The 72,089-nt window shown below is 40.1% G+C and overlaps 2 protein-coding genes and 1 non-coding gene across 4 annotated transcripts; 1 reads left to right on the forward strand and 2 right to left on the reverse strand.

Annotated features, from left to right (window-relative positions):
* Window positions 1-388: 388 nt before the first annotated feature.
* MYNN (myoneurin) lies at window positions 389-23,817 on the reverse strand. Of its 2 annotated transcripts, XM_049867281.1 has the most exons (8): window positions 23,132-23,817; window positions 21,976-22,272; window positions 13,884-14,677; window positions 12,872-13,031; window positions 10,841-11,019; window positions 9,337-9,420; window positions 8,220-8,306; window positions 389-6,351 (listed from the first exon to the last, which is right to left on the reverse strand). In XM_049867281.1, the coding sequence occupies exons 1-8, from the start codon at window positions 23,260-23,262 to the stop codon at window positions 6,089-6,091; spliced, it is 1,995 nt and encodes a 664-aa protein (XP_049723238.1). In that variant the 5' UTR covers window positions 23,263-23,817; the 3' UTR covers window positions 389-6,088. The 2 variants fall into 2 exon arrangements, with proteins under 2 accessions (XP_049723238.1, XP_049723239.1); XM_049867282.1 differs by lacking the exon at window positions 9,337-9,420 and having other exon boundaries at window positions 4,049-6,351.
* A 1,380-nt stretch (window positions 23,818-25,197) lies between these two features.
* Window positions 25,198-25,270, reverse strand: TRNAV-AAC (transfer RNA valine (anticodon AAC)). Its single transcript has one exon. It is a non-coding gene; the product is annotated as a tRNA-Val (tRNA).
* Window positions 25,271-26,055: 785 nt separating this feature from the next.
* ACTRT3 (actin related protein T3) lies at window positions 26,056-30,160 on the forward strand. Its single transcript, XM_049867286.1, has 3 exons — window positions 26,056-26,139; window positions 26,244-27,014; window positions 28,855-30,160. The coding sequence occupies exons 2-3, from the start codon at window positions 26,815-26,817 to the stop codon at window positions 29,771-29,773; spliced, it is 1,119 nt and encodes a 372-aa protein (XP_049723243.1). The 5' UTR covers window positions 26,056-26,139; window positions 26,244-26,814; the 3' UTR covers window positions 29,774-30,160.
* The last annotated feature ends 41,929 nt before the right edge of the window (window positions 30,161-72,089 follow it).

Below are 72,089 nucleotides of genomic sequence, written 5' to 3' on the forward strand. Positions count from 1 at the left end.
TAATTCATTCTATGAAGCAAACATAACCCTAATACCCAAAGACACCACAAAAAAAAGAAAACTACAGGCCAGTATCTCTTGTGAATATAGATGCAAAAATCCTCAACAAAATACTAGTGAACAGAATTCGAGAGCATATTAAAAGAGTCATAGACTATGACCAAATGGAATTTATTTCAGGAATACAGAGATGCTTCAACATTACAAAATCAATGTAATAAACTGCATCAATAGAACATAAGAAAAGAACCACATGATCATCTCTATGGATGCAGAAAAAGCATTTGATAAAAGCTAACATCCTTTCTTGATGAAAACCCTAAAGAGGACTGAAATAGAAGAAAATTCCTTAATGTGATTCAGGGCATATACATAAAGCCAACAGCCAACAGTATACTTAATGAGGAAAGACTGAGAGTTTTCCACTTGAAATCAGGAACAAGGGTTCCTATTCTCATCACTTCTTTTCAATATTGTATTAGAAGTCCTAGCCAGAGTAATAAGACAAGAAAAATAAATAAAAGGTATCAGGATTGGAAAAGAAGAAGTATCTCTATTTGTGGATGATATGATCCTATATATAAAAAATTCCAAAGAGTCCACAAGAAAGCTTCTAGAGCTAACAGAGAAATTTAACAAAGTTGCAGGGTTACAAGGTCAACAAACAAAAATCAGTTGGATGTCTACACATCAGAAATGAGAAATCTGAAAGGGAAATTAGGCAACCAATTCCATTTACAATAACATCTAAGAGAACAAAATAAAACCAAATCAAAACTGTTGCCGAGTTGATTCCAACTCACAGCAACCCTATAGGACAAAGTAGAACTGCCCCATAGGGTTTCCAAGGAGCAGCTGGTGGATCTGAACTGTCAACCTTTCAGTTAGGAGCCAAGCTCTTAACCACTGCACCACCAAGGCTCCAAGAGAACAAGACACCTAGGGATAAATCTAATCAGGGATGTGAGAGACTTATACAATGAAAACTATAAAACACTGTTGAAAAAAATTAAAGAAGGCTTAAATAAATGGAAAGATGTTCCACATTCAGGGATTGAAGGACTTAATACTTTAAGATGTCAATACTACCCAAAGCAATCCATAGGTTCAATGCAATCCTGATCAAAAATTCCAATATCCTTCTTAAAGAAAAAACAATCCTCAACTTTATACAGAATAAGAGGCCGTGAATAACTAAAACAATGTTGAAAGAGAAGAACAAAGTAGGACTCTCACTTTCTGATTTTAAAACATACTATACAGCTACAGTAATCAAAGTAACTTCGTACTGGTGTTACGACAGACACACGGACCAATGGAATAGAACTGAGAGTCCAGAAATAAACCCACACATCTATGGTCAACTGATTTTTGACAGGGGTCCTAAATCCATTTAACGGGGAAAGAAGAGTCTCTTCAATAAAGGGTGCTGGGAAAACTGGATTTCCACATGCAGAAAAATGAAACAGGATCCATGCCTCATGCCATACACAAAAACAAATTCAAAATGCATTAAGGACCTAAATGTGCAAACTAAAACCATAAAATTCTTAGAAGAACAAGCAGGGGCAACGTTGTCAAGCCTAGCTTTCAACAATGGTTTATCTAATATAATAAAAGCAAAGACAAATAAATAGGACCTCATAAAAATTAAAAACTTTTGTTCATCAGAAAGACTTTACCAAAAAAGGGAAAAGACAAGCTACTGACAGGGAGAATATCTTCGGAAACCATATATATCCGACAAGTATCTAATAACCAAAAAACATATAAAACTTCAAGAACTTAACAACAAAAAGACAAATAACCCAATCATAAAAAGGACAAGGACTTGAATAGACATTAACCAAAGAGCACATTCAAATGGCCACCAAACACACGAAAAGATGCTCAGCGTCATTAGCTACCAGAGATGCAGATCAAACTGAGGTACCAATTCACTCCCACTAAGATGGCTAAGATTAAAAAACAAAAATAAATGTTGGCAAGGATGTGGGGTAACTGAAATCTTATCCATTGGTGGGAATGCAAAATTGTGTATAACTGTTGTAGAAAACAATGTGGTGGTTCTTCAGAAAACTAAAAATAGAACTACCATATAACCCAGCAATTCCACTCCTAGGTATATACCCAAAAGACTTGAAAGCTGAGACTTAAAGAGAGACTTGCACACCGATGTTCACTGCAGCATTATTCACAAGAGTCAAAGAGTAGAAACACCCTAAATGCCCATCAACAGATGAATGGATAAACAAAAGGTAGTACGTACACACAACAGGAATACTACTCAGCCAGTAGGAGAAATGAAGTCTTGACACATGCTACAGTATGGATGGAGCCTGAAGGCATTACGCTGAAGAAAATAAGCCAATCACAGAAGGACAAATATTGTATGACCTAAAGGCAAATATATAGGGACCAAAGTTTATTAGTGGTTACCAGAGGTGGGAGGGAGGTGGAAAACAAGGATTAAAGCTGATGGAAAAATTGCATTAAGGGTAGGGCTGCACAATCTATTATTATAATTACTGTAAGTTATACACCTGTAAAAAGTTGAATTGGCAAAAGTTGTGTGATATACTTATGACCAAAAAAAACCCGAGTAGCTGCTGAACCTGTTTATGTACAACCAAACACCTCAAGGAATTTGGTTCCTTGGTTTGGAGTTCAGGGTCATGGTTTCATGGGACATCCCAGTTAATTGGCCTAATAACATGTTCAGTGCTTCTGCTCTACCTCCTAGTTCGTTGTGTAGTGATGTGGTCTTAAAAGCTTACTAGCAGCCATCCAAGGGCACAATAGGTTTCTACTCACCTGGAGCAACAGAGGAAGGAGACTAGGAGGATATGGAATGTGTGGCTAACTGCCTCTGTGAACAACTGTCTCCTTTGCCATGAGACCAGAGGAACTGGATGGTGCCCAGCTACCACTACTAAATATTTTGAGCAGATTCCACAAAAGAATCTTGGTCGAAAGAGGGAAAGTACACGGACTTTAGACTTTCTGGAGCCATGGAGGGTGATGAACCCTTGAAACTACTGGCCTAAGACAGTCTCTAAAGCTTAAACCAAAAATATCCCCTGAAGCCATCTTAAAACCAAACAATAGTTTACCTTAACTAGTAAAAAAGGCCTGCCTTGAGCATTATGCTCTTTTAAGAACTACCTATATGGGATCAAATTGGTATCAGCAACTTGAAAGGCTGGACAGGAACCTCAGGGAGGTGAGTTTACGTTAATGAGGAAAGAACAACTTAGGAACTGAGTGAGAATGGATGCACAACTCGAAGAATGTAATCAGTGTCACTAAACTGTACATGCAGAAACTATTGCTATGTTTTACTGTGTATATTCTCAACAAAAAAATAAAATAAAATAAACTTCAACAATCTAAAGACTTCAACCAACTTTGTAATACTTAAATGATTAAGAATATGCCTTTTCCAAAACACAGCATTGTAATAAATGTATTTATCAAAAGATGAACTAAAATGTTAATCACAAGCATTAGAATAATACCCTTGCCGTTGTCGTGGGCCGTTGAATCAATTCCGACTAATGGCAACCCTATAGGACGGAGTAGAAGAACTGTCCAGTAGTGTTTCCTAGGCTGAAATCTTTACAGAAGCAGATTGTCAGGTCTTTTCTCCCACAGAACAGCTGGTGGATTTTAACTGACAGTCTTTCAGTTAGCACCCAAGCGCTTAACCACTGTGCCACCAGGGCTCCTTGGAATAATACCAAGTGTACAACTAAATATATATGCATGTTATGGTAAAGAGGAGCATAGCATGATGAGAAGAATGCTAAGGGACACTTAGCCTTCAAACTTTCTTTACATGTCATTCCGAAATAGCAGATGGTAATGACGACTCATACCATGTCAATTTAAAAGAAAATTATTTTAGTTAAGAAGCAGGTAACGTGGTGAAGAAAAGCATAGTAAACCAACCTTTGCCACTCCAAACAAGTAATATCAAGTAAAAATATAAAGTAGTAATAATTACAAATTTGAAGGCTAATCTACACAAAGGCAAAATGTTAATTACCACTATATTTGAGCAAATTTGGTGAATATCATCCTCAACATCACTGCAGCAGTTTTTAAAAAGAAAATTTGTTCCTTAGATGCTCTGATTAGTGAAGATGAGAATTAAACATAACGTCTCCATTGCAGTACATTTCTTAAAGAGGCAAAGTCTTTCAATTTTCTTTAATTTCTTCGTATTTCAATAAACTCCTACTGAATTTAAGCCAGAATCAATTAGTTGAGCATTTTTAACTTTACAGATTTTACACTAAAACCCAGTATACTGGGTTAATAAACACATAGAATTAGATTTCTTAGATAAATAATTAATTAGTAAGTTTGATGTGCATCACACAAAGGCAGTATTTTAAAGTCATTCAATTAAGTCAGTCTCACTGGTGGCCAGTTATTGTGAAAATACTGAATGTACTGTGAAATGGTAAAGATCTCTACAGTTTACAAGAATTAAGTGGTTTTATTATATCCTCTAATTGGTTCCTATGACTTGGATCCCAAACAGAGAAAATTACAATTAAAGTACCAATAGAAAATACATTAACTTTATTACAGATGTAATAAACCAGAAAAGAAGCCACAACTAATGTATGGCAGGAATAATGTGGCCATGGTATTTGATCAGCGGTATAGGAAAACTGTGTGGAACTGATAATTTAACGCACAAAGAACAGGTAATGAAATAAACCAATACATGGGAAAAGGGGGATGGGGAAGAGCGGCAGTAAATATCACAATAATACAGCATTTTCTACATTCATTAGGAAGGAAAAGGACCACTGCGAAACTATAACAACGATCAAATATTGTTTAATTTATAAAATTTTAAAATCCAAAGCTTATAGAAAACTCAAATATAAAATAAATTGGCCTTCTGATAGTCCAAAATGTTTACTTATAATTGAAGCTAGCTTCTTACTCTTTATGTAATATAATGTATCAAATACAGAAACCAAGTGATTTATAGTATGCGTTAAGTTTATGTTTAGAAAATTTAGAATTTAATATTTATTTTTAAAAGTGCATAATAGGCATAAGAGATGCTTATCAAAATTTTCAAAACCCAGTATGGTCTCCTGACCTCCAGCAATTTAGAAACCTATTAAAACATAAAACAAATTGAATCAAATTTTGTAACTATCCTTTGACAACATAAAAACACCAAATACCTACTTAAAATTCATTTTAAAAACGTAGCCTCAATTAACTCAAACCAAAAATACTATTACTGGTTTTCTCCAGAATACTGAGTTTTAAATGAACAAAAACATATATATTATTTTCTAGCTTTTAAGAGAAATATTTGTTTTATTAGAATAGTTACCTCCAACGAAATATATTAATTGAGAAAAAGCACAATTCTTATTAGTACCTAAGTTTCCTTAGGCAGAAATTAAGAAATTTTATCCCCCATCCCTCCATAATTTATGTACCGGCCTATGGCGGTTATAAACAGCAACACTCTTGGGCTGGTATTACCATGGATTTTGCTTAAATTCTGAGGGGAAGTAAAGAACAAAACCCCCACAGGTCAAAACTGAATCATTTAAGGAGCACTGAGCTTCTGTTATGGGTGATAAAAAAATCTGGGAACAGCACAGCACAATGAATGTTATCAGTGTCACTGAACTGTACCTGTAAAAATGTTGACATGGCAAATGTTTTTAACACAATTAAAAAAAAAAAAACTGAATCATATAAACTAATGGATTTTACTTCAGTAAATGAACGGCAATTCTAAAATGCAAAATAAAATGGGCTCAAGGCAGCTTTAAGAGAAAATAAAACTTATCTACCCAAAAGAGTGCTACTGTAGCATAATTCTTTTCTAAAAAATCTATAAGTATAGTCTAGACATAAAAGCCCAAAATCAAAACAAACATTGCACAGTAATGATGCGGCATCAGGTGCTTTTACTTCAGTGAATGAAAAATAATGGTCACAAATCAAAAGAATGGTAATTTAATCTCAATATATTCACCTAATTAGAGATGTTTATATTTACTATCAGAGATGTCTTAGCAATTCCATATTCCTCACAAAGTCAGTATAACTGCTGTAAAAATATCAACTGTGGTTCTGAGTAACCATTGACAGCTGACCTCAACAGCGTATCTGACGTCGGAGACTGATTCTCTGTGACAGGCAGAAGCAAGTGGTGGTCCTCAGTCCCAAGGGGAAGAGCTAGGGGTAAAGTCACGTCAGAAGGCTTCACATCCACAGTTTCTGAAAAAGGACTTTTCTGTATGGAATCTTGTTCACTCAAGGTATGACCCTCTACACTGGAATCCAGAGTTTTGTCTGCACCTGAAATGGAAAAAAGGGGAAAAAATTTTACACTATCTTTAAAAAACAAAACAACCCTCCCCCAACTCCAGCAGTAGACTGATCAACTTACTATTCCCAGAATTTGCATTCCAACCTCCACTCCTTTTTCACTCTTGTCTCTCTTCCACTGATTTCTCCTCCTCATTATTACACAAATCCAATCTGACCCTCGAGGAGGCTAGGCTCAAGCACTCACTCTATTATAAAAATGGACTTAATCAGTCTGAAACAGGGTGAGCTGCTTATTACCTATTTAATCATATCCGGCCTTGTGACATTCCTTTTGTTGCTATTCAACATTCTACTCAGGTGTGACATGAATCCTCAACTAAACTTTAAATTCTGAGGATTAATATCAAATTATACTTCTCCAACCCCTTCAAAGTGCCTAACAGACCAACATACACAATAACTCTTCTATTCATTCACTGAATGTATTGAGTAGCTTATGCTATTCTGTGAGTTCAAATTTAGAAGTATGGTATTTTCATATATTTCAGAGAAGACAAATGCTGTTCTACACAAGGGAGTAATTTTCACACTGACAGAAATAAGAAATTTTATAATTTTTTGCCATCAAATTTTCCACAGCTTTAACATGCTTTGGTCGCTCCAAAGGGTTGATGTTATCTCATTCTCACTATCCTAGTCAGGAGGAGCCCTGGTAACGCAGTGGATAAGCACTCAGCTGCTAACCAAAAGGTTTGTGACTCGAACCCACCAGCCGCTCTGTGAGACAAAGATGCGGCAGTCTGCTTCAGTAAAGATTATAGCCTTGCAAGCCCTACGGGGGCAGTTCTACTCTGCCCTACAGGATCACTATGAGCTGGAATTTACTTGACAGCACACAACATCCTAGTTAGACGAAACTGCACATATAATTTTGTGTATTCTTGCCAACTACCCTACAGTTTGACCAGCCAAGAATATAGCCTGCACTTTCTCGTCCCAGTGACTCTCTTCACAAGGTTCTTTCTGCCTAGAACATACCCTCCTTCTCCCACTGCCAGCTCTTGAATCATCCTGCACAGTCCCTCTAATTTTAACCTTTTCTAATACCTACCCTCAGAAGGAATTAATATTTTTCTTTATCAGCACTTTTTGTGATAAAGAAAAAACTGTAACAAATACAGTTACTTGTACTTGTCTCCTACATCAGGTTGTAAGCTTTTAAGAGCTAGGTCTACTTTGTTCAACTTCATATTCGCTGCAGTTAATGTGCACTTCATAAGCATTTAATAAATGTTGAGTTAATGGCTTACTGCAGTTTCCAGATATTTCTAGCTTAATCCTTATGAACAAACCTTTACACATTAAAGGAGTCCAGTTTTTTGTTTTGTTTCTAATTGTGGCAAAATAAAGTGATAAGCACAATGAAACGCTTTCAAGGACTGATTTTAAGCAACAGACGGGCTTTCCATTTATGGATATTTTAATAATTTGGGGATACTTGTTTTCCCTATCTCCTCTTTTGCATTTCTGGGCTAGTGTTAAATTATGAGCCTTTCTTCACAATAACTACAGGAAATCCTGGGTTACAAGGACTCTATTATGGGGAACAATGATATATAGTTTGCTTATTATATATATGTTCATCCTGAAATGGATTATAAATCAAAATTTTAAAGGAGGAAATATTTTAAGTATGCATTATTAGGATCTCACTATGAAAACAAATCTAGAGTGAACTTTTTTGCAAACTGTAAAACTACTTTACTCATATATGTGTTTTTAAAAATAGATATCTGGTTTAAACTATTACAACTTACACTTCAACCGTAACAGTTTAAGGAATGGCACACTCTAAATATGAGAGCATCAAATTTTTTAAAAATACAAGCATTTACCAGAATGGACTTTTGTTTTGTGCTTCTTTAAATTTTTAATATCTGTGTAAGAATTCCCACATAATTCGCAGATAAATGGTCTTTCTCCTAAAAAACAAGTTAAAAAGTTTAAAATCTCAGTATTTTAGAAGCTGCTAGTTAAGACAAAAATATCAATGTTATGAACACAAAGCAAAAATTATTATACCGCTTAATACTGCTTTGAAATTATAATTTTTATCATTTGGTTCTAACACAGTGAAATGAAAAATCGTATATACACAGGCACTCCTTTAAAAGCATCCCCAATTCAGGGAAAAGCGAACATTTTCGTTAACAGAAATTTATTTGCAAACGAACAAACAAAAAACTTACGCTTTTATTTCTATCAAACATTTAGTGAATGCCAACTAAATGCCAGTCTCTGGCTAGAGGTACAACTAAAAAAAAAATTTACGGTTTCTGTCCTCAGATAGCTTACACATCAGGAAATCCTTAAAGAGTACTGATGGAATACAATGCTACAAAATCAAAATTCTTTTGAAATTAAGAATTATTCAATGCTTTATACCGTGAACTACGGAGCTTTAGAATATAGACGTCAGTAAACTTACTTATTAAAACTCTACTTGGTGCTCAAACTATTCTAGATACAAATTATAAGGAATACTTTTTAAAAAGTCAAAACAGTACATTTTTAAAGTGGCGTTTTCCAAAATATTTTTACATTCAATATTTTTTATACTACCTACAGACTACTTTTTACAATAAACACATCAATACTAAAATTTATTCTTAAACACTGTTTAACAAGAAATTCTGATGTTAACTTGGTACTATCGCTCCTTTTCATTTCTTGGTGTATCTGTGCACTTTAATCCAAATCATTAAAAACTAATGAGTATCTAGCATATCTCTCAGAGATCTACATAACTAATGACTAAACTTAATTCACACTCCAAGCAACTAAAAAAAAAAAATGAAATAACCAAATAAAAAGTTGATATTTATACATTAAAATATTGCTACTGTAGAGTATAACTAGATATCACATAGTGCATAATGGTTTAAAAGTCAAGGTTTACATAAAAAGAAATTAGAGAGAACAAAAAATAATACGTTCTCCCTAAACACAGACCTGTATGGGATCGAAAGTGTTTGTTGAGCTCTCCTGAGGAAATAAAACTTTTCCCACAAATACCACATATGTATGGTTTTTCACCTAGATGGAAAATAAAAGATAGCGAAGTGGTGTACTATACGAATATAATATTTATTAATTACAAATAACTAAACTGTTCTTCTAAAATATAACAGTCATATGTCGCTTAACGTCCATGGTACGTCCTGTTAAACAGGATGTTGATAGGATCCTGTGATTGGGATGTTGTGTGAACATCTGGGCCTGTGGGGTTCAAGGGCTGCTGTGTGAACATCTGGGCCTGTGGGGTTCAAGGGCTGCTGTGTGACGCATGGCCCAGAGAGCTCCTGCTGCGGATGCCCTGGGTGAGCGCTCAGTAAGGTGGTCAGGTCCTACTCAGCACGGGGCCCTGCAGCCTCGTGAAAGTCATGGCAGGGAGGGTCTGGGCACTGGACAGGGCAGCAGGGGAGCAACCTTGGTGACCCAGTGCCCTGCCCAGGCCAGATCCCATGATACCTGCCGACCTTGGGTACTCAGGAACAGAATTGGGCCCTACTCCTCCCAGCAGCAGGGGCACCTGTTCCTGAGGGTAGGGGCAGCAGGGCAGGGTGGGCTTGCTGCCAAGTCAGACTGTGGGCACCCCCCAGAGGGTGGCAGACTGAACCATGAACATATATGCTGTCAGACATTGCCCAAATGGACGTTATGCAGCACATGGCTGTATTTAAATTAAAACCTCTTTATATTGTATTTTCGAGGTATTTTCAGTAATCCCACTTAAATATTAGTAATTATATTACACTGTTCATGTAACCTGAAGCTTTTATATAATAAATCTTCACTTCTGCAGATGTCCCTTCTAGCAGAGATGGGTTAGGCAAGGAGACTGACTTTTATATGATTAAAAAAAAAAGTACATGCATTAACCCATATTTTAGTTTTTGCTATATACTATACTATAAAAGGGAAATAAAAGCACTGAGGAAAGATCCCATTAAAAAACGTATCCTACAAAAAATGAAAATCTTTGAACAATAAAGTCCGCTTCAAAACTCATAGTCTGCATTTGATGTCTTTGTCTGTAATATTTAATTTTCAAATCTTGGTATGTCTGTGTAGGTCCTAAGAGGTTATAAAATCAACGTTTTGCCCAAACCCACCCTCACCCCCTAGCTACTCCATAATTTTATTCAAAAGAAATGAAGCTTGAAGAGACTAAGGAACCTTGCTAAGGTCGTAAACACGTCTCAACTCAAGTTTATATGTTGTCAAAATTTTAATGTGTATAAGTTGCATGATAAGAAAATTCACCCACCTTATATTACTCTAGAAAATAAGTCATTTTATATCTAATATTTATACGAAAATCAAGTTAAAAAGCCTATAGAGGTATAAACAGATATCTAACTACAAAGTCAACAACCCACTTTCTGTAAAGACCTAATTTACTTCCTTTTATGTACAACACCTTGCCTTCTTTTAAGCGGTGTCAAAATCTTACCTGTATGTTTTCGAGAATGAGTGATAAGAGAACTAGAGACAGCAAATGCCTTCCCACAGGTATCGCACACATAAGGCTTTTCTCCAGTATGCCTACGAACATGATAGGTCAAGGTGCTGGCCTGGGCAAATCTCTGTCCACACCTATCACAGACATATGGCTTCTCTCCACTATGCTTCCTACAGTAAACAAAGTTATAGGCTGGTAAGCAGAAAACTTTGGGGATCTATCTCTGCAAATGGTCTTTTTAGTACAGTTTCTTATACAGTATTTTACTTCCTCTTAACACATTAAGAATATATATTTAAAATTGACAGTTGTTTCAGTGTAAACACTGCCAAAATAAATGCTCTGGTTATTATCAAAACATTAGTTTTGAGAGCAGTTCCAAAAGTTTCGCCATCATCTTTCCATGATTGTCAGCTTGGCCTCTAATACTCCCCAGCAATTATTTTCGCTAGTCCGTTCACCGTCCACTCTTTGAAGCTTTCCTCCAACCTCGAGCATTCACTCTCAGCTGATGTTCTTGCTTCCTACTTCACCCGGAAAAATTTAAGCAATCAGAAGAAAATTTCCACCATCTCAACTATCTACCTACTAGGATCTGTACCTATATAGTTTGCTTTCTCTTGTTAACTATGACAGTAACCGTTTATCTGAAACGAACTACTTCCACTTGTACACTAGACAGCCTATCCCCCCCCTCGCCTACTCAATGATACCACTCTTGCATTTCCCCTGTCCTACAGTGTCCCATTTTTCCTACCACACTGGATCACAGCGTACAAATAATACTGATATTTTTCCCTTCTTTAAAAAAAAAAAAAACCAACCAACCCTGTTTGCTTTTCGATTTCTCTGCTCCCCTTTACCAAAAATTCCTTGAGTCTCCAAATGTTCTACTTCCATTTCTTCTCTACTAACCTCTTCTCTACTAGCCTCTACTAATGCTGCTTTGGTCAAGAGCACTGCTGACCTCCCACTTCACTAATCAGTTCTCAGTCCTCACCTCCCTATAGGCAGAATTTGACATGGTTGGTCATTCCTTTCTGGAATCATTTCTTTCACCTGAATTCCAGGACAGCCCACTTTCCTGGTTTTCTTCCTATAATGGCTATTCCTTCCTAGTGGTCTCTGCTGTTTCTTTCCTACCTCCTGGAACTTAGAGTGACTCAGGACTCAGTTTTCTGATCTCTTTTCTAGCTACATTCACTCTCTTTGTGACCTTATTCAATGGTATGGCTTTAAGCACCATTTAAATGCCAATGCCTCCTACATTTGTATCTTCAGCTCAAGCCAGTCCCCTAACTCTAAACTTAGATATCTAATTATCTATTGCACATCTCCATTTGGATGTCTACTAGTCATGTCAAATTTAACATGTCCAAAACTGACCTTTCCCTGTTAAACTGCTCTACCTGAAAACCTTCTCCATTTCAGTTAACAGCAACTCCATTTTTTCAGGTGCTGAATCCTAAAATCTCAAAATACCGTTGACTTTTCTTTATTTCCTACCCCACATCTAATACATCAGCAAATTCTGACAGGTCTACCTTTAAAATATATTCAGAATCTAACTTCTTACTTCCTCCACTGTTACCACCCTGGTGTGAGCCAACATCACTCTCACCTGGGTTTTATCTACAGCTTCCTAACTGGTCACCCTGCTCCCACTCTTGCAATCCTACAGTCTTTTCCTAATACAGCAGCCACAGCGATCCTCTTAAAATGCAAGCAATTTCATATCATCTCTCAATCTCAAGAATAAAAGCTTTAAATGACCTACAAAACCTTTTACCACTAGGATGCCCTATCATCATTCTGATCTTATCTCCTAGGACTCTTTACCCCTCACCAGCTTCCGTCCCAGCCACCATGGTTTCTTTGTAGTTCCTTGAATATACTAAGGATATTCTATGGTGGAATCACAATTAGAATTCTACTGTCCTGAATTCTAATCCAGTAGTCTATTCATAAGATGGTGGTGAACGACAAACTAAAAGATCAAATGACTTTTTTTTTTTTTTTTACCTTGCATGAATCTTGAGATTGCTAGAAGTTGCAAATTGTAAATTGCAAACATCACATTTGTAGGGTTTTTCCTCGCCATGATGCATGCGGCTATGGAAGACTAGCTGGCATTTCTGAGCAAACCCTTTATCACATAATTCACATTTGTATGGCTTCTCACCTAAAGGAAGAAATAAATAAAATTTAGAATTAGAAGGAAATACTCTGTTCTGTTTGCTTAAGCCATATAAGCTTTCCAAAGAGTTCATCAATACTACTAGTTTCGGTGATCAGAAAAGGTTAACTGGTAAAAGTAAAAGCAAATAGGATCTCTTTTTCCAGATTTAATGCTAAAACATCTGTAGAGTTAAAAAAAAAATTAGTTTTCTTCAATTCATAATAGTGACAGATGATCAATAAGAAAAATACATATTGCATCTTAAAAAATAATAAATCTAGGGGTACCAATGAGTGCTCACACTTCACCATGAGACAGAGTATCTGCAAAATAAAAGGCAAATGTAGAGACTGAGGAAGGCATATATGTGTAATTCTAATAAACAAGTTCAGGCACTGGCAAGGTTGAGGAAGCAGGTGATGAGGAGTCTTGACAGAATCTCGGAACTGGCCTGAACTAACGCTTTTTTTTTTTTTATTAGTTTTAATATCTTTGTCTCTGTTAAATACTTAGCAAACTAGAACCAAGTTTATGCTTATTTTAACTATGAAGGAAAAAGGTATAAAGAGTTTATGCATTAGGACTTCATCTGTTATAATAAAATATTAAATGCCAAAAAAGCCATTAAAATACTTGGTAAGAACTACAAAGAAATTTTCAACAGTCTCACCTACTATATATTTTTCTGAATACAAGAATATACCAAATTTTGGGCACAAGCAGTCAGCATTTGCGATAGAAATATAAAATATACACATTTTATAATACAAAACATAAATATATGAAATACTTTTTTTTAAAGTTATTGCAATCACAGTATTAAAAACAACTACATACTCCACAAACCAGTCTTACCTGTATGCGTTCTTACGTGTGTTTTCAGCTGGTTACACTGAGTAAATGCCTTCCCACACAAGTGGCAGACGTACGGTTTGACTCCCTTATGTATTCTCATGTGCCTTCTCAAGCTGCTGGCTTCTGAAAACACTTTCCCACATGTATTACACATTGGCTTGGCCTTGGAATACCTCTGATCCAGCTCTTCCCCAGAGCTCTCCAGCTCATAAGGATTCTTGACACTGGTTATATTAGACATGGAGTGTTCTTTCAGAGCACAGTTTGGCTGGGATTTTCCACGTTTCCGTTTCACAGTGACAGTCTGCACAGTATCTTGTGCTGGAAAAGTATTTTCCACAACTGATGTCAACTCAAGTTCTGAATTATCATGTCTTTGTGCAACTTGTTCTGTTACGGGTGTGGACAACTTATTTGCATCTAGGAATAATTCAACAGATGCATTCCCTAAAATGTCACTGGAATATTGCAGTGCTTTATTCTGTTCTGTTTGCTGGGAGTTGAAAGCCTTCTTCTTCTTTTTAGTTTGAGATGACTTCCTCCCCAAACTTCCTGGTTTAGGATTTGCCTGAACTAAATCTGTGGATCCTTCAGTTTTCTCCCGATTGTTATAATCTCGTAGAGTAAGGAGACAAGTCTGTTGATTTAACTCAATGTTTCCAGTAATACTAGATATCTCTGTAGAAGATGGATTAGCAATAAAAGCAAAATCTTCCATCTTTATTTTACATTTAGTGACCACCTCTTCCACTTTGAGATAGTCAGCAGCCTGGTGAATTTCTTTAACATTCCAACTGTAAGGAAACAAGGCTAAATGACAATATTCTGATCAAAGAAAAACTGTTGTTCAAACAGTTGTGCATATACTTCAATGTCTTTTAAAAACCTGTACTAAAACAAAATGCTAAAAAAAATGTGCAAGGAATAAATGTACAAAAGTAATTCATTCAGAATAACATTCAAAGAAAAACCTCCAATTTCACAGAGCTTGAAAAGATGAAAAATGATGGCTATTCACGCCTACCTATCAACCACCACCCAAAAAACCCGTCAGCAGCTCTTAGGACAGAGCAGAACTGCACCATAGGGTTTCTAAGGAACGGCTGGTGGATTTGAACTGCCAACATTTTGGTTAGCAGTGCAGCTCTTAACCACTATGCCACCATGGCTCCACTAAAGAAAAATAAAATGTTATATTTTCTGGTTGTTTTAAAAATACTTAGGACATGAAAACAGCTGTTGATAACTTACTGCCTCCTCTCATTCACCCCGAGACCTCTTCAGAGCAACCAACATTTCTGGATTGGCACCCAGGAGAGTTTAATAAAAATGGCCTCCCACTCCCTTTCTCTGCTCCCCTGTGGGCGCTTGAGCTGCACGTCCCAATTTTACTGTGCATGTGAATCACTCCAGGATCTGGTTAAAATGCAGGTTCTGACTCAGCAGGTGTGTAGTGGAGCCTGAGATCATTTAATTCTAACACACTCCCTGGTGATGCTGATGCTGCTGGTTCACAGACCATATTTTGAGGAACAAGGTTTTAGAACGTAGTAAGCCCTCTCTGGAGCTCTGGTGGCTCAGTGGTTAAGCATTTGCTGCTAGCTGAGTTTGACAGTTCGAATCCACCAGGCACTCCGTGGAAACCCTATGGGGCAGCTCTACTCTGTCCTGTAGTGTCACTACAAGTTGGAATCAACTTGATGGCAAGAAGTAAGCCCTCTCTAGCAACTCTCCCACCTTTCTGTATGTGTGTGTGTGTAATACTCAACCCAGCTTGATAAAGTTACATGTCACCTTGTTCAGCATTCCAGTCAGTATTTACTGAGCTACTCTGTGCGGTACTGAGAAGGATATTAAGAAATACCAAACAGCCCCTGCCCTCCAGAAATTTACCATGTAGTCAAAAGTTTGTTAGTTAACCTAGCACTGGTTCTGGCATTACTAGCTGCATAATCAGGGTAAGTCACCACTTTTGGGGGCTTTAATTTCCTTAGCTATAAAATCAGAGTAGAGTTGGTATTCACACAAAAAATACTGTTGTTGCTGTTAGGTGCCGACAAGTTGGTTCTAACTCAAAGCAACCGGTGTACAACAGAACAAAATACTGCCAGCCCTGCCCCAGTCTCACAATCACTGCTATGCCTGAGCCCACTGTTGCAGCTACTATGTTAAACACAAAAAAAATACAACCCATTAATTATTTGAGGGGACACACACACCCCCTCAAATAATCTTCCTACTTGCCTTCTTTTCCAAAACTCATTGTCGTCAGGTCGATTCAGACTCAATGGTGCAACACTATAGGACATAGGGTTTACAAGGAGCGGCTAGCGAATCCGAACGGCCCACCTTTTGGTGAGCAGCCTGAGCTCTTAACCACTGCGCCTCAGGGCTCCAAATACTGTTTAGTTCTTCAAGATAAAGATCTCTTTTTCCTTTTCCCTCTTTATTATACGTATGAGCCAGAAAAAGCTTTTAATCACAGCTGACAATATATAGTATACATAATACAACTTTATTTTAAAAAGAAATGGCCTAAAATTTGAAAGGAAATGAATAGTGTCACGAACTTCTAAAGGTTCCTGAAATCATCCTACAGAACCTATATATATCTACCCTTTCTCCCCATCATCATCTAATTAAATCTGCTTTTCCTCAAGTGCCAACTGTATGCTTCCCTTACATAATTTAACATGACAGCAGCTTTTTACAAAGTGCCTTTTTTAAATAAACACAACCATTTTTCAGCTCATTATAAATTTATAGGCTTAATAGGCTAATTTGGAAACGTAATCACCAATTTAGAGGACATTTTACTCTCTGGGTAAGCCTTTCTCAAGTTCCTAAACATATTACAAATAACTCATAACACCATCCGTCTACAAATTGGGTCCTTCCCCATAGTTAAGAAAATGTTACCTAAGATATTTTTTTACAGCCTTTGGCTGTAATTTTGGAATAATGATTCATCAAGTTAATTCCCTATTTGCAAAGAAATAGCACAAATACCCCAAATACAATCTTAATTTATCTTTCATAAAAGATGTTTTTTGCATGTATGTAATAGCATCATTCTCCAAAAACATTACATTTACTCTTAAGCATTTTTATAGATTTTATTATTTAATCTATTAAAACGATATCCCACAGATACTACTGGGTTGACAAGCAAATTTACTTCACCACTTATTATACTTAACTGAAACAGATTTTTTGGTCCTAAACTATAATTGTGCTTCCAAATCCACTGCCGTCGAGTACTTTCCGTCTCACAGCGACCTTACAGGACAGAGTACAACTGCCCCAGAGGGTTTCTAAGGTTGTAAATCTTTATGGGAACAGACTACCAAATCTTTCTGCCACAGAGTGGGCTGGTGGGTTCAAACCACCGACCTTTTGGTTAGCAGCTCATCTCCATAAAATGAACCACCAAACAGATAACACAATCAGCAGGGGAGGATTACCCAGTAAGCAAGGTAAACACAGGCTTACTTGTGCCTACTTAGTGCACAATTTCACGTGGGTTTCATTGTGCTTACCTTGCTTACCAGGTAATCCACCCTTGTCAGGGATTGTAAATTTCAAAAAAGGCTTTGATTCTGCAGGAAAGTGCTGTGAGGTTGGGAGAAAGACAGATGCCAGCCATACCTAGCAGCAGAATCTTTGATGTGGTGAAAAAATGCAAAATTGTTCAGTGCAGATGATCTGGTAAGCAAGGTAAGCACTGTGCTTACCTTGTCTATTTGCTAATCTGCCCCTGACAATTAGGTAGCCTTTAAAACTAATACAAACTAGCATTAGGTCACACTCTAATTATTCAGTACTGAAACAGTAATTTGTAAAAATCATTCAACTATTTGACAGACCAGCCTGCATTCTTAGTCACAGTTAAGAGAACCAATCAGCATTTGTTTACCTCAATACCTGATCTTCTGCTTTTGTTTACGAGCACAGCGCTTGCAAACCTGCTTTTATCTTTTGAACAGTCATGAAAGTCATTTAATTATATATTGCCCGGCATATCGCTAAATGCTCTACATGATTAGCTCATTCAATCCTCAGAACATGCCTATGAAATCTATTATAACCACCATTTTACATACAAATGAAGATTCAGAGGTTCAAAGATATTAATTTGGCCAAGATCATAGTGTGTTAGAATCAAAATGTGATCAAGGCAATCTGGCTCCTGAGCCCACTTCTACTATTCTGCCTGTTTTTTTAATAATTTACTTGTATAGTCTTTCTACTTTGGTATAAGTCTTCTCTTACAGTTTTGGCTGGGCCAGGACTAACACGTACCAAAAAGATAGAACAAAACACATGACTCTTCTTCACACTGATTCTCTGCATGGAGGCTCAAAGAAAGGTGCTCAGCAGTGTGTTCAAACCAATTCAACAAGATTTATTCTGGCATAGTTAAATGAGAAACGGAAACCACTAAACTGAAGTTCAACCAAAATTCTCTGGCTTTGTGGTTATTACATATTGTTATCGTTGTTAAGTGCCATCCAGTGAATACCAACTCATAGAGACCCCATGTGCGCAGAGTAGAACTGCACCGTACAGTTTTCAAGGCTGTGACCTTTCAGAAGCAGATCACCAGGCTTGTCTTCCAAGCACCTCTGGGTGGGTTTGAACTGTCAACTTTTCAGCTAGTAGTTGAGTGCTTTACCATCTGTGCCAACCCAGCCACCTTGTTTTGTATTTAGTATTCTAAAATCAGAGAAATCTGTACAGTTAACTACTAAGTAAATTGAATAATCATTTGAGATTAACCTATGGCCTTTCACTGTTCTTTTAATAGACTTACAGAACTGACTCACATTAGGATTTCATTACGCCAAAACTTAAAAAAATTTCAAAGCAGCACGAATGTTTCCTTTTCAAAAGATTAAGAACCTAAGCTGCCACCTAAGATACAACTACCAGTCTCTTTCTGTCCTGAGCAAAGGAGAGTGAAGAAAACCTAAGAAACAAGGAAACAATTAGTCCAGAGCACTAATGGACCACAGGAACCACAGCCTCTACCAGCCTGAGACCAGAAGAACTAGATGGTACTGGCTACCACTGCCAATCGCTCTGACAAGGATCACAATAAAAAGTCCTGGTTAGAGTTGGGGAAAAAAATACGTAGAACAAAATTCAAATTCATTAAAAAAAGACCGGATTTACTGGTTTGAGAGAGGCTGGAGAAACCTCTGAGACTACAGCCCTTAGACACCCTTCCAACTTGGAACTGAAGTCATCCCCGAGATCACCTTCAGCCAAATAACTAACAGGCCTATAAACAAAAAATAACGTGAGAAAAATGCTCTTTGTAACGATCATCTACGTGAGACCAAAAGGACAATGCTCAAAAACAAAGATGAGAACATAGGAAGGGGCAGGAAAACTGGACAAATGGAAGCAGGGAACGCAGGGAACTCAGGTAGTAATGCAGAGAGTGCGGACACACTGCAGGGATTACACCCAGCGTCACTGTATATAAACTACCGGATGGGAAACTAATTTGCTTTGTAAATTTTCACCTAACTACAATTTTAAAAAAAGGATTAAGGAGAGACTGATTATAGTTTTTTTTTTTAAAAAAGTATACTTCCATAGTAAACGGAAATGTAAAAGGGAGGTACACGTTTGCTTAAAATGAACATACATATACAGTGAAACCTATGAAAGCCAAAACACGATGGACCTGCCTTGTTTCTCCGGGTCTCACAAGATATCCGCCCTTCACAGGCTGCAGTCTTACCACTTTTCTATCGCTCTCTAAATTAGTGGAAAATATTTTGAGGTTTCCTTCTCTGGCAAGTTTCCACCTTACACAGGTTCTGGCTTTCACAGGTTTTACTCTATCTCTATAAATCATTTTGAAAAGTATGCAAGAACAGGCATCAAAATGTTAATAACAGTTATCAGTGGGTCGTAAAACTTCAGGTGTTTCCTTTTCTTTTTGTTTTTTCAAAATCTTCCCCAAGAAATGTGAAATTCAAGGGAGAAAGAAGAGTTGAAAGAAAACAAAGGAACGAACTTAATGTTCATTGGGAGGTGGGCCTTCAAGTAAATTCTTTTCTTTTTTTTCTTTATTTTATTACGTTTCTGGTGAAAGTTTACACAGCAAATTAGGTGCCCACTTTGACAATTTCTAAACACATTCAGTGACACTGGTTACGTTTTTTTCAATGTGTCAATGTTCTCATTATTTCCATTCTGGTTGTTCTGTTTCCATTCATCTAGTTTCCCTGCTCCTCTACCTCAATCTTCTCATCTTTGCTTTAGGGTAAATATCCACCATTTGGTCTCATACAGATGATTATTTAGAGAAGCACATCACTCATGGGTGATACTGTTTATGAGCCAATATATTATTTGGTTTAAAGGTGACCTCCGAGAGTGGCTTCAGTTCCAAGTTTAAAAGGTATCTCAGGGTGACAGTCTCAGGGGACGCTCCAGTCTCTATGGTCCAGTAAGTCTTGCCTTTTTCAGCAATTTGAGCTTTGTCCTACATTCTTCTCTCAGTCTGTCCCAAATTATCTATCATGTCTCTGGTCCAAACGGTCGTTAGGAGTAGCTGGGCACCATCTAGTTCTGGTCTCCAGACAGATGAGGCCATGGTTCATGTGGGGTATTAGTCCTGTACAGCAGTTTCTTCTCTGAGTCTTTCGTTTCCTTTTTACTCTTCTGCTCCACATTAGTACAGATCAATAGTTGTATCTTAGATGTCTGCTCGCTACCTCTTAAGACCCCAGATGCTACTCACCAAGGTACGATGCAGACCAACATCTTTTTGAACAAAGATATGCCAACTGACCAAGTTATCTCCAGAGACTATGGTCCTAAGGCTTCAAACCCAGTACACTAACCCCACAAGGTGTTTGGTTATGTCTAGGAAGTATGTATCCATAACTGTTCCCCTTCCTTCAAGAAAACTCTTATTTAACCTTTGTAGTAACACCAAGATGGTTACTACCATATCATTTTTACAAACGGGGAAACTGAGACCCACAAAGGTTACATCCTGCTATGGACTGACGGGCAAGATCTAATTCCAAAGTGCGTAACCTTTCCTTGAAGTGCCTGGGTGGCACAGATGCTTAACACGCTTGCTACTAACCAAAAGGTTGGAGGCTTGAGTCCACCCAGAAGCAGCTTAGAAGAAACTAGGCCTGGCAATCTACTTCTGAAAAATTAGGCATTCAAAACCTACAAAGCAGTTCCACCCTGACATACATGGGGTTGCCATGAGATGGAATCAACTTAACAGCAGCTGGAATAATCTCTCTACGGCAGAAAATTATGAAAACTTCACTTATGTTTACAATTTCATAAAAGATGGAAGAAAGAAGGAAAGAGTAATTTGAGTGATCTCTCTCTGCTTTTATTCCCTCCACTTTTCTCCCCATAACTAGATGTAGTGCAATTAATCTAAATAGCTTGTTATCTAAGAGACACAGCGCCTGCATTACCAGATTCCTCAGAACCTGCTTCTTGTTAGAATAGTGATAGCATTCATCTAGCACCTCAGATCTGATTTATGCACTTTTTTTTAAAGGGAGTTTTAAAGAGGTAACAGGAGTAACTGCCATTTATGCTCCAATTTCCAGAATCAAGATTAGAAAGAGACCCTGCACATTGCTATTTATGTTTGGAAATGGGACTACGATTAATTGAGCAGAGGTTCTTCCTTTCCTCCCCATTTACGCTCCCCCATCCTAATCACCTTAAGAGATAAGGAAGAGAGAACAAAAAGAATGACCAGAGGAATATAAAGACCAAAAAGCAGTGGGAAACTGGAACTTAGAATTCACTATTTCATCTTCAAGTTTACATAACTGAAATCATGAACTGTGTTTCAGTAGGTAAATCAAATGTATCAGAAACAAAGTTGTAACCTCATTAACACCCGTGCTTTTCATGCTTATAAAATGCTGTTTTCTGTTCATTTCAAATCTGTGACACTGATTTATTTAAGAAAAATTGCATGTATCGTATTTAAAGACTGAACTCAGAAAAAGAAATAGAATACAAACCTACTGTAACTCTAAAGATTACTCACTACCTTTTATTACCAAATATAAAATACGTACTTTACCTGTCAAGATTTAACGTTCCTGTGTATATGAATTCCAACAGTTTCTGAAATCCATCTGCCTTCACCTGAGTCTGATCGAGAAAGACATTGTTCTCAGAAGTGTTTCTGTAGATTGCACCAAAATACTCACTAAAGGAGGCAAGTACGTTCCTATGAGCTTTAAATTGGAATTCCCCAATCACTATAGTGCAGTCACAAAGAAAGCCTGCTTCCCGTTGTTTGTTCAGTCTCTCTAAAAGGTGTTCACAGTGGTGGGAATACTGCATTTTGTTATCAGAATGGAATTTTACCCTTGTTCTAAAAGACAAAAAAAAAAAAAAAAAGGTAAATCAGTAACCATAAGTTTTCATCAAACATTTGCCCAAGCAATTGGTTGGGGGAGAGGGGGAGGAAAGAGACAGAGGACATAACAAGAACAAGAAAAAAGTCAGGTCTCACTTTATCCCCACAGAAAACCCATATCAAACAGATACAACTAAAAAAGGCTTAAAGAATGAGACTGATTCTCTCCCTTTCCATTTCACTGTGGACAACTAACACAACCTTTTGCATACATCAATAAATGACTACTGAAAATGCTTCAGTGAGCTGAAAAAAGCACAGCAAAACTTCATGCATGCATGAGGCGAATCCCCAAACTTTTAAGTTCAGTAGGTACTATATGCATATTAAAAAGAAAATTAACAAACCACTAAGAAGGGCGCACTGAAACAGATGGGGAAAGGACATGATACAGGTTCTGTAAATTGCTCTCAAATCACCGAAAGCTGTTAGCTTCTCTGGTGCACACATCTGTTCTAAAACGAAAAGCCGGTGCCCAGAAATGGAAAATCCGCGGGGCGAAAGGTTGTCAATGATTCTGTCACTCGTCCAGTGGAGGCCACACCCCCTCCCCTTGCTGCCTCTTCCCTCAAGGCGGGATCGGAAAGTGACAACCGAAGCCGGTCCCTTCCTGGCTTCTGCCGCCCTGCCCTCAGCCTAGTTCCCACTCCCGCAAATTCCCACAGCAAAGGTTACGGCCAAAGCCATCCCCGGGGATGCCTCACCCAAGCTTTACGTTAGCACCTTCGCCCTGAAATCCAAGAAGCTTGCCCTGCGACAGCCCAGAGTCAGGAAAGACCGAAGACGGAGGGCTGGAGGTGAAGATGGAACTCACCGATAGCAACCCAAGGGGGAACACAGTTTCTTCACTCTCTCTCCGCCATCTTGGGAGAACGTCACCGTGCCGCGCTCCGCCTCTCCCTTCTTCCTCCACGGCGGCGTCACGTCCGGCCCCGGGCGTTTCATGGCAACGCAGGAGGCTGTGGGACCGTGGAGGCCCGACTCCAGGCAGGGTGCCACAGGCGGTCGCAAAGACGCCACTCCGCCGCATGCCAAGGGCCCCACGAAACTGGGGCGTCACGGATACGAAACCTAAGGGCTCGTTCGCAGCGCCCCGCCCGTCCTCCTCATTCTAAGCATTCCGGTCGGCCGACAGTCAGCACTCAACGCTCGGCCCGGGTTCTGGGCCGAGGCCAGGCACCAGTGTACCGCGGGCCTCTTTCCAGGAGTCGAGTTGCCCGCTGCATGCTGGGGCTTGTAGTTGCTCGTCTTCTCCCATCATCCTCTCTTTCCTGGGTGCCCCGCGAGCAGAAACAGCTGCTTTGTGTACTCTTGGGCTCTCAGCCATAGGGGATTTTTGAACTGAGACTGATCACCCCTTACCCGTTTACAGACCCGAAAGCTCTTTGGACCCCCTAGGTTTTGTTTGCAGCAGCCAACGGTAGCCCAGTAACTAGGATGCTCTTACCTGGCGCTAGTAGGAGTCTGAGGTGCAAGAAAGCGCAGCAAACCAGTTGGGCATACTGGGCATGCGCAACCTTAAAGGAAGGTGGGTTTTATACCGGAAAAGGTTTTCCGGCGCCTGGATGAGAAAAAATTTCAGGCAGTTGTTTACATCGAATTCGGATTTTCTAAAGTGAAGGAAAAAGATTTTACGTACTTCCCTAATATGCAGAAGGAGCAGGAACTAAGAAAAGTCGTGTTGAAATGTTAGGATAGATTCATCCCTGGTATCCACGGACATAATACTCAGAAAACCACATTTTAAACATTTTTTTTTTTCTTCTTAAAAGTTACGTGTCAGGACCAGAAGTAATTTACCCGGAACTTTATTTTAGATGACAGTCTTTGCTTGAATTTATTCGTCTTTTTCTCCTCATATTTTTTGCTGCCACAGTCTTTGCTTTTTCTAATTGCTTTCTTCTCGGTAAGAATCAAATCTGTGAATAAAAAACCGTCATCTGAAACTGGTTGTTTTTTCACTTCATCTTTCTTCTCGGAATATGCTTTTCTTTCTGACTCCACTTTTGTGTGTGGTGGTGGGGGAATCCTTTTTGGTATTTATTAATTCAGATATATTTACAGCTGTCTTTTTTTACTAGGTGCTTTTTTTTTTTTTTTAGGGTGGTGCAGTGGTTGAGCTAACCAGAAGGTCAGCATTTCGAATCCACCAGCTGCTCCTTGGAAACCCCATGGGGCGGTTCCACTCTGTCCTATAAGGTTCCTGTGAGTTGGAATACACTGGAAGCAATGAGTTTGAGTTTTAGGGTTTACTAGGCACCAGGAGTCCCTGGGTGGTCAAACGGTTAATGCACTAGGCTGTTAGTGAAAGGTCGCTGGGCCAAATCAACACAGAGATGCATTGAAGAAAGGCCTGGCAATCTACTTCCAAAAAAGCAGCCATCGGTAGCTATGGAGCGCAGTTATTCTCTGATGCACATTGTGTTCCCATGAGTTGAATCCACTGACAACTGGTTTTCCTTTTTTTTCTTGGTGTCAAGCGTGACGCTGAATTTTTAGAAAAAGAATAAAACATGGTCTCGATGGGCAAAGCTGATGAACTATTTACAAAGATTGATCAAGAGGCAGCAGAGCTAACACTTTTTTTTACATTGTTAGATTTTCCCTTCTAGATTGTACACTATTTTTCCAGTATCAGATTGTGCAGTGAATTTTTTTTTTTTTTTTAAATCTGGGACGCTTCTTTCACGGGGCAAGCGTTCAATAAAAAATATGGTGACCGAATAAAACAAAACCCAAAGTGAAAGTTCAAATTCCCCAAATTCCGCAACTTTCCGCAAATTGCTTGTAAGATTATGCCTTTTAAAAACGGCAGAGGACTGAACGAACATTGCACAGTACCGGTTGAGATGGGAAAGCTGGAAAACTGAGAAAAAAATGTGTTTCCGCCCGGTTTCGAACCGGGGACCTTTCGCGTGTTAGGCGAACGTGATAACCACTACACTACGGAAACTTCTGCGAAGAAGACGTCTCTCAAAGTCCTGATATGGATATGGTAACATACAGCTCACTAAAAAAGAAACTAAGTAAGATTAACGGTATTTTCGAACAGGAAAAAAAAAACTGAAACGGAAGAATAACCATATGCCCAACTAAGCAGTACTAAAACTATTTCAAACGTTTGAATTTGCGAGCGATTTCAAATCCCTCGAGTACTGCTGTAAAAACCAGGCACCGCTAGCTCCCCTTCCTTTCCGTACACCCCTCCTTGTCTGGGAAAGCAGCCTTGTATTACACGTTCTTCTCCCGCGTCGCGCTGCGGAGGGTCCGGGGAGCAGTCGGGGGCTTCGGCTGGCATGGAAGAGCGGACCACGGTCAGTCCCGTAAGTCCCTGCGAGCACTGCAGCAGCTCGCCGCCCCAAGCTAGTGTTTTACGAGAGAAAAAGCGACCCTTTTCAGCCTCTGGTGGAGGAACGCGAGAATTGCTTTTTAATTTCCTTCTTGTGCTTCTGTAGACCAATGGGAGGTTTCATTTGAGCAGTTGTTTCAACATTCTCTCTAAAAAAAAAAAAATTCTCTATAGGATGTGCAAAACTGAGGTGGAGGGCCGGGGTGGGGAGTAGAGTATCTGGACAAGAAGGTGCACTTTCTCGTACACAATGTATTGGAATTTTTCTAAATTTGAATTTCATATGACGCAAGGAATCTCACTTCTTCTGCAAAGAGACGTGACACAGTCTTATGTCTGAAAATGAAGACTATGAAACGAGAATGAGCTTTCAGATTACAGCGGGGGAAAAAACGACAAGATTTCTAAAAGAATGTGAAATTCTACCATTTTGGTTTTCATTCAGCGCTGTACATCGTCTTTAGGGAGCACAGGTATGAAACACAGCAAAACATTGCTCAGTAGACAGAAGAAGAAAAAAAAGTCTTTTAAAACCCATTTAAAATCCTAGCATTTTTTCCCCCTCCTTTCTTTTTAGGAGTTGACGAGCGTCTCAAAGTAAGGGCTGTGAGTGCCTCTCCCACCGCTACAACTTCCCCGAGTTAGATGTCCCTACATTTCCCAGGGTCAAGGGTGCGTTCCTGAGCTTTCCGCAGACCCTGGATCCACACTTGTTCATCGGAATTCAACAGCTTTGCGAAATAGTGTTTCTGGCTCTTCGAGGTCTTGGAGAAATGCACTTGTGAAGAGTTAGACTTAATCCTTCGGGGGGAAAGTCGGGTTTTCCTGATGTTAGTATTCTCGGATTCCCAAGGGAGCCCATCCGAGACAGGGCGTAACCGCGGGCGGTTCTGTGGAGCGCAGGGCGTGCCCAGAGTAAGCGCGCCCGGCCTCTCCCGACCCCCAGCCTGCCCCAACCGAGCGCAGGACCCCCGGCCGTGCCGGGGCCTCTGTGACGCGGCGTTCCAGACCGTCGGGTCCGCGCGTCGCTGGGCCTGGTAAGGCGGCGGAGAGTGCCGCCCCCGCGCACTGTCGGTTCTCCCGGAGCAAACCGCAGCCAGGGCAGCCGGAGAGGCCCGGCGACCCGACGCGGCGGTGGCGGCGGCGACATGAGCTACCACCAGCTACCGGTAGTGATCGACAACGGCTCGGGGGCGATCAAGGCGGGCCTGGCTGGAAGCCGGGAGCCCCAGTTTGCCTGCCCGAACATTATCGGCCGCGCCAAGGGCCACACCTGGGCGACCGAGGGCTCTGAGGCACTGTTCGTGGGCGACCAGGCGCAGGAGAGGCGAAGCTCGCTGTCCATAAGGTAACTCCCGCTCAGGCTGGGGTGGCCGGGCGGGGCTGCGATGCATGGCAGGCAGGGCGCAGGGCGGGCGTGGAGGGCAGGCAGGGAGGGTCCAGGTGGGCGGCACCGGTGTGAGAGAAGGGACGAAGGAGTGAGTAGCCGGAATCTCAGCCAGTGGGTGTTGTTGCAAACGCCCGGGCCGCGGCTCTACGGGTACCGAGCATCTCAACAGTGAACAGTACTTGCTCTCTATCTATACGAATGCATTCAACCCTAAAAATAAAGTTGTTGTTCATAAAATGCCAATTCATTTAAGAATGTTGTTTAATTCATGGTAGCTTTTGTCTTTATGGTTATTCTCTTCAATTAATTGATATTAAAACTGTATTTACCTCAAAAAGTTAAACTAGAATCACCACATGATCCCGCAATTCCATTCAAGAGCTTAAAACACTTGAAAGTAGGGACTCAAACGGGTATCTGTACACCAATGTTTAGAGCGGCATTTTTCACAAGAGCCAAAAGGTTGAAACAACCCAAGTTATTTATCTATTCTTCCATCAACAGAATAAATAAAATGTGGTACATAAATACACAATGGAATATTTTTCAGCCATAGAGAAATGAGGTTCTGATACATGTTACAGATATGGGTGACCCTTGAAAATACTAGGGAGCCCTGATGGCGCAGGGGTTAAGCTATGCATGTTAACCTGAAAGTTAGCAGTTCGAATCCACCAGCAGCTCCTTGGAAACCCTATGAGGCAGTTTTACTCTGTCCTGGTGACGTAGTGGTTGTGCTACAGCGCTAACTAAAAGGTCGGCAGTTCGAATCCACCAGGCGCTCCTTGGATACTCTATGGGGCAGTTCTAGTTTGTCCTGTAGGGTCGCTATGAGTCGGAATCCACTCTATGGCAACGGGTTTGGTTTATAGAGTCGCTATGGGTTGGAATCAAATCAAGGACAGTGTTTTGTTTTTTTTTAATCATTATGCTACATAAAATAAGACATACGCACAAAAAAAGATATTGCACTATCTGACTTACATAAAATATCTAGAATAGGCAAATGCATAGAGGCAAAAGTTTAGTAGTGGTTACCAGGGGGTAGGGGTATGGGGGATGGAGAGTTATTGCTTAAGGAGTACTGAGTTTCTACTTGTGGTGATGAAAATTTTGGAAATAGCGGGGATGGTTGCACAACATTTGAATGTAATTAATGGCACTGAATTTTACACTGAAAAATGGTTAAAGTGGCAATTTTTGTTTATTTTTACCACAATAACATTTTTTAAAGTTATTGTTAATATTGACAGATCTGATAGTGATATTTTTAAATATTTGGTAATTGCTTAAAGTCTTATCTGTTGGGATGCAAAATAAAATACTTAGAAGTGAACTGATATATGAGGTCTAGGATTAGCTTTAAAACATTTCAAGAAAAAAGTAAGTGAAAGCAATAAATCAAACAAAATGTTAAAAATTATTGATGCTGGGACCTGGGTACCTAAGGGTTTATTATAATAGTCTCTCTACTTTTGTGTATGTTTGAAATTTTCCGTAATAAAAAAAAATTTTTACAAAACCAAACCTATATTTACTATTATGTGAGGGTTTCCCAACCTTTTTTTTTTTTAAGCTTTGAAGGGTCTTCCAAAGGGGAGAAAGAATGGAATGTGATAAAAATTACAAACGAAGGTGCTGTGCTAGTTTTTGCTGATAGCTATCTTCCTTGAGAGGCTGTGGTAGTCACTGCCCATATAGGGTTACTGGTAATAAATATGGGGATAAGCCCAGGGTTGAGGAGAATTGAAACTGGAAAAGTAAAGAGCTGCAATTTATTTTATTGTTCTCCCTATAGCTATCCAGTGGAACGCGGTCTCATTACTTCCTGGGGAGACATGGAGATCATGTGGAAGCATCTCTATGACCATGACCTGAAGCTAAAGCCCTGTGATGGTCCAGTCTTGATTACAGAGCCAGCACTAAACCCACTGGTCAACCGGCAACAGACCAGTGAAGTGTTTTTTGAGCATCTGGAGGTTCCTGCCTTCTATATGTCCATCCAAGGTGTCCTGGCACTGTTTGCTGCAGGCTTCACAACTGGCTTTGTGCTGAATTCGGGTGCCGGGGTTACCCAGTGTATACCCATCTTTGAGGGTTACTGTCTGCCTCATGGTGTCCAGCAGCTAGATCTGGCAGGCCTTGACCTCACCAACTACCTCATGATGCTGTTAAAGGACCATGGTATCATGCTGCTTAGCACTGCAGACAGACAGATTGTCGCAGACATTAAGGAAACCTGTTGTTATGTGGCAATGAACTATGAAGAGGAAATGGCCAAGAAACCTGAGTATCTGGAGAAAGTTTACCAACTGCCTGATGGGAAGACTGTCAAGCTTCATGACCAGCTCTTCAGGTGTTCAGAGGCCCTCTTTGCTCCACGTCTCTTGAACCTTGAGGCTCCTGGTATTGATAAGATGTGCTTCAACAGCATAATGAAATGTGATACAGATCTGAGGAATTCCTTCTTCTCCAATATTATCCTTGCTGGGGGATCAACCTCTTTCCTGGGTTTAGAAAAGCGGCTAGTTAAGGATATAGCAAAGGTGGCACCTGCCAACACTCCTGTGCAGGTTACAGCTCCCCCAGAAAGGAAAATGTCGGTGTGGATGGGAGGTTCCATTATTGCATCCCTGTCTGCCTTCCAGGACATGTGGATCACTGCCGCAGAATATAAAGAGGTTGGACCCAACATAGTGCACCAAAGATGCTTCTGAAGTACAGATGAACTGGTTAAAACATTTTGAGCATATATGACAGAGAAAACTTTGGATATTACATGTTTCTGGTAGAACAGAAAATATTTTAATCACTGGATTGTCCGTGTCTCTGATGTATTTTTATAATTGGGGAAAATAACAACAGTGAAGCAATCGAGCAGATGTTCATTGAATAGAACCTAGTTAAATGCTAGAAGAAACACTATTCTGTGTCTTTGAGAGTTTACATTTCCCTTGGGGAGAAAGCAATTTTTGGTAAAACAGAGTATGTGCCAAAAAAGTGATAGAGATTTAAGCTTGTTGAAGTTTAGGGAAAGAAAGTTGCTGTAGTGCGGGAAGATTTCAGAGAGGAGCCATGCCACTGTGGATGGGATGGAGTTAGGAATGGGTAGAGAAAAAAAGGGAGGGGGGATGGGGAGGAAGGTATCCAGGCAAGGATAATGGAGTCAGGGGGTAGAGATGAGAATGAACAAAGCATATTTAGGGCATGTTTAATAGACTGATTTTGTTAAAAGACTAAGAGCTATGACTGGGAAGGTAGATTAAGGCCAGGGAATGGAAAGCTTTAAGTGTTAAATGTTCTCTAGGCAAAGGGAAGCAATTAAAGATTTAAAAGCAGGAGATACAACATAATGTGGTGGTGGTTTGTAGGATAAATTAGACTGGGAAGGGCCTGGACATGAGGTGATCAGTTAGGAAGCTATTAGGCTAAACAGAAAGTAGCCAAGTCCTGTACTCAAGATTATAGGCAATGGAACTGGAAAAAAAAAATTATGAAGAAATAGCAAGTCTTATTGTGTAATTAGGTAGATGTGAAGGGGCAAAGAGGACTGAGATGACCTGGGTAGCTGAGAGAATGTTGGCAGCATTGACATATGACAATTTAGTTATTTACTCTGTGCAAAGCACTGTGCTAAGTACAACGAGTGCTAAACCAGGAGTCAGATCCTGCCCTTAGGAAGCCAGCAGTCTGGTAGAAGATGTGAAATTGATGCGTAAATTACAAAGTAGAAAGTGATTTAGCATCCTAGTAGAAGGATAAAATGCTCTGGGGGGTTCATAGGAGGGAGAATACCAGTTGAGGGACTCAGAGAAGACCTTCTAGGAGATTTGGCCTTGGGACTGGGCCTGAAGGACAACGGGAATGTAAACCTCATGGAGTGCCCTTCCCTCTGAATTTAGGAGCAGCATGCAAGATAGGTCCAGACCCTGCCACCTGCCAGGCGCGTAACTTCAGCAAGTTGTTTAAACGTTCTGAAGATCAATTTCCTCATCAGTAAAATGGGAATGCTAATCTCTACCTGTCTCACAGGATCATTGGGAAGTTCAGATGGGATAATGTACCTAAAGGCAGTTTAAAAAAAACTGTAAAATATGCCATTTTTTGCTTACAGAATTTACAGGGCCAGCTCAGATGCCACCTCTCTGGAGTCAAAATTGATTATTCCTTTGTGTCCTCTAGTACATTTTATTACTTGTACTTCTATTGACCATGAAGTCTTTTGGTTTGCTTGTCTTTCTCCCTCAGTAGACAGAAGACAAGTTCTTAGAAGGCAGGGATTGTGACCTTTTCCTTTTCATCGCTGTCCCCTTTTCTTGATATATACAAAAACCCATTGCCATTGAGTCAATTTCAACTCACAGTGACCCTATAGGACAGAGCAGAACTGTCCTATTGGTTTTCCAGTGAGCAGCTGGTGGATTTGAACTGCCAGCCTTCTAGCTAGTGGCCAAGCTCTGAACCACTATGCCACCGGGGCTCCACCACAGCTGCAAAAAAAACAAAAAAAACAAAACAAAAAAAAAACCCATTGCTATCAAGTTGATTTTGACTCATAGCAACCCTATAGGATTGAGTAGAACTGCCCCATAGGGTTTTCCAAGGAGCACCTGGTGGATTTGAACTGCCAATCTTTATTACTTAGCAATAAACTCTTAACCGTTAATGGTTAGCAGCCAAACTCTTAACTATTACACTACCAGGGTTTCTACCACAGCTATAAAATAGGCATACAGAATTAACTAGAAACACACTCCTAGCAGAGGGAACAGGGCAAAGGCCCAGAGGTGCATGCATAGGGAGCAGGAAGTAACTGTTTGGCCCAAGCCAGGCATTCGTGAGGAGGTACATTTCATCCCTTGGCACTTGTCTCCCATTTTAATGACTGTAAGCAAGACTAGCCCAGATAAGTGTAGAAAATGATTTTCTGAGGGCAGGTTAAACAGGTGGTGCATGTTAGATTCACAGCACTGTTGTGTTGTTAGGTGATACTGAGTTCCAACTCAGCAACCGTGTAGGACAGAGCAGAACTGCATCATAGGGTTTCTAAGGAGCAGCTGGTGGGTTTGAACTGCTGACCTTTTGATTAGCAGCCAAGCTCTTAACCACTACACCACCAGGGGTCACAGCACTGTAGAATGATTTCAACCCCTCGCTTTAGAATTCTAACGTATAGCATATATATTCATTTATTTTTGAAATAGGGTTAACCCAACATTCCTATGGAGCAGTTCTACTCTGCACACGTGAGGTCCCCATGAATCTGAATCAATTCCACCATAACAACAATTATGCATTATCTAATTTAAATGTCATCATCCCAGAGAGACGGGCAAGGCAGATATTATTCCCATTTTACAGACTAAGAAATTGAAATTTAAGGAGGTTATAAGATTTCAGTTTAAGGGATCCCGAAGTAACTTGCCCCATTAGGCAGGCACCCACACAATCCTTAACCAGAGTCTTTTAGGTAGTTAACTGAGCAAACAGCCTGGAATATTCTGGGCAGACTCTAGCCTCCTTCTTGGGGTTGCAGATGATCCTTTTCCGGTAATCCAGGGAAGGGGAATAACATGCTGTGGAAAATCCGGTTACATTTTCCCTGCCTTACAATCCTCACAAATCAATCCCCTTAACAGGAGCCCTAGTGGTACAGAGGTTTAGAGCTTGGCTGCTAACCAATCCACCAGCTAGCTGTTCCTTGGAAGCCCTATGGAGCAGTTGTACTCTGTCCTATAGGATGGCTATCAGTCGGATTCGACTTGACAGCAGCAGGTTTGGTTTGTTTTTTTTTTTGGTTTCTGGGTTACATTCTTTTATTCTCTCAGATTGAGGATCCAATAGTGGCAAGTCCACGGAGTTTATCCCATTGGACAAGAGTCCAACTTTTAAGATCGTCAGGCCGAAGTGGGCTAGTTATAGGTATAATTGCATCAACACCGGCCATTATAAAATCTGCTACCATTTATGGATTTTTCTTCCTATTTCACATGTAATCACGACATAGCATTACCTTAAAGCAAAGTCAATGGCTGAAGGCCTTTATTTCCTAATAAAACAGAGATTTAGTTCATGTTAAGATTTTCTTAACGTTAAGATTAAGAAGTATAATTAAGTAGTTATACTTAAAATAACTGAGCAGGCATTCTGAAGGAAGGGAGTAGGCCAGCAACTCTAAGGCTATTCACCGAAAGGATATTCTGGTTTAGTGGGTCAGTGTGCTGCCCGCTAAATTGGAATCAACTCGAGGGCAGTGGGTTCGGTTTGGTTTTGGGTGCTGCCTCCAACAAACGGGGTAATCAACCAGACTTGGAAATCTGTGTTTTCTATCCCTCTGCCTTAAAATTCTGATTTTTTAATGACTTTCTTTTTCTTAAGGTAGTCGACGAGCATTCCAGTGACGCCAGCCGTACCCGGTCTGTAAACGATGAAAAGCTCTAAAGCACTTCGTGTTAGTTTCCCAACTAAAGCGCACGGGGAAAAAAAAAAAAACCCACAAAGCTTTCTCCAATTGAACGTGGGGAAGGGTGGCGCTTGGCCACACTCTAAGAGCTTTTGTTGTTGTTGGCTCAGCTCTCGCGAGAGCCAGTGGGAGAAGGCCTTGGCCAATCCGCGCGGTGGCGGTCTCTCCCTTTATAAAGAGGTGCGGCGGCGCGGCTGGTGCGGTGGGTTGAGGAGGGTACGCCCGGGAGGGCGATGGTCTGTTCTGTTCTAACCCTAACTGATAAGGGCGTAGGCGCCGTGCTTTTGTTCCCCGCGCGTTGTTTTTCTCGCTGACTTTCAGCGGGCGGGAAAAGCCTCGGTCTACCGCCGTCTACCGATAGCCTGGAGCAAACAAAAAAATGTCAGCCGCCGGCCGCTCGCCCCTCCCGGGAACCTGCAGTGGCTCGCCCGCCCAGCCCCGCTCCCCGCCTGGAGGCCGCGGTCGGCCTGGGGCTTCTCCGGAGGTTCCCGCTGCCGCCGCGAAGAGTTGGGCTCTGTCAGCCGCGGGTCCCGCGGGAACCAAGGGCGAGGCTGGGGCCTCCTGAACGCAGGGAGAGAAACGGAGCGGTTCCCCGCGTGCGTGCGCTTCCCTGAGTTGTGGGATGTGCGCTCGGGGCTCAGCTCCGACAGGTGCAGCCTGCCGAGGGGCTCTGGGGGTCGGGAGGTGAAGAGAATCGTGGTCTGTGAGGGTGGGGGCGCCCTTCGTGCGTATCCGTCACCCCACGTCTTCGGGGTTGGGCTTATGGACCCCCAAACCTGGCAGTTTGGGCCTTGGAGCGTGGGAATTGGCAGGAGAAGCGAAGCCACCTCCAAAGTTGGCCCAAATGAATGGGCAGCGAGTAGGACGTGCCAGCTTGCCATTGCTACCTAAGATTCTTTTTTACCCCTTTTCCCCCACTTTTCTCTCCAGTACTAGGAGGAGCACTGTGGTGCAGTGGTTTAAGTGCTAGGCTGGTAACTGAAAGTTTCGCGACTGGAACCCACTAGCTGCTTAAAAAAAAAAATTAGGGGGAGAAAAATGTAGCTGTCTGCTTCCTAAATATTACAGGCTCAGAAACTGGGGTAGTTTTACTTTGAGTCGGAATCAACGGCAGCGGGTTTGGGTTTTTTTGGTAATGAGTCAATCTATTGAATGGTAAAGGGTTTGGGGCTTTTTTGTACCCTCCCCCCCACTGGTTTTGTTGCGTTTATTTTGTCACAACGTAGTTCCTGTACTGTTCGTTTTGTACAGGTTTTGTCTCTGAGCAGATCTCTACTAGTCAAGTCAGTGGGGTGTGAGGGAGCAGTGTTTTTTTGTGCATTCATAAGTTTGTTAGATTTGATCTCTACACAACAAGATTTGTGTTTTTTATGATCATAGGTGTTCACCTCATTTGCCTGAGCCTTTGGGTTCAAGACATTAAGTAACGAAAGACTTAATGATGAAAGGAGTTCACAGAGCCCTGTATGCATCCCCCCCCCCCCCACTTGGATCTGATTTCCTTTTTGAAGAGAAAATTAAGCTGGTGGCAAACTTGGTTGAATAAAACGACTAATAGGTTATTCTGCCCACTTATCCCCAAAACATAACTCCAGGTTTATGTGTGTATGCATTTTGAGTCAGCGTCTTCACTTTGGAAAACTTTTTGGGGCCAGTTGCAGGGGGAGATAGTAGCGATTTCGATATAAAGGCAAGCCATCTGGATGACAGAGGACCAGAATCCTATTGACAGGGTCAGTTAGGGTTGTGTCAGTGAATTGTTGAGCCTGCATTTCTATAGCATTTCAGGCTGTAACTTAAGGTAGGTACCTTAGTTGTTTAACGCGCATATTTGTTGGCCTTACTACAGTTAATTACGAAAAACTGGAATCCCCGGTTCTGGTAATGTTCCTTAAGCAGAAGAAAAAAGCATGGCTCAACATGATTTTGTGGAAAGAATGTAGGATGAGTTGAGAATAAAGTACTAGTTACGGTTGTGTCGATGGCTTTCCTAGACTTGAAGCAGCCCAGCTTCACTAAGCCTCCTTTAATCAGACGGTGACCTCTTTATGGTCCCTTTTAAAGACAGCTTTTTTTTTTAAAGACAGCTAGGGCTCCTTGAACTACAAATAGATATCTTTTGTTCCTGCTCCATCTAGTGGTACTTGGGTTTCTTCGCATTTACAGAATTTGTGTGGGGCCCGAGACAAGGATGACCACAGACTGGAAATGCTTTTCTTTCTCACGTTTTAAAAGCAAATAGTGACTTGATAAATACAACTTAAAAGTTTTAAGTCCAAGAATAGCGATTATGTTTGAAGTCTTTCCTCTGACTAACGTTTACTAAAAGTAAATGTTCCAAAGAAAAATTAACAAAGATTTGATATAATTTTTTTCTGGCAGAGTATACCTTTTTTCTTCAGCCGTACAGTTGTAGAGTAAGACGGAGCCTTCAGGGTCCCCCAGTGAGAACATGAAAATTTTTTAAAAGTTATAAATGTGACAAGTACAACTTAAGAGTGACAACATCACCAGACCCTGCTCCACTGTGCCATAACTTCTGGGCAACATGGCAAATCTTCGATGTACTGCCAGGTTGTACCCGATTTTAGATAGCCAGGAGGCCATTAGAAAAAGGGTACTTGTGATGGATTGAATTATGTCCCCAGGAATTACATCAACTTGGCTGGGCCATGATTCCCAGTATTGTGTGACTGTCTACCATTTTATCATCTGATGTGGGTTTCCTGTGTGTTGTAAATCCTATCTCTATGAATTAGTGGCAGTTACATTAATGAGGCAGGACTCAAGTCTACAAGGTTAGATTGTTTTAAGCCAGTCTCTTTAGAGATAAAAAAGCGAGCAGAAGGACCAGGGGACCTCACACCACCAAGAAAGCCAGCACCAAGAGCAGAGCACATCCTTTGGACCTGGGGTCCCTGTGCCTGAGAAGCCCCTAGACCAGGGGAAGATTGATGATAAGGACCTTCCTCCAGAGCCAACAGAAACCCTTCCCCTAAAGCTGGCATCCTGAATTCAGACTTTCAGCCTCTTAGACTGTGAGAGAATAATTTTTTCTTTGTTAAAGCTATCCACTTGTGGTATTTCTGTTACAGCAGCACTAGATAACGCAAGACAGTACCAATAACTAATACAGATTTCTCCATTTCTATCACATCCTATCAGAGCCTGAGCACAGATTAACGGGGAAAGGAGTTTTTATTACTAAAAATAGGAAGTGGACAGTATACAACAGGTGAGCAATCTGCCTGGCTCAAAAGCTATCTGGGCAGAGATGACAAGTTCTACGCACACCCAACCTTGTATCATGGGTGGGAGGTTTATATAATAAATGTGACAAGTGCGACTTAGGAGTGACAGCATCCCAGACCCTGCTCCACTGTGCCATAACTTCTGGGCAACATGGTAAATCTTCAATGTACTGCCAGCTTGTACCCAATTTTAGATAGCCAGGAGGCTGTTAGAAAAAGGGTACTTGTCATGGAGTCAGTTACATGACTCGCCATTTTCTTCCCCCTCCCCATTTTCTGGAACCTATCTCAATGGATATAGCTTCTTTTATGTGTGCCTTCCAGCTGGCATCATGGCTGGGGGACAGCATGGAAGTCTGCCTACTGCCAGTCTCCCCCTGCACAGGTAGGTCCACTTAGCTGGGCTGTAAACAATGTTATGCATGACCCACTAACACCATGGTTGAGAAGACAAAAGTTCTTCTCCCAGCAATTTTGTACCCCAAACCTACATGACTAATTGTATCTTTTTAACTCTGCTAACAAACCTCTTACTGCAGCATGCCCTCCTGACTTGCTGAGAAAGGGGGTGGTTAGCCCAGAGTTGTATCTTTTTAAACCTGCTAACAAACATTAGGTCTCTGTGGTGGTGGTGGGGTGTTGTTCTGAGGCCTAAAGATGCAGCTGGGAAAGGAAGGAAGAAAACCATTGCCACCTGGCTTGTCCCAAGGACTGCCTACTCCTCGCAATTTATTGCCATGAACTAGATCCCTGTAGCAGATAAAAGGAAGCCCTGGTGGTGTAGTGGTTAAGAGCTACAGCTGCTAACCAAGAAGGCCAGCAGTTGGAATCCACCAGGTGCTCCTTGGAAACACTACGGGGCAGTTCTACTTTGTCTTATAGGGTCGCTATAAGTCGGAATCGACTCAACGGCAATGGGTTAATGGGAGCAGATAAAAAAGGAGCCTTGGCGGTGCAGTAGTTAAAGCGCTCAGCTGTGAACCAGAAGGTCAGCAGCTGGAACCCACTAGCTGATGTGAGGGAGAAAGATGTGGCAGTCTGCTTCTGTAAAGATTTACAGCCCTGGAAAACCTATGGGAGCAGTTCTACTCTGTCCTATAGAGTCATTATGAGTCAAAATCAACTCACTGGCTATAGGCTTTGAGCAGATAAAGAAACTGATCTTAGAGGGGTTTAAGTGACTTACCAAAGTTAATTTTTTGCAGAGTTGGGACCAGCAACCAGGCTTCCCAACTACCAGTCCCCATGTTCTGTTCACTCTGTTGCACATTAATGGGTTGGGTTATCTAGAAAAGATGACTAGCATTAAAACTTTGCCATCATTTTCTGTTTTAAAATAAAAGAGCATCCTTAATGGCTATTTGTCTGTGTCTGTAAGCTTGGTTCCTACTCATGATCCTTTCTCTACTTTGATGTGGTTTTGACCTGGAAAGTCCAATGTACTCTCCCTGTTTTATAGGCATTTCAAGGTCTATGTGGACACCAAAGAGTACAGGTATCTGCATGGCCTCTTAAGTGCTTGGTACTTTTCCCATGCCTTTTATATTATTTAAACCAGTGATCCTCAAAAGGGTGTAAGGAAGGGATATATGAAGTTTGAAAATAACCATATTTATCCCATTTGTTTATTTTCTGTTACTTACGTTGAATTTTCAAATAAAAAAGGAGGATGTGAGAATTTTGTGTCCATGAAGGAAATTATGGCTTTAAAAATATTGAGAAATGTAACTCCCAAACATTTCCTGATTTACTCCCCTGATTATACTCAATGTTGCACAAACTAATTTCAGTATTTGCCAAGGTAAATACAATTAGGTAGACTGGTGTGCCCCAGGAGCTGTGGTTGTTGTGCCAACTAAAAAGTTCGCAGTTAGAATCCACCAACTGCTCCATGGAAACCCTGTGGTGCAGTTCTGCTCTGCCTGTAGGCTTGCTATTAGTTGGAATCCACTCCACAGCAATGGGTTTTTTGGCTCTTGCGTGGAAAGGAGAGAATTCTATAAACCACCACTGTCTCCCATGTTAAATTCCAAAACCAAGCCTATTGCTGTCAAGTGGATTCCATCTCAGAGCTACCATGTAGGACTGGGTAGAACTGCCCCATGGAATTTCCAAGGCTGTATTCTTTACAGGAGCAGACTGCCGCATCTTTCTCCACAGAGTGGCTGGTGGGTTGGAACCACTGACCTTTGGTTAGTGCTCTAATTAGCGATGTTAAATTACTTTAAATGTCAAAATTAAACTTTAATAGTATTTTGAAAATAGTAGCGGTCCTCCTTCCCACGTAAAGGGTGTAGGGATCTGGCTAGGGCATGGGCACATCCTTCTGTGTCTACTCTGTGGGGTCTCAGTAGTGCTGTGAGGAGAACCAAAGCTTTCACTTCACTTGGTGGAGTTGAAGCTGTTTTCTCATGCCTTCCCTCTTGGGAGGGCGTTTTTGTTTGTAGTGTTACCGGAATAAGGTTCTTGCCTCTTACTGGTCAAGAATGAGCAGGTAAGGCACGTAGAGTTTTCCACACGAGCAAAGCTTTATTGAAGAGGCTTGAAAGCAGAGACAAGGAGGGCCTAGAGCAACACTTAACCCTCATCTCACAGAACAAAAGATGGGCCTGAGTTTTTAAAAGTTCTTGGGCAGGAAAAGATTTATGTTTCTTCATAGACACGGGTGGGGATATGTTAACTAAGGTGCATGCACGGCAGCTTTCCAAGATGGCTCTTGTCCTGGAGGCCTCTGGGATTAGTAACAGGACTTACGGGGCATCACCCCTGTGCAGTCTTTGATTCCCTAGGTTCGATTCCCTGGCTGGGGCTGCAGCCCTTCACTGCCCCGGTGGAAGGTCACACAGCGGTCACAGGTGGATGTTCTGCACATGTCTCTGGCCCTGGTTTTCTCCAGCTGCTTCTGAAAGGCAACTTTAAAGAAGTTTGCTGGCTATTTTTAGATACCCTGCCCCACTGTTCTGGGGAAAGGCTTTGTTTCTGTGCCTTGGTCCATTTCTTGTTACTTTGTTTGCAGACTTGGGGGCCCCTCTGTTCTTTGTCTTATTAAGTCTCTAGGTTCCACCATCAACCCCGTATTATCTCCCTGATAGTATAATTTATCTCTTTTTTACTTGCTTCTCTTCTAACCACACCAGTCTCTTCACTATTTCTCAAACGTACCCTCTGATCTCAGGGCCTTTGCTCCTTGTCTTACTAGTACCTTCATTTGTGTTGCCTCAAATTCTCATTTCTGTCTTGTAACAAAAAGAAAACAAGAACAAATGAGTAGGAGGGTGTTAACCTGTTGTCCAGTCATTCCAACTCATAGCAACCCTATAGGACAGAGTAGAACTGCCCCATGGAGTTCCCAAGTCTGTAATCTTTACAGAAGCAAACTGCTACATCTTTTTCTGAGGAGCAGCTGGTGGGTTCAAACCGCTGACTTTGGTTAACAGCCAGCCCCTAACCTCTGCACCACCAGGGCTCATTTAACCTGACTTAACTTGGCCCAAAACGGAGTCACTCATGCTGAGCCCCACATTAGTAATTCGAAACCTCACTTTATATTTCTCATATATGCGTAACCTTCCCAGGAGCCAAAACCCAGGTTAATCAATTGACTCTTGCATCAGCAGAAACCTAAAGTAGCTGATCAGGACGTGCACGCAGAGTTTAACTAGTTCAAATTTTTCCCTTAATTGCAAATAAGGAAAGAAAATACCTGCCAGCCAATCTGAAATCTGAACAACATAGCTTCTTTGTATGTTTGTTGTTACAAAAGACATTCCACTTGTAACTTCTCTTCAGAACTCTTAGCTGACTCCAGATCAGATGTTGCTTGGTTCATGAAATGAAAAATAAAGCTTCGAGGTCATACATAAATTTAACAGTGTGAAAATTTTATCTTTAACAAGAGTATTGTGGTCAAGCATGTGGGCTTTTGAGTCAAACTAGCCTGCGTTCAAACCTAGCTGAGGGAATTTAGTACAGGTCACTCAACTTTGGATGCCGTATGTAGATATCCTAAGACTTACCTTGAAGTATGGTTGTGAGGGGATACACAAAATAACATATGTAAGAGCAACTGGTATTAATAGAGGAGAGGTCTATCTTACTCTCTTTTCAAGTGATGACTTAATAGCACTCTGAGTGGTGTGTTGTAGCTATCCCAACTGGAAGTGGATTTAATTTGTGATTTTAGTAAGGGATATGTGGATAAGGATGGAAATGCTAATTAATGGTTTGTGAATTCTTATCTAACACTAATTATGAACTTGAATTTGATGCCCATCTGCAATAAATGTTCTAGATAATGCGTGACTTTCCTAAACTTTGTCTTATGGACTGTAGGTTTCTCCTTTTTTGATTTTTATGTGGGTTCCATGGCTATCTATATTAGAAATGTTAAAATGTCTAAGTATAGCTATTAAAAGTAAAGAAAACTCATCAGAAAAAATACAACAATGAAGAAATAAGAAAAGGCTAAATTTTTCATATGATCAAGTTTTGAATGAGAATGTTATAGCTAAAAGGGAAAACATTACTTGTACATATCATTTGCAGAAAATAGTTGGATTCACCTTTTTTTTTTTTTTTTTTTTAAGAATGCAAGTAGTTTGCTAAAGTGAGCCAAGTGAGTTATTTTCAACCTTGGAAGAAAAACTCAATTAAAGCTGCCGTTGAACTGTAGTGGCACCGAGGAGTTCAGCTTGACCTCATATCCCAGATGATAACCATCTCTCAAGGGTACAAACAAGGAAGCATAGTTATCAAAGAATGAGAAATACATTTGTTCAAAGACCATTTACTGCTTTAACAAGAGGGGGATGCTGGCCAGAAATGTATCAGCACCTAACCCAGTGCTATTTATAGTTTTAACCTGTTCAATGACTTGGGGGACAATTAAAAAATATCTTTGAAGTTGTAGGTATTCATCATCATATCTAATAATGCCTACTTTCTAGGAGTAATTTATCTGACTTATTTTTCATGACACCCTTGTGAGATTAGGCAACTACCATTATCTCCGTTTTGCAAATAGAGAACTAAAACCCTGGGAGGTAAAATCACTTAAGAAAGGTCAGTGGCAGGCCCAAGAATTTAAACACACCCACTAAAGCTTTTAACTCCATTTTAGCTTAACTACAGAAAACAAAACAAGAATGAAAAAATAAGAACCTCATACCTTTTCATTCTCATTTGGTGTTAATGGTCAATCCATTTTACCTTGTCTGCCTTGGTAAGGAAAGGTGTTTGAAATCAGGCTTTTCACAATATGGAATCTTACTGCACTGGGAAGAATGAAATATCCACAAAGCTGTGCCATTCATTTAGCAAACAGTAATTGCCTACTCTGCAACATGTTGCATTGTTCAGAGTGTTGAGACTTCATAGGTGGAAAACATATTTCCCATCTTTAAAAGTCAATGTTACTTTATTTTATTCCTCACTTTCCCACCTCTTTAAATGTCACTGCCATACACCCAACCCTCAAACCAATTGCCTGGGCGCCTTCACTGATGTCTTACTCTCCCCTCACCCTACCACGTCCTCGCATCTAGCTAGAAAACATACCCTGAAGCCTTCCATTCTTTCCATCTCCATTGCCACCGCCCTAATCCAGTTCACCATAATCTCCCGCTAAGACCTTCTAAATAGTCTCCCTGCTTCTTACTTTGCCCTCCACCCACCTCCAATTCATTCTACACGCAGCCAGAGTGATCTTATTAAAATACAAACTGAAAAATATTGTGAAACCCTTCAGTGGTTTCACATCGCACTCAGAATAAAATCCAAAATTCTTATCAAAGCTTTGTATAATCTGGTCCTTGCTTACCTCTCCAGCCTCATTTTAACCCCGCTCCTCTTTCAGAGTCCCTGGGTGATACAAATAGTTAATGAGCTTAGCTGCTAACCCAAAGGTTGGAGGTTCAGGTCCACCTAGAGGCACCTTGGAAGAAAGTCCTGGTGATCAACTTTCAAAAAACCAGCTAGTGAAAACCCTGTGGAGCACAGTTCTACTCTGACATAATGGGGTCACCATGAGTCAGAAACGACTTGCCAGCAACTGGACTCTTTCTTTCACTGTACTACAGACACACCAGCCTTCTTTCAATTCTTGCCAAGCTCTTTCTCACCTTAAGTCCTCTCTTGAAATTCCCTGCACTGGCACTTGTAGGTCCTGGCACCTTCTCATCCTCAAGTCTCAGTTTAGATACCACCTTCTCGGAGTCCTCTCTGACCCCCTTTGCAAACAGGTTCTTCTCTAAAGGCATTCTGTTGGTTACCTTCATAATACTTTTCCTAATTTGTAATGAATTATTTGCTTATTGTCTCTCTTTCACTGGGCTGTAAGCACAAAGGTAGGGTCTAAGGCATTTAGCTTATTCATACATCTCTAGTGCTTAATATAGTATTTGCTGAATGAATGAATATTGTTGGGCAGAGGACAGACCACCTAATTGTAACTGCTGTTTTACCAGCACAGCGGCAAGCTGCTAAGTATTTGTCTGCCAAGGAATAATGCTTTCTAGTTTTTTTCTGTTATAAAAAAAAGCTGAGAAGTAGGAAAACAATCACACTTCAGTAAAACTCATGTTATCATTTGGTATATTTCTAGTCTCTTTTTACATGCATATTTTACACGATCAGACTTAATATAATATGCATGCTTTATATAATTATATTTCATATTCTCCTTTTTTCACTTAATAGTAAGTCATGAGCATTTACTACTAAAACTTGCCCAGAACACTGGATCTGGTGACAGCTGTAGACCTTGAGTAGCTGTACAGATTAAATCACTGAATCTTTCCCAGAGTCCTTCTACTAAAATGAAGGACACACTGTATTTTCCCTGTTTTACCTTTCCTGATCCTCTTTCCTGCTGTGATTTCTCACCCACTGCCAATCAGTTTTTGACCAAGCAAGAGATAAAGATGACTGAAAGAGTAAAAGAAATAGAGAAAAATAGATGACTCACAACACTGAATCCCTTCCCCAGATTACTTTCTTTGTGGCACAGGCATGTATGACTGGGCCTGAGGAGAAGGCACTGCCCTGGGTCTGGGAGTCAGCTGAGTTCTAAATCACAGCAGTCAAAGAAATTAATGCAGAGGCTGGACAGGAACCTGACGTGCCTCTCCTACATCATGCTCTTCTGCATTCATTGGCAGCCATGCATGCGTTGTAGGTGGGATTGACTCACCCTTACCTAGATCCAGGAATAATTCTAATCCGTTCTCCCTCTCCATAGTGATCATTTCTGGGATGATCCAGTTGGAAGGAAGTGTAGCATTTTGGCTTAATGGGTGACTATTAGTGAAGTGAGGCTCTCTATCTCCCCTGGATGAGAATGAAGACGCAAGTAACCGATATTGCTGCTATTAGGCGGTTATAGCCAAGATGGAAGCCAGCCTAAGGACAGAGTCAACACATAGAGAGGTGAAGCCCTGAGTGAATTGTACTTAGAGCTTGCCCTTCCTCTGGACTGTTTAAATACATGAGCTGATAAATCACCTTTATCGTTTAAGTCAGTTGGAGTCGGGTTTTTTTTTTTTTTGCTTCTACTCAAAAGCACCTTAATTGATACTGGAGGATTGAACGACCGCAATGTGATTGTTATCTTTTAAGTAATCATATTGTGGCACTGTTCTAGAAGATGGATTAAGGTGGCTTCTGCCCTAGAAGGAAACCCTCCCTGTAACACAGGAGACCTGCCTCAGAGACTTCTGGAGCCTGTTTTTCTCCTACTCGGTACTGCTCTGCCCTGGACGCAGACAGGTGGTGTTGCTAGTGCTAGAGGCAGGACTTGCAAGTTTTGGATACTATATTTGCAAGTAAATTTCCTTCTATTAGAGATGTTTCATAACTTCCAAGTAGTATGGGTATTGTTTAGAGTGTATAGTTTATCACTCACTGAGTTTGTGGTTATAATATTAAATAAGAGAGGCACAAGGGCTGTAATACTGGGGCAGATCCAATCTTGACAACAGCTCTATGCTATTCAAGATTGTAGACCCAAGAGCTAGGAAGTTGGGGTCACAGAGTATGCTTTAAACGTTTATCCTCAGAGATGAAAGAATGCTTTTTTTTTTTTTTTTTTGGTCCAGTGTGTAGCTTTTCAATAATGAGATGTACAATAATGAAAACTGAGTTTTTCTGCCCTTCTCCAACTCCTACTCCCATTCTTTCCTTTTCCCAGTACTAGCTATAATCTTATTTGGTTGATTGTTTATTATTTAGATGACTATTTGGAGTTCATACTCTTATCATATTACTCATATGAATGGTGTTATAACTGAAGTGAGACTATTCTAACTTTTGTCTTAAAACTAATTTTTAAAAAGCAAGTGTTTAAAAAAGAGTTAAGTAAATGCTATTGGATGACTATCCAACAAGCCATTCCTGTTATATTTTCCTTTGCTATATATTGCAACACCTGAATATAGCAGAAGGTGGCACTGTCGATGATAATGCTTCTCAATGTATGACTTTCATATTAACAGGTCTTCGCCTCCCTATTAGACAGAATGGTGTTCCTTGTTTTTACCTGTTCATTGATGTAGTTTTCTCTGCTGGTGCAAGATATGCAATTAACACAGGGTTATATGGAAAAGTATTATGCAGGATTTTGTCTCAGAAAATGAGTAGAGAGATATTCAGGTTTGACATGCATAAACTTGTTTAGTTTATTGCAAGGCAGTTATGACAAGTAAGACCTCACAGCATTCATTTAGAATTTGCAATTACGATTACAATGTTAGTTTAATGGGTAGAATCCAAATCTTTAGACTTCATACTTTCACCTTTAACAAGAGGTCTCAGGAGGAAGGCTTGACCACAGCTGGAGTTGGCAAAAGTCCCTCTAGCTAGGGTCCAAGATTAGGGGTGGCAGACAGAATCTCAATTCCATCTCTACTTTCTCTCAGTAAATGAGCAGAAATTTAGGGTTTATATGTGAATTTGTCACCCTGACTCCACATGACAAGGGCCAATGTGAAGTCAAAGACTAGTATGTTACATCTTCTACTGAATGACACATTAGAGATACTGAATGACACATCTTTTCTTCCAAGTTAGAGATTAGGGAGGTTTAACTATGTTATGTTTTCATGTGTCGCAGCATGCTGGGGCAAAGTGAACTTAAAGCTGTTTATAATCTTTATATACTTTACATGCTTCTATGTCTAAGTTCAAAAATTTCTAAATAACTTTCTAGTGAACTACAGGTTTCTAATGACTTACAGTTAATTTTAGAGAGCCTCACAAAGGTAGATGTTTGGATTTTTAAGTTCATATTATGAGTACTTATACACATGTACTTTGAAAGGCATGTTGTTGTTGCTGTCAGGTGCCGTTAAGTTGGTTCCAACTCATAACGACCCTGTGTACAACAGAACGAAACACTGCCAGGTCCTGCGCCATCCTCACAATTGTTAGGCTCGAGCCCATTGTTGTAGCCACTGTATCAGTCCATCTAGTTGAGGGTCTTCTTTTCTCACTGACTCTCTACTTTACCAAGCATGATTTCCTTCTCCAGGGATTGATCCCTCCTGATAACATGTCCAAAGTATGTGAGACTTAGTCTTGCCATCCTTGTTTCTAAGAAGCATTCTGGCTGTACTTCTTCCAAGACAGATTTGTTCCTTCTTTTAGCAGTCCATGGTATATTCAATATTCTTCGCCAACACCATAATTCTAAGGTGTCAGTTTTTCTTCTGTCTTCTCTATTCATTGTCCTGCTTTCACATGCATATAAGCAATTGAAAACACTATGGCTTGGGTCTTCAAGGTGACATATTTGCTTTTTAACACTTTAAAGAGGTCTTTTGCAGCAGATTTGCCCAATGTTGTTTGATTTCTTGACTGCTGCTTCCATGAGTGTTGGCTGCTTCCGTGAGTGTTGATTGTGGATCCAAGTAAAATGAAATCCTTGACAACTTCAATCTTTTCTCTGTTTATCATGGTGTTACCGGTCCAGTTGTGAGGGTTTTGTTTTCTTTATGTTCGGTATAAGCAATACTGAAGGCTGTCGTCTTTGATTTTCATCATTAAGCACTTCAAGTCCTCTTCACTTTCAGCAAGCAAGGTTCTGTCATCTGTATAATGCAGGTTGTTAATGAGTCTCTTCCAATCCTGATGCCACATTCTTCTTCATATAGTCCAGCTTCTTGGATTCTTTGCTGAGCAGACAGATTGAATAAGTATGGAGAAAGGATACAACCCTGAAACACACCTTTCTTGACTTTAAGCTATGCAGTATCCCCTTGTTTTATTTGAATGACTGCCTTTTCACCCATGTACAGGTTCCTTATGAGCACGATTAAATGTTCTGGAATTCCCATTCTTCACAATGTTATCCATAATTTGTTATGATCCACACAGTCAGATGCCTTTGCATAGTCAATAAAACACAGGAAAACATCTTTCTGGTATTCTCTGCTTTCAGCTAGGATCTATCTGGCATCAGCAATGATACCCCTGGTTCCATGTCCTCTTCTGAATCAGGCTTGAATTTCGGTCAATGTACTGTTGTAATCGCTTTTGAATGATCTTCAGTAAAATTTTACTTATATGTGATATGCATAATATTGTTTGATAATTTCTGCATTCAGTTGATCACCTTTCTTTGGAATAGGCCTCAGTAGGGATCTCTACCAGTCAGTTGGCCAGGTAGCTGTCTTCCAAATTTCTTGGCATAGGAGAATGAGCACTTCCAGTGCTGCATCTGTTTGTTGAAACATCTCAATTGATAATCTGTCAATTCCTGGAGCCTTGTTTTTTGCCAGTGCCTTCCGTGCAGCTTAGACCTCTTCCTTCAGTACCATTGCTTCCTGATGATATGCTGCTCGTGAAGTGAGTGAATGTCAACTGATTCTTCTTGGTATAGTGATTCTGTGTATTCCTTCCATCTTCTTTTGATGCTTCCTGCTTTGTTTAATATTTTCCCTGTTGAATGCTTCAATATCACAACTCGAGTCTGGAAATTTTTCTTCAGTTCTTTCAGCTTAAGAAATGCCAAAAGTGTTCTTCCCTTTTGGTTTTCTAACTCCAGGTCTTTGCACATGTCGTTATAATACTTTATTTTGTCTTCTCGAGCTGCCCTTTGAAATCTTCTGTTCAGCTCTTTTACTTTATCATTTCTTCTATTTGCTTTAGCTACTTGACATTTAAGAGCAAGTTTCAGAGTCTCTTCTGACATCTATTTTGGTCTTTTCTTTCTTTCCTGTCTTTTTAATAACCTCTTGCTTTCTTCATGTATGATGTCTTTGATACCATTCCACAGCTCCTCTGGTCTTCAATCATTAGTGTTCGGTGTATCAAATCTATTCTTGAGATGGTCTCTAAATTCAGGTGGGACATACCCGAGGTTGTACTGTGGCTTTCGTGGGCTTGTTTTAATTTTCTTCAGCTTCAACTTGAGCTGGTATATGAGCAATTGATAGTGTGTTCCACAGTCGGCCCCTGTTTTTGTTCTGACTGATGATATTGAGCTTTTCCATCATCTCTTTCCACAGATGCAGTCAATTTGATTCCTGTGTATTCCATCTGGTGAGGTCCATGTGTATAGTCACTGTTTATGTTGTTAAAAAAAGGTACTTGCAATGAAGAAGTCGTTGGTCTTGCAAAATTCTGTCATATGATCTCCAGCATTGTTTCTATCACCAAGGTCATATTTCCAACTACCAACAATTCTTCTTTGTTTCCAACTTTCACATTCCAATCACCCCCAAGTGTCTGTCAGCAGTCCAGGTTTAGCCATGTAGACATCCCAGGGGATGGTAGGAGCAACCACCTGGAAGGCACCTGGGGACCTGAATGACCACGTGGAGCCGAGTCACCTAGAACACTCATCTCACACCTCCACACAGGAAGAGATAAACTTCTTTGCTATTTAAGACAATGCATTCTTGGATCTCTTTATTACAACAGCCTAACCTTACCCTAAGGAGCTCTAGAGGTGTTATTGTTAAGCACTGGCTCATATGATTGTGGGGGCTGGCAAATCCAAAATCTGTGAGTCAGGCAGCAGGCTGGAAAATCCAGCAGGATATTTATGTTGTAGTCTTCAGGCAGAATTCCTTGTCTCCGAGAAACCTTAGTTTTTGCTTCTAGGGCCTTCAACTGACTGGATCAGGCCCATCCACATTATTGAGGGTAATCTCTTTTACTTAGAATCATCTGATTGTAAATGAGAATTACATCAACAAAATACCTTTTTAGTAATATATAAACAAGTGTTTGAACAAACAACAGAGCACCAAAGGCTAGCCAAGTCGACAGATGAAATTAACTGTAACAATTACAAGATTTTTTTTTCTCTGTGAAATTAGAGCCTAGACCATGCGTGCAAGGAGTTCTTCATTCTCCTAATATTAAAGCTATTCTTTTTGAGTGTTTTAAGTGATTATCTTATTTTATTAGCACAACAACACTATATTATAGATGCTATTTTATTATATTATCTGTTATAGCTACTATTTTAGCTTACTAAAATTGAGGGTGATCAAAGTCTGTGGCCCATACCCTTAAGCAATGCTGCCTCTGTCCCTGCACAGCCCCGTCATGTTACTCATTAAACTTCTGTGCTTGCTACTCTTTAGTTGGTGGTGATGGAAAGGGATGCACTGAAATTTAGAGTATTAACTTGAGTGTCTGGCCTGATTTCTCCTCTGGGATCTCTCCTACAATTTTGATTATGTTTGTGTATTCTGAATTGAAAAACCAACTCTTATGTTCCAACGAATATAAGTGTAGTAGTTATGGGGAGACTGTGAAATCTGGACTGGCCCAGAGAAATCAGACTTACTCTTCACACAAATAGAAAGACTACCAAATTGAGAGAGTGTCAATTTTGTTGCATCATTTGCAATGCTAATGACGCTCCTTGTGGGCAGATACAGTTTACCCAAGAGTCATGCCCCTCCTCCTCTTCGGGGCTGTAGATCCTGGGTTGTGTTCAGGAGTTCATCTCCCATATGCTCAATCAGGAAAGAGGACTTCTCCCTGACCCCAGCTGGTGGATGTTGTTTCATGTAAGTCAATTGCGGTGAGTCCAAAAAAACAAAAAACCAAACCCACTGCCATCAAGTTGATTCCAACCGATAGTGGCCCTGTAGGACAGGATAGAACGGCACCATAAGGCTCCCAAGGCTATAAATCTTTATGGAAGCAGACTGCCACATCTTTCGCCCACAGCACAGCTGGCAGGTCCAAACTGCTGACATTTTGGTTAGCATCTGAGCGCTTTAACCACTGTGCCACAAGGGCTTGCTTGTGGTGAGTCCACTCCCCATAAAATTGATGTAGGTCAAGAATGTGACAAAAATTCTGGGCAATAAGATGTTGGAGGAAGTCTATGCACAGTCTTTCTAGAATGATTTTACTCCCCAAAAGAAAGTACGAGAAAAAAATTGCTATTTTCTTCCTTCCTCTTGGTGAGACTACGTGAGGATGTGATGTCTGATGCTGCAGCTGCCGTTCTGTGGCCATCAGGGGGTAAATGTGAGGGTGCCAGAGGGGAATATAGAATGAGCTGCATCTTTGATGACATTTTGGAGTCACTGTTTTAACTTGCTCTGGAATCCCTACCTCTGGACTTTGTTATGTGAGATTATAAATTTCTTCATTGTGTGAGGCTCCTTCAGTAGTTGGGCTTCAGTAAAATGGCCTGATGTTATTTGCAGCCAGAAGCATCCTAACCAATGCATTAACCCCTACGAATCTTACATAGGAAACCCTGGTGGTACGGTGGTTAAGAGCTATGGCTGCTAACCAAAAGGTTGGCAACCCTATGGGACAGTTCTACTAGGTCCTTCAGGGTCACTATAAGTCAGAAACAACTGGATGGCAATGGGTATTATCTAACATAGGAGCCCAGGTGGCAAAGTGGTTAAGTACTCAGCTGTTAACTGAAAGGTGGGTGGCTCAAACCCACCAGCCACTCCACTGGAGAAAGATGTGGCGACCTGCTTCGATAAACATTACAGCCTTGGAAACCCTGTGGGGCAGTTCTGCTCTGTTCTATAGGGTGGCTGTGAGTCGAAGTTGACTGACGGCAATGGGTTTGGTTTTTTGAGTAATCTTACAGGAGATGATCTCAATCCTTTATTCTCATGAAAGATAGGCTTTTATGGCAAACGCTTGATCTAGAACTAATACCTACAGGCCCAAGGCTTCATAGCAGCAGCAGACAGCAGAACATAGATATTAAAGTAAAAAGTCTTTGTTCTGGAATCAGAAATAATTCATTCACCCCACTTGCTTTATCTATTCTGCTGACTTTCTGATAGCTGATTGTCTGCCTGGACTTAGATATATTTCCTCTTTTTGTTGCCTCTGGTGGCCTCCCTAAACGCAGTCAAATATTGTCTAAACCTCTGATTTTTTTTGACCTTTCCTGCTGGTCTAGACTCCCACATAGAGCTGGCTTCTTGAATAACCTTATCCCATTGCCAAACCCACCAAACATGATACACCCTTATTTTTGAGTTTAGCCTTAAACCACATACAGAGAATGAGTCGTACTATTTACTGAATTGATTTTACAAATGTTTTATCTTTCCCTTTGCTTCCACCTCTTGACCCCTCACAATGCCTGTAGCTTAGAAAACCACCAGCAATCAGGACCTGGCTGCACTGAGAGTTTTTTTTTTTTTTTTTTATCAAATCACACATCACACCTTTTTTTTTTTTTCTTTTCTGTCTGAAACTTTGGTACTGGATTATTCTAGATTCTCTTCAATTGCCCAGTTACCCTTAGGCTACTCATCACTCTCTTCTCCCGTCTCTCCAATACATGCCCTGCCCATCTTAACTGTCATGGATTGAATTGTGTCCCCCAAAAATATGTATATCAATTTGGCTAGGCCAGATTCCCAGTATTGTGTGATCGTTCACTATTTTGTCATCTTTTGTGATTTTCCCATGTGTTGTAAATCCAGTCTCTATGATGTTGATGAGATGGGATTAGCAGCAGTTATGTTAATGAGGCAGGACTCAATCTACAAAATGGGATTGTGTCTTGATCCAGTGTCTTTCGAGATATAAAAAAGATAATCGAGCAGAGAGATGTGGGGACCTCATACCACCAAGAAAGAAGCACTGGAAGCATAACGTGTCTTTTGGACCCGGGGTCCCTGCACTGAGAAGTTCCTCGTTCAGGGGAAGATTGATGACAAGGACCTTCCTCCAGAGCTGATAGACAGACAAAGCCTTCCCCTGGAGATGATGCCCTGAATTTGTACTTCTGACCTAGTAGACTGTGAGAGGACAAACTTCTGTTTGTTGAAGTCAATCCACTTGTGGTATTTCTGTTATAGCAACACTAGATGACTAAGACATCAGGTTAAATATAAAACGCCCCATATTCTCTGACATTTTTAGTTCTGTTCAGTCCAGCTTCTCTTTTCCTCACTGGATGACTGGTATAACTGTTCATTTCTTATTTAGGAATCCTACCAATCCTGTGCATAAGTAATGAGGAAATTATTGTTCTGGTGCCATTCGAAGTCACTGCAAGGTTACACAAATCTACACATGAGATAAAATGACAGAGGGCTATAGCAAGGTTAATTAATTTGCTAAGTCCCACAATTTTTGATGACAGTGCTAGATTCAACCCGAAATCTACTGGTCTCCAAAGCCTGGGCTGCTCATCACCATGCTTCTCTTTTCTTTTAAAACAGGGATAAAATAATACTTAACTTAAAAGACAGTCTTATTCAGTTTTTTAAAAAACAAAACCTACACTTACCATATGACCCAGAAATCATACTCCTGGGCATTTATCCCAGAGTAATGAAAACTTGTGTTTGCACAAAACCCTGTAAACAATTGTTCATAACAGCTTCATGTGTAATAGCCCCAAACTGGAAATAACCCAAATGTCCTTCAGTGGGTGAATGGTTAAATAAGCTGTGGTACATTCACGCCATGGAATATACCAGCAATAAAAGAAATTGTTGATACACATGACAACTTGATGGATCTCAAGCATTATTCTGGATGAAAAATGCCAATCTCAAAAGGTCTCATACTATGATTCCATTTATATAACATTCTCAAAATGACAAAATTATAGAAAGGTTAACAGATAAGTAGTTAGGGATGGCTGGGACCTGGGAATGGGGGAGAGGTGATAGGTGTGACTATAAAGGGATAGCATGAGGAAGATCTTTGTGGTGAAATAATTTTGTTTCTTGATTGTGGTGGAGGTTACACATGCAAGTTATAAAATGACAATTATATACACACATTGTATACCAATGTCAGTTTCCTGGTTTTAATATTGTGCAATAGTTATGTAAGATGTTACCATTGGGGGAAACTGGGTGAAGGGTACATGGGTCCTCTCTGTACTGTCTTTGCAACTTCCTATGAATCTATTGTTATTTCAAAGTAAGGTTTAAAGAATAGCCTTATTATCTCTCATCTCCCTCTCCCTCTTTCCAATCCACCTTGTTACCCAGGTCAGAGACCAAATAATATTACAACGATGTTATAATGTTAGGTGTTAGGCTCTGTTCTTTCTCTTCCCCCAAAATCTGACCACTCTTGAAGTCCTGTCCATTCCACCCCTGTCTGTACATCTCTTCAGTCTGTCCTTTTGCAACAGTCAGATCCTTTCACTTCCCTGCCCGAGAACACTTGGTGGCTCCCTGACAGCCACAGTTTCAAATCAACTCCTTTGTGTGGCCAACAAGAGCCTTCAGTTCCTGTTCTCTGCTCCTCTTAGGAGCAAGACTCTGGAGGCTCATTTCCCTGTTTTTAGTAGATTAGCAGCAGAAAGCTGCTCAGCTAGTCAGAATTAGCTAAATGGAAAAACTGGCTCCAGAGGCTCTCCCTCTCTACAGGGATCACTTCTCTGACCAGGGAGCTTCGATGTTATGTAGGTGCATAAATGTTCCCAGCCCCTGGCCCTATAAATGTGTGGACTAGAGGATTATGGGGCAGAGCCCCTTTCTACTGGAATGTTAGCCATGGGGCATGTAGACCATCTATACCTTGCCCGAGCTGCAGGATAATGAGAGTTTGGGGGATCGTGGGCACTCTGCTACTTCTCTGTTTGTTAGCTTTGCTCCTATATAAACTTTATTTTATACCTTCTCTGCACTACACTGGAAGTGTATGCCTGAGACCCCTCTGCATGATACCTTGCTCACCAGACTCACCTGCTGATGTTCTAAGAGCTTCTCACTCATGCTTCTCAAGAAGTGTTCCTTCTCTTCTGTGATATTCAATTTTCCATTGCCTACACCTTCCTCAACCCCTGCGCCTTCCCCCAAGCAGAAATAGATCTACTATCTTTCCTTGTATATAGCCTCCCTTCCGTCCACTATCATAGAACTTCCAGCATTGTTTTGTAAACCCAGCTGTGACGTTTACTTCTTTCTCTCCTAACCTAGACTGTGAAGTTCTTTAACTGATGGGATGGTTTCTTCTTTAACTTGGAATTCCTAATGATTGTGACAGCCTGGCACATGGTTGATGTTCAATAAATATTTGTCAAGTGAACAAATTGTGACATGTATGAGGGCATTTTGTAAAGACCAAATGCTATACAAATGTTAGTTATGATTGAAATACCTTAATAAAGCCAGCAAAATAAGCCATCATGGTTGAAACCAAAGGTCTTGATATAGAAAAATCAGTTACTAATTTTTAAAAACATTAGCTCCCCTAAACCAAAAGCAGTTTCCTGAATAAACGGAATGCTTTGAAGGCCAGTGTAGCAGGGGCAGGGGTCTGGGGACCATGGTTTCAGGGGATATCTAAGTCAATTGGCATAATAAAATCTGTTAAGAAAACACTCTGCATCCCACTTTAAAGAGTGGTGTCTGGGGTCTTAAATGCTAGCAAGCAGCCATCTAAGATGCATCAATTGGTCTCAACCCACCTGGATCAAAGGAGAATGAAGAACACCAAGGACACAAGGTGATTACGAGCCCAAGAGACAGAAAGGGCCACGTGAACCAGAGACTACATCATCCTGAGACCAGAAGAACTAGATCGTGCCTGGCTACAACCAATGACTGCCCTGACAGGGAACACAACAGAGAACCCCTGAGGGAACAGGAGAACAGTGGGATGCAGACCCCAAATTCTCATAAGACCAGACTTAATGGTCTGACTGAGACTAGAAGGACCCCGGTGGTCATGGTCCCCAGACTTTCTGTTGGCCCAGGACAGGAACCATTCCCGAAGCCAACTCTTCAGACATGGATTGGACTGGACACTGGGTTGGAGAGGGATGCTGGTGAGGAGTGAGCTTCTTGGATTAGGTGGGCACTTGAGACTGTGTTGGCACCTCCTGCCTGGAGGGGAGATGAGAGTGTGGAGGGGGTTAGAAGCTGGTGAAATGGACACAAAAAGAGAGAGTGGAGGCAGAGAGTGGGCTGTCTCATTGAGGGGTGAGTAACTGGGAGTGTGTAGCAAGGTGTATATGGGTTTTTGTGTGAGAGACTGACTTGATTTGTAAACTTTCACTTAAAGCACAATAAGAAGTACAAAACAAATAAAAAAAAATTAACTCCCCTACAGGCGCGCGCACACACACACACACGTCCACACATTATACACGGTGCGTAGTGTGCAATCACCTTTCATACTTGGAGTAACGGATTGCAGAGATTAAAGGTCTCCTTATTTTATATATCTCTTTGTCCTCACAGACATTCACAATGGGGACTTGCTGTATCCCATCCACATATCACGCTCCACATCCACTCTCTTGACTGTGAGATAGCTGACACAGGACCTGGCATGGTGCTTGACTGTTGACAGAGTTAAATAAATATTCTTTAAAGAGGAAAATACTTTTTTATGTGGAAAAGAAACTGAATTTCGGCCACCAAATCATTTCCTCCGGCTCAACAGCAACCACCAGAATAAAGACGGGTCATTCTTCATATTGATGGATCTGGACACACGAAACTCTCTCCCCTTACTCATAGGAGAGTCTTAATGTGGCTGAATTCTTGACTCAGATTCATTGCTTTTGTGGTAGCTTTTTGTCCTAGAGGGATTTTTCTCTAAATTTGAGCTTAAGCCTGTACTAACAGAGGCTTAAACAAAGCTAAGTGTTAACTACCCTCTTTTTGTAAAAGAAAATTTATTTATAGCTCAATCTAAAGTTAAAAACTGACTTTGTCTTCTTGTCCTTCTAGTAGTTCTATGAGAAAGCAAAGAAGCAAATTAGTCTCTGTTTTAAGTTAAAATTGGAAATGAAGCTAATTAAAAAGGAACAATTTACTTACATGTCTTCACCTTTATTGTAGTATCTAGTGTTGTGGGCCAAAATGGAAACCAATAAAACATGATTTTCTTTCAATTTTTAATCAAAAGCAAGAATGATTTCACATAGCAATCTTTCTGATTTTAGGAAGAAAGCTTCCTGGTTTGTTCCATTTTCTATTCTCTTTAGTTCTCAAACTACTTTATGAATACTAAACAGCCATATAAGGTAGGAGAAGCTGTTCTCTCAACTGACTACTTTCATAAAGCCATTTTTTTCCCATTCTAAATTTATGATCTGTCAAAACCATAAGCCTGAAAATTCTTGGCTTGACTATTTTATTTTTTCTCAACAGTAGATGGCAATATCTGTTCACCTGTAGCAAAAACCCTGATCACATTAATGACTGTAGACTTCACATTTTTTTCTTCCATCCGGTAGAGTGAAACTAGTGTTTAGTTAAACTTGTAAATTGAAGACAGAAGTAGTTTGCAATGTCAGCACGATTTTACTTTTTATATTTTGTTTGAGAGGCTGCAAAGGTGTATGAGTTAATGAAAAGTATGCTGCCTTTCACTCCAGGGTGGAGAGGCTGCAGCTCTAGAGAAGGCTGCTGGGCTTGGGTGAAGAAAGAGAACCTGTAGGTGAGCAGTCTGAGGCGAAAGTAGGGGAGGTTCAGCTAATAATACTTTGCTAGTTCTGTTAAAATTTATGTTCAGATCTTGTTACATATCTATAGAGTTTTGTTTTGGTTTGGTTTTTAATTCTGATGTGTGGTTTTGCTTAGAATTTAAAAAAACTTACACCTTTTTTATTTTCAAGAAATAAAACAATGACAATTGAGTACCGAATGCCTATGTTGACTCATTCATTCTCAAGGAATTAAAGGGGTCCTGACTAGGATTTGGGAGAGGGGGTTTCTTTTAGAACTAAGTCTCCGTTGCCTCCCTCAGCCAGAGCAATTACACCTTTTACAAAGTGGGTTTCTAGCATGGGTTTGACGAAATGGCTCCACAGCTTCAAAAAGTTTAAAAAATCACAGCTAATGGCCTGATAAAAGAGCTATTCTCCAGGTTAAACAGTTTTACTTCTGTGATAAAACAATAAACAAACTTTGTTTATTCAAAGGGATAACATGCTGTCTTAACCCCCTTGCCACCTGACATCTGTGCCTTTGAAAACTTGTAAAAATGGTGCGGTGGCAGACCTCTAACTTCACGAGGGAAAAGGAGAATCAAGATCAACAGCCCAAGGCTGATTCCTATGAAACAGAGGTCAGACATATCTCCTCTCTCCAATCTTTTTACCAAGTCTGATACCAGCCGTTCCTCCCACAGCACTCTCTACTTCTCTGCTGGGTTTAATAATTCATTGCAATGGCCATACAGAACTCATAGACCATACTCACTGTTATGGAGTTTATTAGGGAAGTAACAGGTTACAACTTAGGATCAGGAATGACTCAGGATACAGTTCTTCAAACAGGGCAGCTTTTTCTCAGCCATGCCTGAAGGCAGGCCTCTCTCAGGCCCTTGGCCTCTTGGCCTCTTGGCCTCGCCTCTGACCCACTCAGGCAAATGTTACAAAGCTCTTTAGCTCCACCCATAAATGCCTGGAGGCACCCAACTCTGCCAGTTAGCCTTGGGCCAAAGGCGTTCAGCTCTCCCACTTCATGGGTTGGCACAGCCTCTATAGCCACCTTGCTCCGTGGGCCGGGAAGCCCACTGCATCATCTCCTGTTGGTTTCCCAGTTCTGCTGTCGCTGTTTCTCTGCTACCGCTTCTCGTTGTCTCGTGCCATCTCTGGTGTTACAGCTCTTTCTGTCTCCTGTGTCTAGGAGGTTCTCAGTGCAGGGATCACGGGTCCAAAAGATGCACCCCACTCCCAGCTCTTCTTGGTGGTAGTGAGGCAGCCCCCTGACCATCTCTGGAATGGCTCATTTTAGGCCTAACTGGATGGCGAAACTGATCATCCCTCTTGTTAGGGTTCCTGACTCCTTATTTACATGGTCCCACTCCCACAAGGGTGCCATGCACCTTATTTGCATTATTAGCAAGCTATCCAATCCCCTTAGTGGGCCACAAACACCTCATTTGCATACTCCTAACCCATTATTATTTTTTACCCCATTATTTGGTGGGAGTTACAAGACCATGGCAAGAAAGGCCATATTAAAGTGATACATAGCACTACAATTTTAGTATATGGTATCGTACACTATGATGAGAGAAACATTGACATACCTTAACTCTCTAGCTTTCACTTTAGGAACTTCCATAATGGGTGTTATCCTTCATTAAAATCTATCTTTAATATGTAACATTTGGTATTAAGTTGACTGCTTATTGGCTATAGTTTTCTGTGTTTTGTTTTGTATTTTAAAACAAATCTTCATTTGTCACAATACTTTTATTGATAATTTGCTCTTTGTTAGTCTGTGGATGGGAAAACAGCTGTTTTTAGACAGAGCTGCAGGGTAGCATGGCAAGGGTCTGTTACTACATTACCAAGCATCAAGCCATATTCAAAATATAAGGAAGAAGAAAATGGAGGTCATAACCTGTGGTATCAAATAGGACTAGCTCCTATGACATCATACTAATCCAGACTTCACATGTTTCTATGGCCCACATTAAAATTGGACCAGATTTTATTAAAAAGTTACATGTTCCCTTAGTTGCTGATCAACTTCTCAGAATTAATGCCTGGATTTTTGTTAATGACAAAGTAATTTATTTTAAGTAGCTAGATTTTAAAAATAAATGTTTTGAGGAGTCAAGGAAGGATAAGATATACTCTTTTTAGGTCAGTCTGTGTTGGCTACTATTGATTTCAGTAGAAAACTCCCGACAATTCAGGGGTGTACATGGATACTTGCATTCCTATCAGAGAACAGATCCCACGGCTTGCTGTCTCCCTTTCTCATCATTTAAGAAGGCATGTGTGGTGAGAATGGCTGCACAACTGGCAGCATATAATCAATGTCACTAAATGGTACATGTAGAAACTGTTGAATTGGTATATGTTTTGTTGTGTATAGTCTCAACAACAATAAAATAAATTAAAAAAAAAAAGAAGACGACGTGTGGCTAGCTGAATCACAGGTACTGCATACGGTTACCACATTCTATGAAGTTTTGATAGGCTTGTGATCAAATGAATGGAATTGTTTGGCTATTTCTTGGTGGAAGTTATCCACAGAGTATGACCATGTTTCTCTCATTTCTTGAGAGCTGATGGGTTTCACAGAGTAAGCCTACCTATTTTTAGGATGGCTGGATATCTGGCCAATTGTACTATTTATAGTCTTCCTTCAGACAAAGAATCAAATTCCATAATTTCTTTCATCTTATTAATATCCCTGTAAACTTATGCATTGTGGAATCTGCTCTTCTTAGCTGAGGAATATCCACAGTGTATATTTATGGGCTTTTCACCACAGGAAGCAGCTTGAACTTCTTTTTAACACATAGAACTCTCATTTATCTTGTTTCACAATAGCTTTTTGCTTCTCACCTGGTTTTATGGCTCTCACTAGGTACAAAGATAAGCGTGAACCTAAGTGCAGGCCTTGTGATTGTAAGCTCCCCCATATCAGGAAACATTACAGGTTTAACTTAATATTATACGTCTGTAGACAGTGTTGAACAAACAGAGCGTGATAGTTATGGATGAGAACTGGAAAACCCTGCTAATTTCACTTCCTTTCCATTCACTCTTGTCTCAAATTATCCAAGATAGGACTTTCATCTGCATGTTTCCAAGAAAGTGTTCAATTAATAACCGAAAAGAATTAAGACTGATAGGATCATTTCATGTCTTAATTTAACTCTGTTAAATAGATTTGGGGGGAAGAAGTAGCATTTTCATGTTTTATTATTATTATTTTTTTTAACTCCAGGTTTTTATCCACTGTATTTGTTATGTTACAGATTTAATCTTTTCCTTTTTTTTTGACATCCCAAGTAATCTGGTATATGATCACTTACCCACATAGCATATATCCAAATTCAAATTTAAAACCCATTGCTGTGGAGTCCATTTGGACTCATAGAGACCTTACAGGACAAAATAGAACTGCTCCATAGGGTTTCCAAGGGGTGGCTGGTAGATTTGAACTGCTGACCTTTTAGTTAGCAGCTGAGCTCTTAACAACTGTGCCACCAGGGCTCCAAATTTAAGTTCAGATGAATAATATTTAAAATGTTAACTTGTAATCTGTGTATCTGTGCAAGGCTCACTTGCTCAAACCTTAGGAGCCCTTGTCTATTCACAACTATCTCCTGCTAAACCCATTGCCATTGAGTCAGTTTTGACTCATAGTGACCCTATAAGACCCTATAAGAGTAGAACTGCCCCATAGGTTTTCCAAGGCTGTTATCTTTACAGAAGCTAACTGCTGCATCTTTCTCCTGAAGAATGGCTAGTGGATTCCAACCACTGACCTATTGGTTAGTAGACCAGCACTTAACTGCTGTACCACCAGGGCTCTTTATTTCTTGCTGTTGTTGTTAGGTGCTGTCAAGTTGGTTCCAACCCATAAAGACCCTATTTACAACAGAACGAAACACTGCCTGGTCCTGCTCCATCCTCACAACTATTGCTATGCTTGAGCTCATTGTTGCAGCCACTGTGTCAATCCACCTCATTGAGGGTCTTTCTTCTTTTTCCTGACCGTACTTTACCAAACATGATGTCCTTATCCAGGGACTGGTCCCTCCCGATAACATGTCCGAGGTACGTGAGATGAAGTATTGCCATCCTTGCTTCTAAGGAACAGTCTGGCTGTACTTCATCCAAGACAGATTTGTTTGTTCTTCTGGCAGTCCATGGTATATGCAATATTCTTTGCCAACACCATAATTCAAAGGCATCAATTCTTAAGCCTTCCTTATTCATTGTCTAGCTTTTGTGTGTATATGAGGCAATTGAGCCATCTGACATCAATGATGATATCCTTTGTTCCACATCCTTTTCTGAATCTGGCTTGAATTTCTGGCAGTTCCCTGTTGATGTACTGCTACAACTGGTTTTGAATTATCTTCAGGAAAATTTTATTTGTGTCTGGTATTAATGATACTGTTCGATAATTTTTGTACTCTATTGAATCACCTTTCTTTGGAATGGGCACAAACATGAATCTCTTCCAGTAGGTTAGCCAGGTAGCTGTCTTCCAAATTTCTTGGCATAGACGAGTGAGGGCTTCCAACATTGCATCTGTTTGTTGAAACATTTTGGTTGATATTCTGTCAATTCCTGGACCCTTGTTTTTCACCAGTGCCTTCAGTGGAGCTTGAATTTCTTCTTCCATTGAATTGCTGTGATGCTGGAAGCTATGCTAATTGTATTTCAAATACCAGCAGGGTCACCCATGTTGGACAGGTTTCAGGAGAGCTTCCAGACTAAAACAGACTAGGAAGAAGGGTGTGGAAATCTACTTCTAAAAAAATTGGCCAGTGAAAACCTTATGAATCTCCTGCTAAGGGGCCCTAAATTGATGTCCCCTAGGCCCTTCCAGCCCTTTTCCTCTAACCCCAAACTTTCGTGTTACCCTCCTCCTGCAAGCCCTGGAATCTAGATGCACTAGGTCCTGCTTTTGGCTTTTCTCTAGCCATTAGAGAGCTGGGAGGAAAAAGAGCTAGTGCAATCAATGTTCAGCTGGGTCATTCCATCCTTTGAGATTTAATTAGTGGGATCAACTCTTCATCCCATATGCAGTTGGGAAGGAGGCATCCTTTGCTCCCATCCCACTATCTCTGAGGACTCTTTCGGGAACGTGTTCTCCAGACCTAGACACTTTGATCCTACCTTTCCACTTATGGAAGTCTCCTTCTCCACTCTGCCTTTGTCCTCCTTTTTGTGCCTTCTTCCCCTTTCTGCATGTGTCTTTTTCTTGGACATCACTCCAATTCCTTCCCTACCCAAAGTCCTAACAACTCAGGGCTATGTGTGAGACCTTACACAAGGTTTGGGGCAAAGGAATGGCCACGAAGCCACACAAACCACTTTCTATTGAATTTCAGATATTTCTGTTTTCAAAAGCCCATGGCCATTCCTGCTACCGAAGAGCTTCACTCTTCTCCTCAACTGTGAATAAGACTCAGAGCTCTCCCTCTCTTCCTGTTTCAAAGTCTATTCTCCCTTCCCTGGCTAGCGTGTGCCCCCAAAGAAACCAAACCAAACCAGTTGCCATTAAGTCAATTCCGACTCATAAGGAACCCCATGTTTTATGGAGTAGAACTAAGCTCCATAGGATTTTCAAGACTGACCTTTCAGAAGCAGAATTGTCAGGCCTGTCTTCTGAGGCACCTTTGTATGGGTTTGAACCTCCAACCTTTTGGTTAGTGGTCAATTACTTAACCCATTTGTGACTCCCAGGGACTCCTGCGTGCACCTCCAAGTCCCACAAATACCTGTTCTTTTCTTATGCAAAACAGTTTTGGTCTTTGTCTTATTCCTGCCTCTTTCAGGCTGTGCCCTAAAGGACTCTCTCTCCTCAACCAAAATGGCAGATCAGCGTTCAGTATTTCACCAGACACTCTTCTCTAAGGCAAATTCTTCCACTAGCTATTAAAAAAAAATTGTTTAAAATGCTAAGGTAAATATTAATAATTGATGGATAAATCCCTTTCTAGAGATATTTACATATTAACAGAAAATTAATTAGCCTGACAAACCCTGAATTCTTAAATGGAGCGTTTGGCCTGCTGGTGGGCTTCTTTGGTGAGATGTGTCTGGCTAAAAAACCAGAAAAGCAAACCCGTTGCCATCGACCAGTAGAACTGTCCCATAGAGTTTCCAAGGAGCACTTGGTGGATTTGAACTGCTGACCTTTTGGTTAGCCATAGCACATAACCATTACACCACCAGGGTTTCCTGTGTTTGGCTAGGAGAGTCTTTTTCAGTCCCCACAAACTGTACCACAGAGGTCACTGATTTTTCCGTTTCTTATATTGTGTTCCTTTTTTTGTTTTTTCCTCTGCAAACGTGAATATCTACATGAATCTGGAGAGAGCCATTTTAAAGAACAGAAGGTTCATAATGATAACAGCCATCTTTCACTGAGTTTAAGTATCTGTGCTAAAGCGATTATATGCATTATTCCATTTAATTCTTAAAACACCCCTCAGAAATTTACTGTGGAGTTATTTACCCAAGGTCACACAGGTGGTGAACTCAATCTAGACGGGTCTTACTCCAAAATCCTGTGCCCTTCACCACTAGGCTAAAGCAGCAGCCACCATGTAATGTTTCTCCATAAACACCAAAAACCAGACCCATACTCACGTTTAATACATTTTTCTTCAAGGGCAGAAGTCCATTGACTTCAGTAGGTTTGTATTTTCTTTTTTTAACTCAGTAAATGTAACATTGTTTAAGCACACAGTTTGTATGTGAACAAGAATCAATTGGTTGTGGGATATGTTGGTGTGTGACAAGTTTAAACCAATGATAAAGTATTGAGATACTGTAATATTGTCTAAAAATTAACCCCAGTTCCTTTATAAATATATGTGTGTGTGTGTATACAATTATTATTTAAAATCTATTTCCCCCTTTATCTTTCTACACCAGCCCCATTGTCAAGAAAGATTGGTACATTCAAGATATTTGGAAATTTTTGCTTGTTAAATTATAATAATGTGATAAGCTTTATGTTCAAGTTAAACATGACATAGCAACTAGTATTGCTAATTGCAATATAATTGGCTGTACCATGGTTCTACTGAAAAACCGGGATTGTCAGAAACACGTTTACAAAGTCATTTCATGGTATAAAATGCCCTATTATTCATAGTGAAATGAAAGAGAAATAATTCATAGAGAAAAAAGTCCAACTAAAATTTTTTTATTTGGTAATTTAGATGAAGGTTTACATCCAATTAAATTTTAGTTTAGATTTTTTCAATAGGCAATGCACTCACATTGCTCAAAGACTCAAAGTCATAAAAAGGTATATAGTGAAAATTCTCCTTCTATCGTCTAGTCTTTTTCCAAGTAACCATTGCTATAAATATTCCTATGCATTGGAATATATTTTTTTTATTTCCCTATCTTATACATAAATATTAGCATATTTAAATACTCATATGTACCTTACTTTGTTAACAATATGTCCTTCAGATCAGTACATAAAGAGCTTTCCCTTTTCTTTTCAGCCAAATGATATTCGGTTGCACGGATGTACCATAAATTATTTAATCAGTTCCCAGTTAAAGGATTTGGATTATTTTTTTTATCTCTTCCTATTTTAAACAATGCTTCAATTTTAGATAGATAGATATTATGCAATTTAGATTGATAGATATGTATAATTTATAATATACATGCAATATGATAATATTCAAGCAATGCACAAGGGTTCCTGTTTATCCACAGCCATGCCAATAGAGTGCTATCAAACTTTGGCTTTTGCCAAACTGAGAAGTAAAAAATGTTATCTTAGGTATGCATTATTTTGCATTTTTCCCTATTATGAATGAAGCTATGTTCTTTTCATATGTTTAAGACCAATTTGTATCTCCTCCTCTGTGAGCTTTTTGCCGTATCTTTTGTCCATTTTTTTCTGTTATGTTATCGTTTTTTGCTTATTAGTTGGCTGTTCAGGAGATTTTGTCTGTTGTATGTATTGCAGATATTTTTCCCAGCCCCACTCCTAAGAAGGTAACCACTGTTAACAGTTTGAGATCAGAATGAATTTTTATAGGTTAGTTTGGCTTCATCTAACAAATCTTCAGAATTGTTTTTTTCTTTCTATCCAGGAATAAGATCCGTCTCAATTTTTTCAAATCTCGTTTATTGTTTTTGTTGGTTTGTTTGATTGTTGTTTTTACATAGGCCTTGAGCAATTCTTGTTATGTTAAAACAAAAATTATGTTAATGACTAGCTATTTCATGTATTTTTTGTTGTAGCTGTTCTCTTTTTGATCAAGAAATACCCTATTATCTTTCTCTAGTTGAATGTTCTAGCGTGCTGGTGTGTAAGCCCATTGCTCTGCCACTGTTCTGAACTTACTTGGGGGAGGAATATCCTTATGTTCCACATAGCCAATGGTGGCTGTAGAGAGAAAAGGCGAAAGGCCAGCACGGCTCTTACTATTGTGAAGTACAACTTCACTCCATTGAAACTGTCTGTGATTAGGAAGGAAAGGTTTCAATTCTGGAAGTGTCATTGCTTAATATGAAAGGAATAATCAATGCCTAGAATGAATTTTTTTTTAGAATGAAAATGCAGTGCAGGTATTCTAGTTTATCTCAGATGGGTGAAAATGGAGATAGTGGTTTTGAAAGCTATTCCTTGGATTAATGTAGACTAAAAAAAAAAAAAAAATTTTTTTTTTTCCTAGAAAATAGAATTATTTCAGTGAAATCCAAGATTTTCTCCAATGGTCACATTTCTAAAATGTCTTCCTCTTATTCAGTGAAACATGAGCCTCACTTTTACTCTAACTAGCTGTTTTGAACAGCAAAAACCCGTACCAAGTTAGTTCTCTGCACTGGGACATTCTCCATTCTTGAAACTAATAAAACACTCATGACATTAAGATTTTTAATTAGTCAGATTGTCACAGCTAAGGCAATTTCTTATACCTTGGAATTCCTATACATTAAAAATGAATAAACAAAACACCTTTCAGAAACATCCCAACGTCTTTGGATATGGTAATTACTTGTGTTTTGTCAATATTTATCTAGATTCATCAATTCATATTATCAACAATTACATTTCTATGTAGCAACTATGGATTTTTAAGGATTAGGCCATACCTTTGAGTTTCTATGAAATATTAAAAAGACCTGGAAAAAAAAAAACCCTTGCCCCATAGGGTTTCCAAGGCTATAATCTTTACAGAAGCAGACTGCCACATCTTTCTCCCACAGAGCTGCTGGTGGGTTCGAACCAGTGACCTTTCAGTTAGCAGCTGAGCGCTTAACCACTGTGCCACCAAGGCTCCTTATACGAATTATTAATTTCCAAAAAGCTTTTTTTTTTTAAATTCACATGTGGCATTGTGAATTCTGAATAAGTTGTTCTTTTATTGTCTTTCCTTCTTCCTTTGAGATTGTTTACACAGGAACTTTGTGATCAAGCATGGATTTCCACACGGCCCGTTGGATGTGCTCCTTTGCTCAGTATGTTCAGAATGTGTTTCTCTGCAAGTGAATGATCAGGCAGCAAGAATGTATGTGGCTTCTGTGCATCAGAACATGGTAGCTGGTTTAGTGATTTATCTGATGGGAGATTTTCTTTGCGGGGAGCAATGTTGATGATATCCCTCTAATTCGGCCACCTCTGCTTCACTGAACACAGCTAAACCAGATTTCAAAGCAAATGGGAGACAATGTGGTAAACCACAGGCAGAAAGACAGAGCTCTTGAGCATTCCTAACCAAATAAAAGGCCTGACAAGGAAGAAGATGTGTTGACAGCATTTCTTAGGACATGCTTCAAAGACCACATTAAAACATTTCCACAGGGTACAGGCTTCAATCAGCAGAAGATGTTCTTGTATCCCAAGTACCACAGGATTGAGTTTTCCAACAACCCCAGCACAACAGCCAACAGAGGCTGCTGGAGTAATTAAACAGACTTCATTAAGTGTCAGCAAAAGCTCATGGCTGACTATTAGACCAACTTTTATGTATTATTACAGTCGGGTCCTTCCAAAAACATTCAGGCTAATCTAATTGAATTGGCTATTGAAGTAAGGAAACATTTATTGAAATAGAAGATTTGTTCTTCTGCCATAGGTGACAATGTTGTAAGAAATCCCTCTGCTGTATTCAACCTAAAAATATGTGAGTGTCTAGGATAAACTCTCTCTGAGGACACTTTCAAGACAGATGCACATACTGCCTTCTAAAAGTTTTACTGACTTTGCATTCATATTCATCTAACATTAATTGATTCTTTGCTGTGCTAGGCGTTAAATTCTAACGTTTTAACTATAACATAGCTATTGTTCTCCCAATTTTATACTTGAGGAATGTGTAACCCAAGAGGTTAAATAATTTGTCCAAGATCACAGAGCCAGTAAACGGAAGCAAACCCAGGTAGAGACATGCAGGCTAGTGATATTTCCTCTTTAAATAATTTTTAAACTATGTTTTCCTTAAAAGCAGTTGGTATTACATCAGATGTGTATTATGCTCACCTCATTAATGAAGTCTTTTTCTATCTGACATGATATGTTTATATTAATCATACTTACTAGGAGTTTGTTAATAGAACAATAAAACTGTTTTTCTATCCCAGTTAGTTCATTACATATTTTTACCATTGCCTTTACCTGTAGGTAAAAAGATGGAAGCAGTTTGAATATGAAACATTGCCCCAAAGTCATCAAATGGGACATTTGCACTGTGGTCATTAGCTTTCAGTGCTTCTTAAACATCATGGCTTTTATTCTCCTTTCAAAAATCTGGAGTAAGCATGAGGAATAGGGGCATGTATAATTGCAGTGGCATGGAAAGGCTGAAAACTGAGAGGCAACTTATAAACAATTTGGTTTCTCTTAGAGATGCTTTGGGGTTTAACTGATGGTATCTCCTTGTTATTTCAGCCTTTAGAGTTCATTGGAGAACATTGAGAGGCAACTTTCTCCATTTCCCACCTCAAACTCTCCTCTAGTTAATAATCAGAATAGACAAGTAATTATCCTAAAAACCCCAGACAAATAAATTTCTCATTCTGGACTATTTTTTCAAAAATATGTACATAATTCCCCATAAGTCTATCAGTTTGTTGTACCGTGGCGGCTTGTGTGTTGCTGTGATGCTGGAAGCTATGGCACCAGTATTCAAATATCAGCAGGGCCACCCCTGGAAGACAGGTTTCAGCTGGGCTTCCAGACTAAGACAGACTAGAAAGAAGGACCTACAGTCTAGTTCTGAAAAGAATTAGCCAGTGAAACCTTATGAATAGCAGTGAAACACTGTCTGATATAGTGCCGGAAGATGAGCCCCTCAGGTTGGAAAAAAAAAAAAAAAAATTTTTTTTTTTTTTTAGGTTGGAAGGCACTCAAAATATGACTCAAAATAAAAAAGCTGCATCCTCAAAGTAGAGTTGAGCTTAATGATGTGGATGGAGTCAAGCTTTCAGGACCTTCATATGCTGATGTGGCAGGACTCAAAATGAGAAGAAAGAGCTGCAAACATCCATTAATAATCAGAACCTGGAATATATGAAGTATGAATCTAGGAAACTTGGAAATCATCAAAAATGAAATGGAATGCATAAAGATTGATATTCTAGGCATTAGTGAGCCGAAATGGACTGGTATTGGTCATTTTGAATCGGACAATCATATGGTCTACTATGCTGGAAATGACGACTTGAAGAGGAATGGCATTACGTTCATCGTCAAAAAGAACATTTCAAGATCTATCCTGAAGTACAACACTGTCAGTGACAGGATAATATCCATAAGCCTACAAGGAAAAACACTTAATACGACTATTATTCAAATTTACACACCAACCACTAAGGTGAAAGGTGAAGAAATTGAAGATTTTTACCAACTTCTGCAGTCTGAAATTGGTTGAACATGCAATCAGGATGTAACTACTGGTGATTGGAATGTGGAAGTTGGAAACAAAGAAGAGGATTGGTAGTTGGAAAATATGGCCTTGGTGATAGAAATGATGCCGGAGATCACATGATTGAATTTTGCAAGACCAACGACTTCTTCATTGCAGATACCTTTTTTCACCAACGTAAACGATGACTGTACACATGGACCTCGCCAGATGGAATACACAGAAATCAAATTGACTACATTTGTGGAAAAAGATGATGGAAAAGCTCAATATCATCAATCAGAACAAGGCCAGAGGCCGACTGAGAATCAGACCATCATTTACTCATATGCAAGTTCAAGTTGAAACTGAAGAAAATTAGAACAAGCCAAGAAGAGCCAAAGTACGACCTTGAGTATATCCCACTTGAATTTAGAGACCATCTCAAGAATAGATTTGACATGTTGAACACTAATGACTGAAGACCAGATAAGTTGTGGAATGACATCAAGAACATCATACATGAAGAAAGCAAGACTTCCTTAAAAAGACAGGAGAGAAAGAAAAGACCTAATTGTCAGAAGAGACTCTGAAACTTGCTCTTTAAGTCGAGTAGCTAAAGCAAAAGAAAAAAATGATGAAGTAAAAGAGCTGAACAGAAAATTTCAAAGGGCAGCTCGAGAAAACAAAGTAAAGTATTATGATGACATGTGCAAAGACCTGGAGATAGAAAACGAAAAGGAAAGAACACGCTCAACATTTCTTGAGCTGAAAGACCTGAAGAAAAAATTCAAGCCTCGAGTGGCAATACTGAAAGATTCTAAAGGGAAAATATTAAATGACACGGGAAGCATCATTCCTGTGGAAGGAATACACAGAGTCACTATACCAAAAAGAACTGGTCAACGTTCAACCATTTCAGGAGGTAACATATGATCAGGAACCGATGGTACTGAAGGAAGCAGTCCAAGCTGCACTGAAGGCATTGGTGAAAAACAAGGCTCCAGGAATTGACAGAATATCAACTGAGATGTTTCAGCAAACACATGCAGGACTGGAAGTGCTCACTCTCTATGCCAAGAAATTTGGAAGGCAGCTATCTGGCCAACTGAGTGGAAGAGATCCGTATTTATGCCTATTCCCAGGAAAGGTGTGGAAATTATTGAACCGTATCATTAATATCACATGCAAGAAATTTTGCTGAACATCATTCAAAAGCGGCTGCAGCAGTATATCAATAGGGAACTGTTGATTCAAGCCAGATTTAGAAGAGGACATGGAATGAGGAATATCATGGATGTCGGTTGGGTCTTGGCTGAAAGCAGAGAATACCAGAAAGATGTTTACCTGTGTTTTATTGACTATGCTAAGGTATTGGACTGTGTGGATCATAACAAATTATGGATAACGTTTCCGAGAATGGGAATTCTGGAACACTTAATTGTGTTTATAAGGAATCTGTACATGGATCAAGAGGCCTTCCTTTGAACAGAACAAGGGGATACCGCATTGTTTGAAGTCAGGAAAGGTGTGTGTCAGGGTTGTATCCTTTCATTGTACCTATTCAATCTATCTGCTGCACAAATAATCTGAGAAGCTGGACTATATGCAGGAGAATGGGGCATCAGGATTGGAGGAAGACTCACTAACAACCTGCATTATGTAGATGACACAACCTTGCTTGCTGAAAGTGACCAGGACTTGAAGAACTTACTGATGAAGATCAGAGATTACAGCTTTCAGTATGGATTACACCTCAACATAAAGAAAACAAAAATCCTCACAACTGGACAATAAGCAACGTCGTGATAAACAGAGAAAAGATTGAGGTTGTCAAGGATTTCATTTTTTTTTGGATGCACAACACCCGTGGAAGCGCAGTCAAGAAGTCAAAAGACTCATTGCATTGGGCAAATTAGCTGCAAAAGATCTCTTTAAAGTGTTAAAAAGCAAAGATGTCACCTTGAGGACTACAGTGCACCTGACCCAAGACATGGTGTTTACAATCGCCTCACGTGCATGGGAAAGCTGGACAATGAATGAGGAAGACTGAAGAAGAATTGACACCTTTGAATTGTAGTGGTAGGGAAAAATATTGAATATACCATGTACTGCCAAAAGAATGAACAAATCTGTCTTGGAAGAAGTACAACCAGAATGCTCACTGGAAGCAAGGATGGCGAGACTGTGTCTCACATACTTTGGACATGTTGTCAGGAGGCATCAGTTCCTGGAGAAGGACATCATACTTGGTAAAGTAGACGGTCAGTGGAAAAGAGGAAGACTCTTAATGAGATGGATTGACACTGTGGCTGCAACAATGGGCTCAACCACAGCAACTATTGTGAGGGTGGCACAGGATCGGGCGGTGTTCATTCTGTTGTGTGTAGGGTCTCTATGAGTCAGAACTGTCTCGACTGCACGTAACAACAACAACAACAACAACAACAACAACATGTATGTAATGAACAGCCTTGGAAGATAATGTCTCCTTCCAGAGCAAAGGGGAGGTGTGCTTACTGTCCAATATAATATCTCACTCTGCAGCAAAGGAAAGACATGCTTACTGCTCAATATGAAAGATTCTGGCGGTCTAAGCTTAGCGTTCCTCTCCTGTAATGCAGCCCACTGCATATTCAGGTGTCCTCTGGCCTTCTTTGTATTGCCCTGTGGAAACTTAACCCCAGGGAACTGGTGCAAATGCTAATACTCTGCTAATACTGTGTGTAACAAATGGAATTTCATTTTATGTCTTTTACCAGCATTGAAAAAATTGTGGTAGGCTAACGTCTTAGCTTGCAAGTAAGGTAAAATCTCAGACCCGTCTCAATTCTTGAAACAGAGTCATCAAGAAAATAAAGAAGACACAAATTACTAGTGCCAACTAGTTCAGAGGAAAGAGGAAATGTCATCTATGTATCATATTGATTTAAAAGAATAATAAGAGAGTATGATGAACAACTCTGATCCCATAAATTCAAGAACTTAGATAAAATGGATGTACTTGAAAGATACAAATTACCAAAACTCACTCTAGAAGAAATAGATAACATGAACAGTCTTACGTATCTTAAACAAATTGAATTTGTAGTTAAAAACCTTCCAAAGGAAAAAAGAAAACTGCATGTACGAATTGTTTCACTGGTGAATTCTACCAAACATTTAAAGAAAAATTACTATCAATTCTATAAATCTCTCCTAGAAAACAGAAGAGTATGACACACTTCCTAACTCATTTTATGAGTCCAGCCTTACCCTGGTACCAAAATCAGGCAAAGACATTACAAGAAAAGAAAAGTGCAGACTAATTTTTTTTTCATGAACAAAGGCACAAAAATCCTTAAAAAAATATAAACAAATCTAATCCAGCAATACATAAAAGGAATAATATGTCAGGACCAAGTGAGTTTTATTCCAGGAATGCAAGGTGGATCCCACATTCAAAAATAAATCAGTGTAAATCATCAGACTAACAGAATAAAGACAAGAAACCATACGATCAAATTAATAGATGAAGAAGTAGCATCTGACAAAATTCAACATCCATTCATGATGAAAAAACTCTCAGCAACCAAGGAATAG

The sequence above is a fragment of the Elephas maximus genome, chromosome 23 (assembly GCF_024166365.1).
Source record: "Elephas maximus indicus isolate mEleMax1 chromosome 23, mEleMax1 primary haplotype, whole genome shotgun sequence".
Classification (NCBI taxonomy): Eukaryota; Metazoa; Chordata; class Mammalia; order Proboscidea; family Elephantidae; genus Elephas; species Elephas maximus.

What these genes read in the sequence shown, in the direction of transcription:
- MYNN (XM_049867281.1), bottom strand. Translation starts at nt 23,262, where the DNA reads ATGAAACGCCCGGGGCCGGACGTGACGCCGCCGTGGAGGAAGAAGGGA. An exon ending in TCCCCCTTGGGTTGCTATCG is followed by an intron (nt 22,273 to 23,131) that starts GTGAGTTCCATC and finishes TTTGTCTTTTAG; the next exon opens with AACAAGGGTAAAATTCCATT. An exon ending in ACACGTAAGAACGCATACAG is followed by an intron (nt 13,032 to 13,883) that starts GTAAGACTGGTT and finishes TTCTTCCTTTAG; the next exon opens with GTGAGAAGCCATACAAATGT.
- ACTRT3 (XM_049867286.1), top strand. Translation starts at nt 26,815, where the DNA reads ATGAGCTACCACCAGCTACCGGTAGTGATCGACAACGGCTCGGGGGCG. An exon ending in CGAAGCTCGCTGTCCATAAG is followed by an intron (nt 27,015 to 28,854) that starts GTAACTCCCGCT and finishes TTCTCCCTATAG; the next exon opens with CTATCCAGTGGAACGCGGTC.